At 32.8% G+C, this 64,011-nt stretch overlaps 2 protein-coding genes across 5 annotated transcripts; one reads left to right on the forward strand and one right to left on the reverse strand.

The window, feature by feature from the left end:
• The first annotated feature begins 11,011 nt into the window (after nt 1-11,011).
• On the forward strand, nt 11,012-29,545 carry LOC110036389 (UBP1-associated proteins 1C). Of its 3 annotated transcripts, none has more exons than XM_020740821.1 (7): nt 11,012-11,213; nt 11,302-11,376; nt 11,692-11,819; nt 27,763-28,246; nt 28,757-28,924; nt 29,004-29,071; nt 29,310-29,545. In XM_020740821.1, the coding sequence occupies exons 1-6, from the start codon at nt 11,127-11,129 to the stop codon at nt 29,052-29,054; spliced, it is 993 nt and encodes a 330-aa protein (XP_020596480.1). In that variant the 5' UTR covers nt 11,012-11,126; the 3' UTR covers nt 29,055-29,071; nt 29,310-29,545. The 3 variants fall into 3 exon arrangements, with proteins under 3 accessions (XP_020596480.1, XP_020596481.1, XP_020596482.1); XM_020740822.1 differs by having other exon boundaries at nt 28,757-28,870; nt 28,952-29,071; XM_020740823.1 differs by having other exon boundaries at nt 28,757-28,870.
• A 3,271-nt stretch (nt 29,546-32,816) lies between these two features.
• Nucleotides 32,817-59,920, reverse strand: LOC110036387. Of its 2 annotated transcripts, none has more exons than XM_020740820.1 (6): nt 59,807-59,920; nt 59,640-59,717; nt 46,626-46,699; nt 35,220-35,325; nt 35,020-35,137; nt 32,817-33,208 (listed from the first exon to the last, which is right to left on the reverse strand). In XM_020740820.1, the coding sequence occupies exons 3-6, from the start codon at nt 46,648-46,650 to the stop codon at nt 33,155-33,157; spliced, it is 303 nt and encodes a 100-aa protein (XP_020596479.1). In that variant the 5' UTR covers nt 46,651-46,699; nt 59,640-59,717; nt 59,807-59,920; the 3' UTR covers nt 32,817-33,154. The 2 variants fall into 2 exon arrangements, with proteins under 2 accessions (XP_020596479.1, XP_020596478.1); XM_020740819.1 differs by having other exon boundaries at nt 46,626-46,702.
• Between the last annotated feature and the right edge of the window lie 4,091 nt (nt 59,921-64,011).

Below are 64,011 nucleotides of genomic sequence, written 5' to 3' on the forward strand. Positions count from 1 at the left end.
TAAAATAGTAACTACCTTTATTGGTAAAAGAATTTAAGTTTGGTGGGATGATAAACAATAGAAAACTAAAAATAACATGCTTAGGAATTTTTATATCCTAAATATAGAAGTAAAAGAATTAAAAATCAAAGTAAAAATAAATTGATCAAATTTTAACTTAATTTTAACATATATGAGATTCAACAGACTTTTGTGCAGTGAAGGATAACATAAAAGAAAATAAACACAAATTAACATAAATTCATAACTACAACATAAAGGAAATACATGCTAGTAAATTAAAAATTTAAACAAGAAATTCTTATGCAAAAGTTAGTAATATTCTATCTCTGGAATAAGTTCTTCACAAACCAACACAATACAACTGAACAGCCATGTTCACACAAATTCTACCACAAAAACAAAATATAACTACTCACAACAACACAAATACATTTCTAAGCATCACAATAGTATCCAACATAACAAATAACAACACATATAACAGCAGTAGTCCAAACAACTATAACAAACAATAACATATAAAAGAGTAGCGGTCCAAACAACTACAACACATAAAAGTTCATACAATTTAAAATAAAATATTCAAATCAATCCTCCTCCTCATCATCATCATCATCCCAAAAATTTGTAGGCCCATAGTGAGAGTAATGTGGATATGAAGGAAATAGCACACTTTGGTTACCCCTGATAAGGCATTCCAAAGATGTGTGATAATTTTATTCATGATCACTATGTCTCTTCATATAAGTATCAATATGTCTTACATATTTCTCTAAATTTAGTACCTTCGCCGCTGTGTAGTTGATGTTATCTAACGTCCTCTGCATTAATTGTGACTGTGAATCAGGACTTGTCGAGTTGACTGGCTTTGTGATGTAGATGCTCCTGAAGTAGAAGAACGAGAAGTAGAAGCACCATAAACTCTTGAAAATCCTCCTCTCTAGCCAAATATAGAATGCTTTAAATAAGATTTCACATTGACACATAATAGGCTTTAGTGGTTGCAGAATCTCCTCCCAACTATCAAATCTCACATTAGCCTACTCACATAAAGAAAAGATTAAGGATGTGAATCCTAATCCTGCAGTAGTGACAGCTCTGACAGAACTAGTGTTAGCGTGATAGATTAAGGATCCAATATCTATCAGCTTTGACTATTGAATACAATAATTCAAAATGGTTCTCTCTCTTCTAACTTCACTCAGATGATTTGTATGGAGTAGACGAGCTGAAATAAAATAGTGCCACACTTTTGTTGTGGCATCAAGGTTTGCGCATGAAGACATTTTTTCAAGTTCTCTCACTCTTTTTCACTTCACTTAGACTTTAGGATTAAAATTTGAAGTGCGGTAAAATTATCTTCATTCCCATGCTATTTATAGGCCTTGGATGAAGACTAGACCCACTACTCGCGTTCACAAACCACTAAACCATGTTTAAAGCCATTAAACCACATTTAATCTTTCTAAAATATTAACTCTACAATTTTCTTTACTACCGCGCTTAAGCACCGAGTGTTTGCACTTAAGCGTCGGTGCTTAATTTAGCACAGGTCTGCTTAACATCCAAATATGCATTCTAACTCGTCTAAGTTTTCAATTAAGGTCATAGAATGCTCACTATATCATTATATATTCAAAAATACTACCACATTTTTCTTAATCAAGCATAACAATGTTTCATTTAAAATAAATACACACTAATAACCATGGATTGCCTCCTATAAAGCTCTTGATTTTACGTCGTCAGCCCGACGTAGTTAGTGCTTATTCTGGTTGACCCAAGAACATAAGATCATTTAATTTAAGTTGATCCCTTAAAAAATAGGGTTTCAGTCTGTGACCATTCACTTTGAATATTTTCTTAATTTTTGGATCTTTGATATCCACAGCTCCATAGGGATAAACTTTTATCACAACAAATGGGACTATCCAATTGGACTTAAGTTTTTCTAAAAATAATCTTAATCTTGTATTATATAGCAAAAATTGTTGCCCTAGCTCAAAATTTTTTGTAAGAATCCTCTGATCATGCCACATCTTCATCTTTTCTTTATAAATCCTAACACTCTCATAAGATTCATTCCCACTCTCATAAAGCTCATTTAATTGTAATAGTCTTTTCTCACCGACATCTTTTAAATTATAATTGAATAATTGAATTCTGTAATAGTCCAATATGCTTTATGCACAAGTTTAATTGGAAAATGACATGCTTTCCCAAATATTAGCCTATATGGAGACATTCCTGTAAGAGTTCTATATGCAGTCCTATAAGCCCACAAAGCATAATCAATTTTTACTAACCAATCCATTTTTATTGGATTCGCAGATTTTACCAAAATTCTTTTAATTTCATGATTGGATAATTCAGCCAAACCACTTGTCTGAGGATGATAAGCTGTAACAATTTGATGGTTGATATTATATTTCTTTACTTATTTCTCCATTATTGCATTTATGAAATAACTTCCCCCATAAGTTATGACCACTCTCAGCATCCCAAATATACAAATTATATTCATTCTTAAATACTTTACAAAACTTTGAGCATTACAACGAGGTAAAACAATAGCTTCTATCCATTTAGATACATAGTCTACTGCTAACAATATATATAAATTTCTAAAAGATGGTATAAATGGTCCCATGAAATCTAATCCTCAAACATCAAATATCTCGACTTCCGACTTCCAACATATAATTCACATAATTGAGGGGCATCTCATTTCTCCTAGAAATATTACCTGCACGTTGACATCGATCACAAGTTTTGATATAAACATTAACATCTCTAATAAATGTAGGTCAATAAAATTCAGATTGCAAAATTATTTAATCAATTCCAAAATGTCCCCCAAAATTAAAATCATGATAATTTTTTATAATTTCATAAGTTTCTTCTAAAGGCACACATTTCGAATAATTAGATCATTTCCTCGTTTATATAAAAATAGGTCATCCAAAAAAATAAGTCTTAGCTTTAGATAAAAATTTTCTCTTATGTTGGTATGTCAGATCATATAGTATAATATCACTAACAATAAAGTTCACATTGTCGACATACCATGGAACACACCACTCATTAATATTGAAAATTTTTTTATCTAAAAATGTTCATTAATTTATTTTTCAAAACAAAGTGAATATTCAAATTCAAGCCAGGACAAATGATCAACAACTTGATTATCATCTCCCTTCCTATCTACTATTTCAATGTCAAATTATTGCAAAAGAAGAATCCATCTTATCAGTCTTAGTTTTGCATCCTTATTTTTCATTAAATATATTTTTCATTAAATATTTTATTTTTCATTAAATATTTAATAACAGAATGATTTGTATGCACAACACATTTTGTTTTAATTAAATATGATCTAAATTTATCAAAAGCATATACTATTGCTAATAACTCTTTCTTAGTTGTGATATAATTAATTTGAGATTCATTCAGAGTTCTACTAGCATAGTAAATTACTTTGAAAATCTAATCATGCTTTTGTCCTAAAACAGCTTTAATAGCAGCTTTAATAGCATAATCACTTAATCACTTGCATCACACATCAATTCAAAAGGTTTTTCCCAATCTGGTGAAACAATAATTAGTGCAACAACTAAATTTTCTTTTAATAGCTCAAAAGCTTTTAGACACTCCTTATCAAAATTAAAAATTACATCTTTTTCGAGTAAATGGCATAAAGGCTTAGCAACTTTTTAGAAGTTTATAATATATCATCTGTAGAATCCAACATGTCCTAAAAAACTCTTAATTTCCCTCACATATGCTGAGTGAAATTAGCGATCACTTGAATTTTTCTAGGATATACTTTCATACTATTTTTGGATATGTGATGTCTTAAAATAATTTCTCCTGCTACAATAAATTGATATTTTTCCCATTTAAGGACTAAATTTGTTTCTTCACAATACTTAAGAACTTTTGATAAATTACTTAAGAACTTTTGATAAACTTTTGATAAATGTTCTAAACATAATTCAAATGAAATTCCAAACAATGAAAAATCATCCATAGAAACTTTAATTATTTTTCAATTAAATCACAAAAAATAATCATCATATATCTTTGAAATGTAGCAGGGGCATTACATAAACCAAAGGGCATTCTTCTAAAAGCAAATGCATCATAAAAATTGGTAAATGTTGTTTTCTCGTGATCCTGAGGAGCTATTTGTATTTGATGATAACCAGTATATCCATCTAGAAAAAAAATATTTGTGTCCATCTAGTCTATCCAATATTTGATCTAGAAAGGGTAGTGGAAAATTATCTTTCATAGTGGCGAGATTTAATTGAGATTTAATTTTCTATAATTTTAATTTTCTATAATCAATGCATATTCGCCACCCTGTGACTTATCTTGTTGGTATTAACTTGTTATTTTCATTAATAGTTAAAGTCACTCCTTCTTTCTTAAGAACACTGTGAATTGAACTAACCCATGCACTATCCAAAATAGGGTAGATAATTCTAGCATCTAAATACTTTAAATTTTTTTTCTTAACAATTCTTTCATAACAAGATTCAATCTCTTTTGAGGATCACCCTTGGGTTTGTAGTTTTATTCCATAAGAATTCTATGCATATAAATTGAAGGCTTGATTCCTTTAATATCAGCAATTGTTCATCTAAAGGATTTCTTATAATTCTTTAAAGTTTTCATTAAACTCTCTTCTTCTTCTAAAGTTAAATTTAAGGAAATTATAACCGATAATGTTGAGGAATCGCCTGAAAAAAGGCATATTTTAAATGTTTAGGAATTAACTTCAATTCAAGTTTAGGAGGTTTTTCAATTGATGGACAAAAATATTTATCTTTTTCTATCGTGTCCAAAACTTCAAAACTTTCTCTAACATATGTTGAATCTTCTTCATGAAATCATAAGATTGCTTTAATTCCTCTTCCTGCTCGTGTTTCAACTTTTTCATTTTAGATTTCTCTTCATAAGTTACTTTGAAATGACATTCACTCAGATATCTTATTTCATCCATCTTGTAATACTCATCATCTTTACCTTTTATAGGATACTTTATTGATTTTGAAATAATAAAAGTAACTGTTTGATCATTGACGTGCATAGTTAATTCCCCTTTCTGCACATCTATCATTGCTCTTCTTGTGGCTAGGAAAGGTCTCCCAAAAATGATAGGTATCTCTTTATCTTCCTCCAGATCTAGCATAATGAAATCAACAGGAAAGATAAATTGATCCACTTTCACTAAAACATTTTCTATAACACCCTTGGGATATGTTATTGAACGATCTTCTAACTACAAAGTTAAAGTAGTAGGGGATATTTCTCTTAATACTAGTCTTTTAAATATTGATAACGACACAAGATTAATGCTTGCACCTAAATCACATAAAGATTTCCAATAAAATCTGTCTCCTATTGCACATGGAATTGTGAAGCAACCAGGATCTTTGAGCTTTTCAGGAAGCTTTTCCTGAATTATAGCACTGCACTTCTCACTAAGTGCAACAGTCTTGTTATCTTCAAACCTCATTTTTCTATTAAGAATATCCTTCATTAACTTAAAATAACTTGGCATTTGTTCTAAGTCTTCAGCAAATAGAATAATAATCGTAAGTTTTTTTTAAAGATTTTCAAAAATTTTGAAAATTGTTTATCCAACTTTTGTTGACGAAGCCTCTGAGGAAATAGAGGTGGCGATTTTTCCAAGTCAATTTTTAGTGGATAAATAGGTCTTTCTAAACCTTTTAGAGTGTCCTCTTTAGGTTATTCAATTTCTTCTCTCTTTACTTCAATCTCTTTTTGAACTTTACCTTCCAACTCTCTTCCAATTCTAAGTTGAACAGCTTTTACTTGCTCTTTATTATGGTCTTTTGGATTTATCTCTGTATTACTAGGAGGTGTTCCTTGTGATCTATTACTTAATGAATTTGTTATTTGTCCTTGTTGATTCTCAATATTTTTAATTGCAACTCCTTGGCTTTGTAACTGATTTTTCATTTGTAACACCACTTCCTCTCTAACCAACTTTTTCTCCTTAAATTGTAGATTACTATTAAAACCTGGATGATAAGTATGTCTATAATTATTATTTCCTTAATTGTTTTAGTTTTCCAATGGGTTTGCTTGGTTGTTCCCCCATTGTTGATTATTACCACCCAAATTATTATTATATCAGTTAAAGTTAGGATGGTTTTTCAAACCTGGGTTATAATAGTTTGAATATAGGTTATTTGACTTAATATTTATGACATTCAAAGTTTCTAATGATGTTTGAGAATGTTTCTAATGATGTTTGATAATGATGTTTGAGAATCTACCATTTGTCCAAATGAACTCTCTTCAATCATGAAAATCGGTTGAGAAAAATTAATTCCAAATTAGTCTAACTTCCTTAAAATTGTAGCAACTTGATTTGTTAACATTGCAAAAGCATCAGATTCATGAATATTGGCTGCTTTCTTAGGATTTACCCTCTCAGAAGGCCATTGAAAATTATTAGTAGTCATCTCTTCAATTAAAACAAATGCATCATGAAATGATTTTGACATCAATGAACCAACAGCAACGACGTCGATAATAAATCTAAGAGATCCAACAAATCCATTATAAAAGTTTGAATTATTAACCAATATGGTATAACATGATGAGGACATTTTCACAAGAGTTCTTTAAATTGTTCTCATGCTTCATAAATAGATTCCCTTTCAAACTGATAAAAAGATGTAATATCATTTTTAAGCTTCACAGTTTTTTATGGTGGAAAATATTTATCAAGGAATTTCTGCGCTAAATGACCCTAAGTTCTGAAAGATCCAGGTGCTAACAAATTTAACCATATCTTAGCTTTTTCCCTCAGTGAGAATGAAAAAATTCTGAAAAAATTCTAAGTCTAATATCTAAGTCTAATAGCATCATCCAAAATACCATCATATTTAAATATAAAACACAATTCTAGAAATTTGACAATATGTAAATTTGGATCTTCAGTTGGTGCTCCCCCAAACTGATTATTTGATACCATTTGAATAATAGCTGGTTTAAACTCAAATGAATTAGTCACTACAGTAGGTTTTTGAAAAGTAACTATGAAGTTCATCTACTATAGAGTTTGCATAATCTCTTAAAGGCCCAAATTCTTGATGAATTTCAACATTTGATTATTTTGGATTGTCATTTCTTGAAATTTTTAAACTCTTTTTGTATTTTTGATTTTTCTAATATTTCTTTCTAATTTAGAATCATAGGGCACTAGTCCTTTAGAACCTAAACTACGCATACATTACTACAAAATAAAATAAAAATCACATAAACAAGAACTTATATAAAAAACAACACTATGATATTCCTATAATAAATCTAAAAGTTTAAATAAGGCTTTCTAAAACTAAAAAATTGTTATCCTAAAAAATTCCTTTAAATTTTACTAAATTTTTCTTTTTCTCCCTGACAACAGCACCAGAAACTTGATCCTACTTTCTTATATATACTTTTGCTTTTTGACTCCATTGCTAAGAACTAGCTGTAAGTTTTCTGACAACAAAAGCCAAAAACTTGATCTCTATCCGGTACGATAGTACTACGATGTATGTTTGGTTAGATTCCCAATTCTTTTTAGTTATAATTCTTCTTTACAATGGTGCCAAAAACTTGGTTCCGAAGCAAGTAAGAGTGCAATTGTTATATTTAAATATTGGGATAATAGTACGCATGTATACGTATCGTTATCAAGTAATATAGAGTTTTTTGATTAAGCTCTAAAATATCGAACCTACATGGAGAATTATACTCTTAAGAAGAAATTATATAACAAACTCTACTTTGAAAAAGAGTCTTTCTCAAACTATAGATACTATGGTAGGAATGAAAATTTAATTCTTTAGGGTAATTTTTTATAATTGAAAATAAAGTAAACAACTTACTAAATTTAATTAGATTTTTGTAAGATGAAAGCAAGACAAATAAAATATCTTTTTCCTTTTCATGAATCAATAACAAGTATAAGAATTCTTTTGTGAAAGTAATTAAAGTGTGTTGTGCCAAATATGAGCAATACTATTATTTACCATTACTAGAGATGTTATAAATAACATTGACTAATCTAAAATTTGAATAGTCCTGAAGAAGGGCTATGTAGTGAAGATACTAGCTCTCACTCTAGAGTTCCCTCTTCTCCATCCACCTGGGGGCAAACTTCTCGTATCATGATCTAAAATAATAGACCGAATTGGGGAATTTAGCCTGTCACTCTAAATTCCTATAACTCTACACCCTTCAAAGTTTATTTCCCTATTTATTTGCACTCAACTATATGAGTAACATTCTCATCCATACAATCTCATGTGATTCTACCATTAGTTGACTAAGACAATATCATTACAAATCTTACATGTTCTCACAACAAATATTAACATCTCAATTGACCAAATCAAAAAGTAAATGAAGTACAATGATTAAATCATCACAACCTTATTCGAACAATAAAAATAAATACTTCATACAACTGGCACAACTTCCTTCCAACACTTAATTACTTATCATTTTAAGAAAAAAGATAAAAACAACTACTCAGAATTCATGAAGAAAACACAACAACAATTAAGTTTAAAAGTAGAAATCATGTAAAAACACAATAAGTCTAAATTAAAACTTAATTTAGTCACAAAGATAAAAACTTATCTCAAATTCCTCTCCACCAAACTCTCAAAGTTCCTTTGAATCTCATCCTTTCTCTTACAATCCTCCTTAGGCTGGTCGCCCAACCCTAGAGGGTTAAAATCTCTCTATTACACTAACAAAATACAATAGATTCTTACTTAGAACTATCTAATCACTTTCTCCTTCACTAGGAATGAGAAAGGTGAGAAGAAGCCCTAAATAAAATCCTACAACCCCTTATTTTCTACTCTCTAAAAGTATCCTAAATCTCTAATCTTCTCTTCTTCTCTCTAATCTCCTCTAATATGCTCTCCTCAATTCAATCTGATTCCTCCTTTTTATAGTTTTCAAAAAGGTGTTTTGGTGTCTCTTCAAAATGCGTCCACATTCAATGAATCTTCCAAATGTTGCCTTTTTTCAAGAGTCATTTCAATGTATTTTCGTGTCCATTAACTGTAATTCATGTTTTCAACAAAAGTTGCTTCGAACACCCCTTCGAAATTCATCCAAAATCCCTTGAATTTTCATCATAACTACCCCTGACGCGTAGGTGCGAGGTCTTTAGCTTTTTGGCAAGACCTTCTTTGTTTCCCGGTGCTTAAGCGTCAGTCTTGTGCGCGTAGGTGCCACAGTTCATTTCCACACTTTCTTCATTTTTGCTCCAAATTTGATTATTTTTCACTTCTTTCACCATATTTCGTCCATTTAACTGTATTTAAAAGAAAAACACACAAATATCTTTCATTAAAGTGCAAATATCCTCAAAACTAGGTTAAAAATGTGTACATAAATGGTATATATTTTAGATGTATCAATCTGCAAAAAATCAAGCCATAAGAAGTAATCAAAATGTAAGCAAAACCTTTAAAAACCAAGCCACAAATAACAAATTTTTCCATGAACTTCTCTCTCAAATGCTTTCATTAATTTCCTCATAAGAATCACAAAATACTAGGCCACAAGAGGCAATCACAGAGCTAAGCCATAAAACGCAAGACACAAAGCTAAAAAACGACAATCACATCCATAAGCACATAGAATGATTCATCAAAATCAAGATACCACTAAGAGCCAAAAATCGTTGCCCAACATCAACCACATTCTTACAAAAGGAGTTAAGACTAAGGGAAAGAGAGGGGTAAGAAATACTAGAGGTCAGAAGAGAAGATGGGCTCGGAACCAGTGAGAAGGGAGGAAGGGGATGTGAGTGCCACTAGAGACCGTTGACTGGAGTTAGAAGAGGAGAAGGGAGCTAGTTGTCACGGACAAAAAGTCCCACATCGGCTAGGTGTATTACTGAAAAACAACATTTAAGTCCTGGGTTGCCCACTATCCCGAAGAGCTCTTTTGGGAGGTGACAAGTGGTATTATAGCAGATACTGCCTGCCAGGTGTGTGGACTCTCTATGGTCCAGTGGGACACGTGATTGGGTGGAGGAGAATGTCATGGACAAAAAGACTCACATTGGTTAGGTGTAGGGCCGAAAAGCTGTATTTAAGTCCTGCCCATCACCCCGAAGAACTCTTTTGGGAGGTGACATAGTGCATGAATGCGCTAAGCACAACAGAGAAGAACCGAGCGCATGCAGAGGAAATCGATGGCACGTGAAGGAAATCACATGATCAAAATGCGGGTCGCGAGATATAACCCATGTTTACATAAGGTTATCCCACACCGCCAACACACCAAAGTTTCCAAACAGGAGTTTCCATGTTTTGGGCTGAACCATAACTTAAAAATTGCCCTAAACATACCATATGTGCTTCCTTTTTAGCAGTTACCAATATGGTACGATGCTAGCGCCGATTATGGATCCCAGAGTAAGTTGCAAATATAAATAGGTGTATTAATTACTTATAACATTTTTATTCAAACGACAAATATGTAACTTTATTAGATACTCCCTATTATCTGTAATTAGGGGGTCATTTCTTCAAGAGAAGACTATTGAATCTACTTTTTGAGAACTTGTGTTAGTGTGCACTTTATTTATCTCTTTGCTCTTTCTGTTCCTCTGATCTGTCCAACGCTCCGATTTTTGGGTGTAATTCATAGCCATTTTTGGATTCAACACATAATAATTATTAATTAATCAAATAAAAAAGTAATTAATTATTTATTTGATAAATGTTAAACTATTGATAATAAACAATAATTAGTTTAACAAAAAGTTTATTAATGATCAGGGTTTAATTATGTTTTTGTATTTTTATAAATCTAAATATTGTCAAAAATTTTATAAGATCTACTAAATTCATTATCAAACAATTTATTGAAATTTAATTATTTTATATTTTACTAAATTAAAATTTATAGGATTTGATAAATCCTCATAATTTAAATCTCATGAGCTGTTCCCGGTTCGACGTGGGCGCGTTTCCTCCCCTCCTGTTCTCCGTAAACCAACCCTAACGATCAAACAATTGGCGCTCCTCCTCCGGCAATCAGCTGCCAGCAAGCGAGAACCACGAGATATGGTGTGGTTTCAGTGCGAAGACTGCGGCGAGAACCTCAAGAAGCCGAAGCTACCCAATCATTTCCGAATCTGCTCAGCCCACAAGGTTCAGTTTCTATAAATTCTTGATTCGACTTGAAACTATGGTCTTCCCCAAGCCCGCTCTGATTTCGATTCTGCTCTGGTTTCTGCAGCTATCTTGCATCGATTGTGGGGCCATTTTTAGCAAGGAGAGCGTTCAGACCCACACGCAATGCATGACTGAAGCGGTTCTGTCTCCTTCTTTTCTAGTTCTGATTTCATCTCAATTAATAAGAATTATTACCTCTTCTCTGTTCTTTTTCTATTCATAGTTATGCATATTCATGAACTGAAGTTCGGAAAGAAAAGTTTTGCATTTGGGTGAATTTTGTTTGTTACTATTTAAACTAAAATCTCGCGTAAAATATGTTGCCAAACAGCTCCAATTTTATAAGGGGAAGTGTCTGGTGGCTCGTATGTATGTTCTTTCTAAAAACTGCTGCTTTGCTACAGGAATTGTACTGTATTGAATGCTGATATATGGATCATAATAATGCTTTCAGGAGAAATATGGTCCTAAGGATCATGTGAAGCCCTCACAGAACTCAAATAGTAAGCCTGAGAAACCGAAGAAAAATGCTGATGTTGATATAACTGTTGGCCTATCTTCACGGCCTCCCTGGTTTTGTAGGTAGGCTGTGACGCTTTATCCACGCTTCATTCGCATCTTCTATTACATTTGTAGATTCCCTCAAAATGTAGAGCAATATCGATAAACTTTCTCTTTAGGTTACAAGGATACTGTAGTTGTACCCCTAGTTTGCATGATCTGAACAGTGTTTTAGCCGCTTATATTTTGTTTTCTTATTCTATAATTTATTTCTTCTTCAGTTCAGTTTTTCATATATGCTATAAAAGGAGTGTTTCGCATGGAACACTACACCAATAACTATACTTGAACAACTGATACGGCCAGGAAACCTCCCTTTTACTTGGTAGTTTTATTTATCGTTTTGTTAAAGAAAGTTATGTGAAGAAAAAATTTCATTTTAAAAAAAATTCATCCAATGCATTTTGATCTTTGCCTAGTCTTTGGCTATGCAACAACTATGCGATGAAGATCACCAATTTAATATAGGGTTTCTTATTCATCTTTTTTCAAGACATATTGGGGTTATTCATTCTAATAAAGGAACCCATTTAGGTAGATTCTGGGCTCTTTAAATTAGAAATTTATTTATCGAAATGTTGGATTCAACTTTAGTTAGCTTATGCTTTTTTTATCGCATTTTGATATAAGATCAGTTGCTAAACGTTTATTTCGCCTATTGTAATTGCCTTATTTCCATGAGCATCAAACAAAGAAGATACATGCATTAAATAAAATAATCAAATAAATCTTATGGAACCAAAAGGATTAATTGTTTGACTATTGTTATTGTAATTAAGATGCTTTTCTTGTACATTTAAAATGTTTGTGAAGTGTTCTAGAGGATACCTATTTTGAGAAGACATGTCAGTATGTCACTTATTTAGGGTGCTTTGTGGAGAGGAGATGTTGGCTAGAAAGCCTTCTGATTTAATAACCACATTATCAAATTCACATCTAATGAAGTTTTAATGCTGCTTGGTTTGAGGAATATATTAGGGGAAGTCTGTCAGAATACAGAATCACTATGTAAATTGATCTCCGGTAGAGTTATAAACAATTTTTCAACTTCACAGATGTATCAACGCCTTGTGATGTAATTTGTCCAATATTTTTGAATAGTTTTATAATGCTTATGAGTTTGCTAGATTATGGGAGTGATTTGAAAAAAATCTATCATCAAAAACAGTACATTTCTCATGCATTCTCAGTTTAATAGCATGTCTTTTCATTATCAACTCTAATCAGGTATATTGTTGGATTTGTTTTTATTTTAATGGAATTTATCTTTTCTGTTCTTGTTTAGGACATTTTTTTTAATTTTTTTATCTGATTAATATTTGGTAAATAAAATTAATTCTCCATTGATGTGTCAACATGAGTTTGAAGGTCATGCATTTCAAAATCATGAATTTCATAAACTGATATTGAATCGAATATTGTAATCTTTTGGTTTAATTAAAAGTATTTTTCGCAAGTGTGTAATTTGAAAATGTGTTTTTGTTGTTTGATGATTGATAATGAGTATTTTCTCTCATATTGATTTTGTAGATTATTTGAAAAACCTTCAAAGTTTGATAAGTCAGTACTAGTTGGAGAAGAATGTGAACAAAATATTATTGCAACAATTACATAACTTGCATATAATTGCGATCTTGACGAAATAGTTCAAATAACACTTCTAGTTGTTGCATATGATCTTACCATCATCGATTTTATTCTAGAAACATGAAACCAACATTTTCAATACAAGATTTTATTCCACAACTTGAAATGAATGTTCAACCATTTCATCAGGATCAAAATCATGTGTTTGTTTTGTTATTATTGAATTAAAATCTTGCCTAATGTCTTGTCCTATTTGCATATATTAAAATGTGCAATTAGCTCTTTCAATAATCTGCAATATATGCTAGAGAATAGTACTCAATCCTTGTCATCTTGTTTAGGTCTTTTATTTATTTGTGCATTTGATAACATATTTTCTCAATAACGGCAAATATTTGACGTAACATTATATTTTGGAACACGTGGCTACAAGGGGCAGTACCTTTAATAGTCACCTCTAAACTTCAATAGATAATCATGACTATCACTTGCATTTCCCAAATCAACAGATTCATATAGGGTGGCTTGTATGTTTGTTTGACATTAAAATTGTTAGGTTCATCTCCACTAACATCATGAATACTATCCTAAACCTACACTTCGTCAATTGAATGGGAAATTTATTAAAGCAAACCATTTAAGGCTGGAATCTATAATTGCCATTCAATTAATATAATCTTCTCATCTAATTCTTTTTCAAATTACAAATTAACATTGATGGTCTTTTCTATTTCATAAAAATATGATCTCCTTATCATAGAGGTCATGTTGCATTATTGACATTTGACACTAATTAGAGAAAATTTGTTGCATTTTTGTTTTAGTGTTTGTGTAGTATTTATATAATCCTAGGAGAGCTTATATTAGAAAATTTATAAAATCATTGAAGAATAATTATATTAGTCCACAGATTGATGAGTAGACAGAATAATAACTATGAAATACTTTTAGTGGCCATTAATTGATGAGGTGTTAATATTAATCCCTTGAATCAGTGAGATGACATGTAATGAATAAGAAAGGAATTAATTTATTTTTTTTTTTTCACTCTTCAGGTGAATGAAATAATTTTTTTCATTTAAAATTTGCATTTCAATTTTTGAAATTTTATTCCTAATAAGCTTTCGATGAGAATGTTTACAAGTTGGCAATACGTGGCAATGATTGGAGAACATACTTGACAACTATAATCTCTTCCTTTATAAAGTGTCTTTTCATTTCAATGTTTTCTTCTGACATATTGTATAAGATTGTGTAATATTGATGGTTGAGTTATTGTCATTATAATTCCTAGTAGGACAATTTCATTTAATTTTTAAATTATTTTTGAATAATTTTTTGCCATACTAGTTTGCAGATTTCTAGTGCCATGGATTTAGATTCAATTTTTGTGTTGGATTTTACCACCATATTTTATCTATTTATTTCCTTTAGTCATGATGTTGCCTCTTAAGATTTTGCAAAATTTTGAAGTTGTAATTATATAAATCATAGATTCTATATAATTGACATCTTTATATTCTTTCAGTGTTAGATCCCCCCTTAATAAAATTCATTAACTTAAAATTTCTTACAAATATTATAAAATTTGATGTCGGGTGTGATTTCTTATAATTTTCCATAAATTGACTTATCACACTAACAACATAAATAATATCATATTTAGTATAAAATAAGCAAATAAGTCTTCTTACAAGTAATTGAAAGAAGGTTTTTTTCAATGGCTGTTTCTTTATTAGGTTTTATGGGGCTCTCAACAAACAAGCATTTCAACTTGGATATTTCCTTCAATTAGTCTTTTATAAATTTTTGTTAAGTTTTAAATATCCCATGTTGAGAGTATGCAACCTTATTGCTATGGAAGTACATTAATTTGTCTAATTTTTTTGCTTCAAATTTTTAGGGCTCTTTCTTCCTTAAAATTTTCATGTCTTTCAAGTCACTACTTATTACAGTCATGTTGTTTATGTAAATTACTACCATAAAGACTTCCCTTGAAGCTATGTTTTTAACCGATAATATATAGTTGCTAGTTATATCCCATTTTAAGTATTTCCTTGGATAAGCTCCGAAATATGCCCTTAGAGATTGCATCTATTCATATAATCATTAGTTTATGTACCTTTTGTTTTGGGTTTGAGCTAAATGCTAGTTGGCCCTCCTTATATTCCTCCTATTAGATTACCATGTAGAAAGGAATTTTTCACATCGAATTGTTGTATTTTCCAGACCTTGTTAGTTATTGATGACAAAAGAATTCAAACAACATTTATTTTATCAACAAGAGTGAAAGTTTCAATATAATTAATTTTATATGTTTGATTATAGCCTTCCACTGCTAACCTAGTTTTATATGTTTCTAATGATCGATTAGATTTTATACTTCACTGGAAGGAGTAATGTACAACTTATTGATTTCTTCCTTTTTGGTTGTAGCCAAGGTATTAAAGGCAAAATTGGGAATCGAGCATTTCTTTCATTGTGAGGCTAAGCGAGGCATTTTTTCATTGTGAGGCGTGGCAAGGCATTTTTTCATTGTGAGGCGATGCGAGGCTTTTTTTCATTTTTCCAAGTGTAAGCCTCAAAATGAAAAAAATTAAAAAATCATAAAATTAAACAGAATTCATAAACATGATATTTGACAAACCACAAATCTTGATCATTAAAGTTAGAATTTAATTATGTCAATATAATTCACTAGTTTATTTAATAACACATACATATAGTATTCCCAAATCATAAATATAAAACAAAACTCGAAAAGTTTGAAATAAAATTTGAACATTAGAATTTAAATATACCACAAGTGTCCGGAGTTGTGGAATTATCATCATCATTTTCATCTTTGGAAGAATCATCATATGTAATAACTCTATCATCCTCGAATTCTATTTTATCATCATCTTCATTTTACTCTCTATATCAATTAAAATTGAATTCAATATAATTAGTAACACAACTAAGCAATCAATTATACTTTAATTACAGAATTACTTTTAGATTTTTTTGAAGCTCTAACCCTACTTTGCTTCTTTCTTTTAAATGACTGTGAAGTGGTTACTCCAAATTTAATATGCTTTTGACCCCTTTCAATGTTAACATTGATATCTCCATTGTCATCATCATTAAAAGTCATCTTCATCTTCAACTTAAAATCCTTAAACGTTTTTTGGTGTTATTTATTCATCATCATACATAATATCATCAACAGTTAAACGATCTATTTTATCACCACCATTTCTATGTCGTTGTAGCTTTAAGTGTCTATCTTTCAATATTTTATTGAACTTAACATAAACTAATGACTCGCAGTGAGTCTAAAAGAACAATCTGTGACGCTAAAAATTCTACTTTTAGTATCTTTATGATAGATTAAATACCAAGGATGGTGAAAAATATATGTATAAACTAGTCAAATAAAGAAAAAAAAAAGTAAAGATTTAACCCAAGTAAATTGTATTAAAGATGAAAATCAAAAGTGCTTTTTATAGAAAAAGATATTCAATATAGGTGGGTGAGTTATTTTGATAAATTTTTTAATGAAGTTTCTGGAAAAACGATTGACCTTCGTGATCTTAATGTTGTTAATAATAATAAAACATTTCATTTTTATTGTCGCATTAGTAGAAAAGAACTTGAGGAGGCTTTAAAGAAAATCAAGGGTGGAAAGTCTGTAGGACCTGATGATATCTCAATTGAAGTGTGGAAACATTTAAGAAATTTGGGAGTTTCTTGGCTTATGAAATTCTTTAATTCTATATTAAAAACTAAAAAGATGCCTGAGGAGTGGAGGAAGAGTTTTTTGGTCCCCATTTTTAAGAATAAATGGGATGCACAAGAGTGTACAAATTATAGAGGAATTAAGATGTGTCATACTTTAAAATTATGGGAGAGGGTAATTGAACATAGGTTAAGACGTATTACAAAGATTTCTCATAATCAATTTGGTTTTATGCTGAGCAGGTCTACCATGGAAGCTATACATGTATTGAGAGGTTTGATGGAGAAGTTCAGAGATAATAAGGAGGATCTACATTTGATTTTTATTGATTTAGAAAAAACTTATGATAAGGTTCCAAGAGATTTCCTTTGGAGCGTTCTTGAGAAGAAAGGTGTTGATATGACTTATATTCAAGTCATTAAACATATGTATACTAGAGCTGTTACTTGTGTTTGAACTGAAGGAGGATTGACCAAATTTTTTCTTATTTTTGTTGGATTACCGACAAGACAAAAAGCCCAGGAAAAACTTGAATTATGGAGGTCTACCTTGGAGTTTAAAGGCCTTTATTTGAGTAGAACTAAAACTGAATACATGGAATGTATTTTTAGTAGTAGTAGCTCTAGTGACAGAAGTGTAACTTTTGGTGATCAAATTATTAAAAGGTGTGAACGATTTAGATATCTCGGGTCTGTTGTTCAAACCGATGGTGATATAGATGAGAATATTAATAGTAGAATTCAAGTTGGTTGGTTGAAATGGAGGAATGCTTCGGGCCTTTTGTGTGATAGAAAAGTACTGCTTAGACTGAAAGAAAATTTTATAAAAGGGTGGTGAGACCTGCAATGCTCTATGTCGTTGAATGCTGGCCTTTAAAAGAGAAACATAATACTAAGTTCAGTGTTGCCGAGATGAGAATGATTAGGTGGATGAGTGGATTTACACTTAGATACAAAATGCGAAATGAATATATCCGTGATAGGGTTGGTGTAGCTCTAGTGACAGACAAAATTAGAGAGAGTTGTTTTAATGTTTTGGTCACATTAAACGTCGAACATCTGATGATCTGATTAGATGAGTAGATGTTTTATATTCAACTTATGCTAAGGAAGGCAGAGGTAGACCTAGGAAGATTTGGGCTTATTGTACAAAAAGTGATCTTAATTTATTATAACTAAATGAAATTATGACACTAAATAGGACGCAATGGAGAAATAGGATTCGTGTAGCCAACCCCACGTAGTGGGATTAAGGCTTTGTTGTTGTTGTTCATTCAACCTGCCGATCAATTTTTTCTCTTTGTATGCAGTTGGCTGAATATGCTCCGATTACGCTCACTTGCGGAAACTGAACAACTAAAACTTTCACAGCAAATTCTTTGAGTTCAAGCATGCCTTCTATGAATTGTGTTCACCAATGTTCTAGCATAAGATTAAATTGTTAAATAAAAGTATCAATATATATTAATATATAACATTATTTGTAAATGATAAACTCATAGATTTTATAAATTTTGGATAAATGAAATTTATTAGGTAAGTGTGTTTTGTGGTAGGCTTGAGTTGTTCTAAATTCAAACATTCCATTCTTTAAATGAAAATCTTTAAGTTAGTCATTGACTTTAAGATAGTCATATTCAAGGATAATTCTATCGATGCATTCATGTAAGTCGGTCTTAATCTCTTTATTTGCATGAAAGTCTTTGCCATCATAAAATTGAAGATGCAAATAATATGCAACAACATGTAAATATTGATGGAGCTGATGATCCCATTTGTCATTAATGATTTCTCATATTTTTTTTGTTGGTTGCTTCATGTCCTCCTAAATCTTTCGATATTTCCTCTTTTGTATTGTTCATAACTTCATAAATAATTCCTATAGCAGAAGCCCTCTCACCATCAACCGTTCATAATACTTTCTCTAAAAGTGTTGTAGTTTTAAAAGCATAACTAATATTGTGCCAAAATGAATCATCTCTCATAATAAACCTCATATTTTGCTTTCCTTCAGATTTTTTTTGCCCAAGAACGTCAATCTCATTCTTCAAAAGCAAATATAGCCTATAAAAGTTGTCGAAACTCTTTAAATTTTTATAAAGTCAAATAAGTTGTGACAAATTTTATAACTACTGGTCGGATAAGTTTTTTATCTATTAGTTTCTTCATCAAACTTAATACTCAAGAATGGTTGTAAATAAATTTGCTTACTGTTTTTGCTTTAAGTAAAATAGATTTATGTTGCAGTAATTGCCCCAATATTTGAAGGACTAAATCAAGACAATAAGCAGCAAGAGGTGTCTAGTAAAGATGCTTTCTGTTCTCCAATATAGGCACTTACATTATCTGTAATAACTTGAACAACTCTACTCTCCTCAATTTCTTTAAAAACATCATCAATCATTTTAAATAGCAATTGTGAATCTTTTATGAAGGTTGATGCATCAACAGGTTTCAAAATTACCTTCTCATAATGGTTGTTGATAAGAAAATTTATAACACTTCTTTGTCTAATATCATACCAATCATCTGACATTATAGTAACAATTGTCGTAACTCATGTCTTTTTCACTTCATCTACCATTCTTGTCGTAGCTCTAATCTCCTCATCCAACGTTCAAGTTCGTACCTCATACATGTTAGGAAGATGTAGCCCTTGCCCATAATTTCGAACAAAACAAAGCATATTGATCTATGGACTCCTAATCATATTAAATTGGATTCCATTCTCATAAAAAACATCTTGTAATATCTAAGCATACTTTATTTCTATTTTCTTTTTTGTAAGCTTTAGGAGGAATTATTTGAGTGTCGATATTCTCTTTATCCAGATTCACAACTGATCTATTCATTAGTCCTCAAGTTCCTCTATTAGAAGAAGGCGAATGATTTCCACTGCTAGAACCATCATATTGTGAGCCAAAATTTGAATTATTCACAATCATTACTTGCATGTTTCTTTGTGTTATTTCTTTTGAAGTGGAGTATTTTAAAAAAAATTCTTGGTATTCTTTTTCACTTCATCTGATTCTTTCTCACATGCTCCAACATTTACATGTGTGCAATCCAAGCAATCTTTAAGTCTTTTAGGACCACGAGTAATTCACTTTTCATAAAATTTATATTTCGAGTAAATGTATCCCTTCTTTGCAGCTTCTCCTGATACTTTAACTTGAGTCCTATATTTCCAAGCTGGATCTTTTCTTCTTGCACCGCCACTCATTTTAAAGAACATATGCAAATGTTTCTTCAAACAAAGCAATCATTTAAATCAAGAAGACCGTTCATATTGTAAGCTACATAAATCAATGCAACACAATCATTTAAATTCAAAATGTAGATGTAACATTGCCTTCTAACTTTTACATTAATGATTAAACATCAAAATCCATTTTTTATGCAAAATCAAAATGATTTAGGAAATAAAACGATAAAATTAATCAATTATTGAGAATTTGATAAAATTTTGTTGGGACGAAAAGAATCAGAACTTCGACTGTTATGTTTATAAACCTGAGAACTAGTTACTTGTGTTGCAACTGCGTCATGAATGGGTTATGGATTGCCCAGTGTTCTGTGCACTGAGCGCTCCTATGGCATCGGCGCACCACTTATGGGCACAGGAGCGTCTTGTCCTCTGGATTGGGGCGCCAGGGCTAGGACTGTCAAAAAGTTTGTTCTTTGCGAACAACTCATGTTTAGCTCGCTAAGTAACTCGTGTATGATTCATTTGTTAAACGAATGAGTCTGAGCATGAATAAATCTTTTGAGCTCAATTTATAAACGAGCAGAACATGAACAAACTTTTTTTTCGATCGTATTCGGCTCGTTTTGGTTTGAATAAATTAATAATAAATTTAAAATATATAAAAAGTTAAAATAATGATAAATTTGATATTATGTTATAGATTTGATTTATATCAATTTAAAAAAGTGAAATTAGATGTTAGAATGTGAATACATAAGAATTGGGTGGCATGCATGTAAATGCCCCTCATATTTTTAATAGAAAAAAATTAAATCTTAGATATGTTAATACATAAGAATGAGGTGGTATGCATGTAAATGCCCTCAAATATATATTTTTAAAAATTTAAATGTTAGATATGTAAATACATAAGAATTGGGTGGTATGTATTTAAATGCCCCTCATATTTTTAATAGAAAAAAATTAAATGTTAGATATGTTAATACATAAGAATGAGGTGGTATGTATGTAAATGCCCTCAAATATATATTTTTAAAAATTTAAATGTTAGATATGTAAATACATAAGAATTGGGTGGTATGTATTTAAATGCCCCTCATATTTTTAATAGAAAAAAATTAAATGTTAGATATGTTAATACATAAGAATGAGGTGGTATGTATGTAAATGCCCCTCAAATTTTTCCAATAATCCCTCTGGGGGCCCACCTGCTGCATTGATGATAGATGTAACATATGTGAATACGTAAGAATTTGGTGGTATGTATGTAAATGCTCCGAAAATTCTGACCTTGGCCCGCCCTAATTTTGCATTAAGTGTTTTCCCACATTGGGACTTCGAGAATAATGAGATTATCAATCCAAAGCTGAAAAATTTAGAGTTTTAGCTTAACACATTCTGTCAAGTAGAGATTATTATATTTTTCGGTCCATTGAAAATGCTTTAAATAAAATGTTAATATTTAAAATTTTACTTTGAGTTGAAGTTTGAGCTGAACATGAGCTTAATTCGAACAAATGAGTTTGTATCAAGACGAGCACTAATAGAATATTCACGAGTCATTTTGAACACAAGCCAAAAACGAAAAAAATAAAAATTAAACAAGCTGAACACAATCAAGCTTTGAGCTTTCTAAAGCTCGACTTGTTTACACCCTTGGCTAGGGCCCCCCTATGGGCTCCGACTTATGGACGGAGGAGTGCCCAGTCCGCTAGATTGAGGCGCTTCTATGGGCACTGGGGCACCTCTTAAGGTGTGTTGGAATGTCTTGATTGTTATGCATGTAAATGCCCCAAACATATTATAATCAAACGCTCACAATCACGTGAAAGAAAAAATAGGGCTTATGGTAACTTGGGAAATCGACGGAAGGATAGAGCTGCAAAAGAGAAGAGGAAGCCGCCCGCAGAAGAGAGGAGCAAATCACTGGACTTTGCCGCTCTGCTAGATTTCGAAGCTCAAAGGCTTGAGATGAAGGATTTTGACGCCCACAGTCCCGACTCACGATGACTGTCAAAGGAAGTGAAAGAAGATGAAAGCTCTCGGAATGTCATCCAACCCTAAATACGTGATATGGTTGCTGCGTGAAGGTTAGATGTATTTATATCTAATTTTAGTTTAAGCGAAGCCTCAACTGCCTCGATGCATTACTGCATGGAGGCATATGCCGCACTCTAGAAAGGCGTGAGCCTCACCCACACCGATGAGCCTCACGCTCTAAGTCGTTGAAGCAGCACCGTGAATCGAGACGCCACTTGAGGTGGGCGCCTTGAGCACTTTTTTAAATGTTAATTGCAACACCAATTCTCTTTTCTTTTTTTCTTTTGATGGGCTTCCATTTTTTTCGCATAATGTTATTCCATTTTTTATTTTTTATAGTTTGAGAGATTGTTTTTTACATGGAAATATATATAGGCTATTAAGTAAAGAATCGACGATGATGAAAAGGATTTTTGTAGTATAAGCACAGATACAAAAAAAATTACTGTTGAAGTATCTTTGTCTGTAAGCTCAGCGATTCCCTCAACAAATTTGGTGCTAGGGATTAATTTACTTGATTTTATTCATGTTGATTGAGTTGCCTTCCTTCCTAAGTACTTATAATGGTGGAACAGAAGGTGGTTCTGATTTAAGCTTGATAATTTTAAGAGTGGTAGGTCCCAAAGTAGAATTGTTTGTTGGGGTGAGGTATAGTGTGAAGACCAATGTAGAATAATTTATTTGTGAATGGTATTTTTTTTTCTTGAGGTAAGTAACTAAAAGTAGAATCCTTTTAAATTATGTTATGTTAGAAAAAAGTAGAATACTTGAGTAAATATTTTTTTTAGTTTGGATGATTCCATTTGTATCTTTTTTTTTCAGTTGAAAGTAGTCGATAAAAATACATTTGATTGCTGTCATGTTTTATTCTTTTTTGAGGTTTTGTATGGATAAAGGTAAAAATTTTTAGTATATTGAAATAAAATTATTGAGGTCTTGAGCTGAGTAAAGAATTTGACCAAGATTTGAGTACTTGGTCAACAATTTTTTTTGCATAATCAATTTATGATGTGAGCGGTTGTTCAGATAGCTTATTCTCGATATTGTTTTGAAACATTCTCTTTTAAAAGGAGAGCTTTTACAATAACAAGTGGAAATGTATTTAATTTTTCATGTATTATTCTTTTCTTATGGAATTGTAAGAAGTGAGAATTGCTTAAAAAGTCATTATCATTTTTAGATTTTATTCTTTTAATTTCAATATCAAATTAATTTTTTATCAATATTAAAAAGGTGGGGACGATGATACTTACATCACTTTTAGCTTATAGAAGAGAGATCCATGATACACGTGTTATAAGGATACAAACTACCAAGCCCTAAATATATTAGGAGTAGAAGATAGTCTCCAGATGTCAATATGAACAAGAAAATGACTTTAGATTATTGTATTACTTATTGGAAAATTGACATGCTTTTGTTTTTTTACACTAGCATCATAGTGAAATATTAATATCAATATTTTTTAATAAGTATATAAACTCTTAAGGATAACCTAAGAAGGGTGACCATTATATATGTGTTGGAACCTTATGCTTTGTTTTTTGAATTTATATGTTTCTAAAATGAAAGATTATATGGAAAGTTTTAAATTGGGCGATTAGCTATTGTGGGGTTCTTTATCTGGGTGGTGAGGCATATGCCTCGGGCACTTTGAGGTGTAAGCCTCAAAATCAACAAATTATGCAATGCAAGAAACATTGTACTAAATTCAAACTTTGTGGTAAAAGTAACATATTAATGTCCTTACATATTAATAGGTTATAATGTAGTATTTAATGCCCTAATATAGTAGAAATAATAAATTATTTATAGTAAGAGTAACAAGTTAATTTTCAAGCATCAAACTATAAACTAAAATGGATTATACAAACATCAAAGACATAATAACGTATGAATTTAAAATAAGTTCGTTACAATTATTTTTTTCACTCTTATTGTTATCCATCAATGTAAGAACACAACAAGTTATTAACGTTAGAAGTTCTAAATTTAAAAGTCACCATCACTCTTGTCACTTAATGAGCCTTCATTATAAACATTAGCATAACGATTTACTTTTTCTCTCATTTCTTCCTTAATTGTGTTCATGTTATCTAATTCATTGTCTTAAATCCAATCTACTTCCTCTTTAGTCAATATTAATTAATAAGAATATGTATTTGGTTTTAAAATAATGAGGATGTTGATAGTAACAACTTTACATAGATTCAAGCCATGTATTATATGGCTAAATAAAGTATGTTTATTACAATTATTTTACGTATATTTATTTTGAGAATAATCATTATTCTAATAATGCACGTCTCACTACAATTGAGCTAGGCGCATGGTGTGCCTCGCTTCACATCCTTACAACTCTCCTCACATTATGTGAGGTGCAAGCCTCGTGTGGTATCTAATGAGGCGCAAACCTCATTACAATTTAAAAAATGTTGAGACGTGCTTCAAAGCGGTCCTCATATTATACAATTTTAAACTATCATTATATGATAGCTAGTTTAGAGCTTTCTTTGATCATTAGATTCTTCAATGTGGCAGTGAGTGTTTCTTTCTTGGCAAGTCCCATTGTTTCCTTACGCCATATTCTTGAGATACATAATGTATACAGTAAAATTCTGCTTTATATTTTGAATACGTCTTAACTTTTTAATATTATTTTAGAAACTAAAAAAATGCTTCAGGAATGGAGGAAGAGTATTTTTGTCCCCATTTTTAAGAATAAAGGGGATGCACAAGAGTATGCAAATGATAGAGGAATTAAGTTGATGTGTCATACTTTAAAATTATGGGAGAGAGTAATTGAATATAGGTTAATACGTATTACAAATATTTCTCTTAATCAATTTGGATTTATGCCAGACAGGTCTACTATGGAAGTTATACATTTATTAAGAGGTTTGAAGTTTGATGGAGAAGTTCAAAGATAATAAGGAGAATCTACATTTGATTTTTATTGATTTAGAAAAAGCTTAAGATAAGGTTCCAAGAGATATCCTTTGAGGAGTTATTGAGAGGAAAGATGTTGATATGACTTATATTCAAGTCATTAAAGATATGTATATTAGAGTTGTTACTTGTGTTCGAACTGAAGGAGGATTGACCAAATATTTTCCTATTTCTGCTGGATTACATCAGGGATCGGCTGTAAGCCCATATCTTTTTGCTTTAGTTACGGATGGTCTTACTAGACATTTACAGGAGGGTGTACCTTGGAGTATGCTTTTTGTTGATGATATCCTTCTCGTGGATAAGATGAGAGAAAAAACCCAGGAAAAACTTGAATTATGGAGGTCTACGTTGGAGTCTAAAAGCCTTCATTTGAGAGGACTAAAACTGAATACATGGAATGTAATTTTAGTAGTAGTAGCTCTAGCGAAAAAAGTGTAACTTTGGGTTATCAAATTATTAAAAGGCGTGAACGATTTAGATATCTTGGGTTGTTGTTCAAAGTGATGGTGATATAGATTGGGATGTTAATATTAGAATTCAAGTTGGTTGGTTGAAGTGGAGGAATGCTTTAGGCCTTTTGTATGATAGAAAGTACCGCTTAGATTGAAAGGAAAATTTTATAAGATGGCGGTGAGACCTATAATGCTTTATGGCGCTGAATGTTAGCCTTTAAAAGAGAAGCATAATACTAAGTTTAGTGTTGCTGAGATGAGAATGTTTAGGTGGATGAGTGGCTTTACACTTAGAGAGAAGTTGCGAAATGAATATATCTGTGATAGGGTTGGTGTAGCTCCTGTGACGTACAAAATTAAAGAAAGTCGTCAAGAAAGTCGTCTTAGATAAGTCGTCTTAGATGGTTTGGTCACATTAAGTGTCAACCATCTGTTGGTCCAATTAGGAGAATAGATGTTTTAGATTCGATATATGTTAAGAAAGGCAGAGGTAGACCTAGGAAGACTTGGGCTTATTGTATAAAAAGTGATTTTAATTTATTAGAACTAAATGAAATTATGACACTAAATTAGACGCAATGGAAAAAAAAGATTCATGTAGCCAACCCCTCGTAGTCGGATTAAGGCTTTGTTGTTGTTGTTGTTCTATAGATAATAAGCCAGTGAAGAATTTAGGTACATCAAGGATGTTTCAAAGTATAAGAGATTTATTTTTAAGAATGCCTTTTTGGCTAAACCTATCATCGAGGATCATTCGACAATGATTATTTTTTATGTTGTTTGAATATGGAACATATGAAATAATTTATGTGAAGAGTTGATCATATGATTTGAGTTCCTAAATCAATTATTTACTGGGATATGACATATTCAAGAGTTTAAAAGCATGAAAAGAGATGTAATTGAGAATGAACAAATACCTGCATAGGAGTCTTTTCTAGTGATATTCGACCAGTTTTAAACTTTAATTTTTCATCATTTTATCGAACTTAATATGTGATGCTTTGATGTTACTTTCTTCTACATGTTTTACGCATGCATATTTTGGTTCTTTCGCTTATTCTTATATTGTTGTCTGGCTTTTTGTTTGGTGGCATGCCACGAAGCTTCCAACATTTTTCTTTTGTATCTTGTTTTTTGTTGATATGTTCACCACAACGAACCTCTTTTGATGATTTTTTTGGGTGTGGTTGGCTCGTGAACTGAGCTCAATGAGCTAACAAGCCAAGCTCAAGCTAGTCCCAACTCGACTCGTTAGTTTGTGAGCCGGCTTGTTTAAAAAAATATTAATATGAAATATACTCAAAATATATTAAATTTCAAAACTTTATCTTTAAGGTATTAAAAATATTAAAAAAATAATATTTTATTGTATATTTGGTGATTTATTATTATTTATCTCCTAATTGATCATAAAATTTTCAGTATCCTTGCTCCACATTAAACTGTATATATTTGTATTCAAGAGTAAAAAGTTGATGTTATACAATAACACAGTGTTCTATCATTATGTTTTAAGCTAAATTCTTTCATCAAATGCATCATGTTAGTATAACGCTAAGCGCCTGAGCCCATGGCTCATGTCAAACTTTTCTAGCCGCATGAAACCTAAAATTGTTTCCAACAACTTTAAATGAACATATACATGAAGGCTACACATCAAATGATTGGGGGTCTTTTGGAACCACTTTTTTTTTTTTTTAAATTTTATATTGTTTATGTTTTACTTTGAAATAAAACATATTTATTAGTGATGGGTTTTTTTTTAAGAACACTTAAAACTTCTAAATATTGTTACAAGTGTTTATAAAAAGCAAAATATAAAAGAGCTTAAAAATGCACCAAATTAATATGTTTTTAAAAATAAAAATAAAAAACAAAAACAAAAATTATCCCCAACAAGCCCTTGGTGTTTAATTTTTGTCGAATGACTAAAAAATAAAGAAAAAAGATAAAAAGAAACCACTAAATGATTTACCTTTTATTTTGGGTGAATATATGGCAGCCTGTGCAATACACCCACTACAAGCAAGCAAACTTTATTACTACATGCTGATGGAAAGAAACACCGGGCAAAGGCCAAAGCATCCCTTGCTGCTCAGAAACATTATAATCAAACTGAAGAAACAGAAGTTAATAACAAAAACAATTCAGTTTCTAATCCATATTCAGGACCTGTTCAAAAAAATGGTTCCGAAGCGGATGAACCCAAGCCAAATGATACATCAGTAGTCAACCTAGAAAAGATGTTTGGCGAAAAGAGGAAACATGATGAAGTTGATAGTGTGATTGTTACTAGTACTGCATGTGATGTAAACAATGGGGAAGTTATACAAGCAGAAGAAAAGGAAAAGAAGAACCCATCAAAGAAAACAAAGTTTGCAGCGAAGCCACCTAACTCTGAATGCACAGGCAATCATGCGGACGACGGGGTGGCTTTGAAGAAGAAAATAAAGTGGAAGAAACTAGTTATTTCCGCCTTGAAATCGGTACACTTTTTGAACTATAAGATGAATCTTTCATAGTTGTCTCATTCATTCTGCATTTTTCTTCGTTATTCCTCAAATTTTTGGAGTTGGGTGCTAGCTAGTTTAGTTATTAAATGAGAAGTGTCAAAATGATCCATTGATTCTTTGCAAGGGGTCAATTTAGTCTTAAAGTCTATAGAAGTGTCTTTGTAGTTCCCAAACTATTTTAATGTGTTAAATTTGACCACAAGGAAACTAATTTAGCTTCCATTAAAAGATTCTGGGGACTATTTTGATACTTTGCTCTTTATAAAATGTTTCAGTAGTTTTTGCCAAATATCTGGAATTGAATCCCGCCTGCAGCAAAGATATTTTTTATATTCTAAACATTTCTAAAATGAAATTAGCAAGCAAATCATAGAGAAAAATCATGGTGTTTGAGTCTTTGAATCGATTTATATGCATCCAAATCATGATAAATCTTCTAGAGAACGAAAAATATAATAATGTTATTGGATTTTTTTTTGGAAGAAACCCGATGGAGCCATGAAGATAAAGAAGGTACAAAAGCTTGTAATGAAGGAACTCAAGGCATCAGGCATTGCCGGAGAAGAGTTGCAGCTATGTGATACAATGATGGAGAAGGTGAAGCTTCGAACATTCCCGTTCGTCTTCTTCGTATTTTGGTTGATTATGCAGGTTTAAATTGACCAATTCTTGCTGCAGATTAATTCAAGCTCTAGATTTGTCATTGATAACAAGCACATTTTCTTGGCAGACAAGGCGAACAAGTCCTAGTCAAGGAAACGAGCTGTTTAATATAATTTAAGATTCTATTATAAGAAGGTAACAGTTTTTCTCTTAGTTTTTGGTTTAATTTTCATACAAACCACAATTTTTTTGTATTTACATATCCAACCCCTAATGTTTGATGTTTGGTCTGATGTTAAAGATATAGGTGTTATGCATGTATATAGTAAAGTTTAGGTGTTAAATATGTAAATATATAAGAATTGTATGGTGTGTAAATGGGCCTTCGTTTTTTTTTATAATCATTGATTAATATTTTTTTAATTCAATGCAGATAACGTGTGATTTCTCTGATTTAAGTCTGGATGAAGCTTGCAGAGGCAGGACTGGTGTAGTCGTTGAGAATTGGCCGTATTTTCTCTGTGCCATTGTTTTATTTGAACATTTTCTTATTTAAATGCGTCGGCTAGCAAGTTCTAAATTATACAGATTTTGTTAGGGAAGTGAGAAAGAAGAAAATTAAGTAACATCTTTGAATTTTGTTTGTTGATCATTTGGATTCGCATCCTCGCCAATTATTACATTTTAATTTGAATTTTTTTTTTTTAAATTTATTTGAAACACTTGTTATGAAAATGGATTTTTGTGATAAGATTTGTTAGAATGTGATTTCAAAATTTATGCATATTACAGTCTGAATATTCATGAAAAGAAAGGAATTGGATTTTGTAACTAATAAATTTATGTTGAGATTAGTGTAATGTTAATTTTGCAATTTTAATAGACAAATGTCATCAAGATATTTGTTCCAATTTTCTTGGACTAAGAACTGGGTGTTCATTTTTTTTTTTTATATATAAATTATTGTAAAGCTTTTGATAGACTGGAAAACAAATTATATTATAATGAGTTTAATAGTTTCAAAGGTTACTTTGTGGATCAAAGTGAGCTCAAAATTTTTTTTTTTTCAGGGAATTATATGATTCGATGGTACACCACACATTTCTTATGTATTTACAAATATAAAATTTGCATGAATACAAATCAAATCTTTAACATCCGTTAAAATATGACTCATATTATTCTTTTAAAATAAATAAATATATATTTATTTATATATTTACATGCCTAAATTAATAACACAATGTCTAGTGTACATATTAAAATTTGTTAGACAAGTATTTGCGTAAGAATTGTGGTATTGTACATGGAAAAAGCGATAACAAATTTTGAGGAGATCTGATAGTGCATATGAGATAAGACGTGTCAAAGGAAGACCTGTCGAAAAAGAGACTTGAAAGTCCAATTTTTCGATAAGAGGTATCAAGACTAAGACTAACCAAGGTAACCAAATAGTTCGAACCCGGGTGGTTCGATCGAAAGCAAAGTGCTGAGGGAACTATGTCATTCCCTACAATGAAACCAACCTAAGGGAGAAGCTGATCCACTGGATCCTACAGTTCTATTGGAGACATCCAACAGTCTCCCATAATATCAATAATTAGTAAGGCAAGTCTCACTCATTCCTCAGGACATTTTCGTTTAAGAGCAGTTACCCATCAGAACCCTTTGTTTGATAGCGTTGTTCTGCTCTGTCTATAGGGACTTTATTAAAGATCGAGGCATCCAAACTTGACCAACCGATCGGCATAACTTAGCTGACCAAGTTTATCTTGTTGATCCTTTGCCAGTAAATGTTTAGCCAACAGGCAACATCATGCCTAGCCAACCGGTAGTCCTTATAGGACAAGTACAGCTGGCGGGCTTCTCTAGCTTAACAAACACAAGTCTATCAATAAGTCATTCGTCCAACCAGCCAAGCCTTAAAGAAGTCAGACTCTAAGCCTACTTATGTAAAATACCAATAATACTATGTACAGTTCTAACTAAAGTAAAGACAAATTTCATTTCACATATTCTATAAATAGAGATCACTCTATGAATAAAGGGTTCCACATCTCTCTCAAATTATTGTTCATTAATATGCATTTCTCTCTCTCTCTCTCTCTCTCTCTCCTTTATCTCTCCTATTTTACATTTTATTCATTGTGTGATTTAGGGACAAATTCAGATTCAACAGGTATTTATGCAAATTTTCCAAAATTTAAACTCTCAAATTAGAATCCTAATCAATTTATGAATTTCCTATACACCTACCTTTTTTAACATAGTTAAATCTAAAACATCTACTCTCCTAACTTGGTCATCAAATGTTCGGCTTTTAATGTGACCAAACCATCTAAGGTGACCTCCTCTAATCTTGTCTACCACCGGAGCTACTCGAACCATTTCATGGATATATTCATTTCACATTTTCTCTAAGTGTAAAGTCACTCATCCACTTGAGCATTCTCATTTTAGCGACACTTTATTTTATTTTATGCTTCTCTTTTAAAGACCAACATTATGTGGCATAAAACATTACAGGTCTCATCACCTTATGATAAAATTTTTCTTTCACTTTAAATAGTACATTTCTATACATAATATGCTTGATTCATTTCTCCAATTCAATCACCCAACTAGAATTCTGCTAATAACATCCTCATATATCTCACCATAACTTTGAACAAAAGACCTAAGATATCTAAAACATCCACTCTTTTTATTGACTTGAAGACTCATTGTTACAACACTGCTACTAGATCTACAACTATTAAAATTACATCCAATGTATTCAGTATTAGATTTACTCGAACAAAAGCCTTTAAACTCTAAAGTTAACTTCCATAATTCAAATATGAACTCTCTCTTTCTTTCTCTCTCTATTCTTATCCACAAGAAGACTATCATTAGTGAAAAACATAAAATAAGGTACATATTATAAATATACAGTAAAAACATCCAAAAGTAAAGAAAAAAAGATATGAGCATAAAGCCTATTTCTGATTTAATCCAGCATGAATAGGAAAATACTATGTCAATCAAAATATCTGCACTATAGGCGACTACGCCCATTATTATTCTACAAACAACTATTTTTATTTATAATTTTTGACTCTCGAAACACATCTTTTATAATTTGCTTAACAATACTTATAACTTTGTCTCATTTAGAATTAGCTTCATCATGATCAATCCAAAATTTAGGATCGGCTCAAATTGACCACATCAGCTCATAAAATTATATATATAATGCTAAGTAAATTATATATAAGGAGCCACAAGCCAATTTCTATCTTATTCTAGTTGGAACATATCAAAATAACTCAATTTGAACCGGACCAAGCCACTTCCGAGCTAAAACTGATCCAAATAACTCAGTTTGAGTTAGCCCATTTCAATTTCAAGCCGGAATGAGCTCAATTCAATTTGAAGTCAGATTGACTCAAAATCGAATATAACGAGCAACAAGCCAATTTCGAGTCACAATTAATCCATCCAAGCTAATTTCAAGTCGACCCGGACCATTAACAACCCTTAGTTGACAGAGCCAACTGCACCTGCAGTTTCATAAGTCAGGACAGTTATTAGGCATTACCAAATATGCCTCAGAAATCATTTGGCAAATTATTATTCAATTTAAAAAAAAAACTAACAATTCTGACTATGTCAAATAAAATCTATTAAATACAACAAATTTGCATAAATTATACATGCGACTTCTTCATAACTTCAAACTTGGGGGCTGACATTTCAGCACAGCTCTTCAGCCAATCCTAAGAACAAGGACCACTTGGGCATTGCGTTGCTTTAACAAGTTTTGAATAATACCTCCTTTTTCTTTGAGAAGAATAACAAGTATTTACTATGCACTGAAGACTTTGAAGCCGAGTTGGGATATAACAAAACAAATAAATGTATGCACAGCTGGACAACAACACCCATAATTGAAGCTTCCTTTTAGTCAAAAGTCACAATTTTCATTCAAATAAATGTCAAATGTTGACTTAAAACAAACACTTTGGACAACAAAAAATAAAAAGAAGTGAAGCTTCAATTTTACATCATACATTTCTCAAACAATATTTTATTGCATTCACTCTCATTTGTATTGGGTTACCCAAACAAAGCAAGCCCAAATTGATTTTATGTAAATTTCTTTGAAGAGAACAGAATTAGACAACACCAAATTCGAATAAATCTTGAGTTCCTTTGATGAATTTACCCATTAACAGCAAACTTTGAGCAGTAGTGTAACTTTTTACAACACCAAAGCCAGGGAGCCGTTGGTTGGACTTATATAAGAACGGCGAGTATGGTGATAACTGCTGCAGTACTGCATATCAATGCCTGGAAAGAGGAAATAAGTAAATAAGTGAATTCATGAAATGTTATTAATAGAACTCAATGAATAAAGGAGGAGTTACATACATACAATCTAACATCTAAACTTCTTTTTCTACCTATATGCCATCTTACCCATGCATGAAGAGGTGTATCACTTTCTAAAAGTAAAAATATAGGTTTTTTTTAAGTAATATGAAATATTTAAGTGGTATAATGTAAAAAGTAAAGTTTAGGAGGTTATATATGTAAATACATAGGAATTGGGTGGCATCTACGTAAATGCCCCATAAGTAAAACATGATTTAAAATTTTCTGAAAGCAGAAAAAAAGAGGCAGTCTGCTTTGCTCTGAAATCAAAATTTGGCTAAAATCCATCTTGATCAAATTTAGCTTAGGATATCCTTAATGAGATTTTTTTACATCTAAGATGTGTTCATTATGTGGCGTCTAAGTTAGATACGGTTGGGGACAAATCGGCCGAGAAAATAATAAAGTCTCAAATTAAGCGAGAATCATATTGTGCCAAATTTCGATATTTAAAGCCCTTATCTGGATAAGCTTGAGCCATGGTTGTAACAAAGAATGATGCAAGCAACATTACAAAGAGTGATTGCAAGGAATCAGCATTTTAATATATCAAGGAAATAAAGGATAATTTAGTGGTCATTTGAGATCACTTTTGTTTTTCATTTTATATTTTATATTTATATTTTATTTTATTTATATTTTAATTTGAAACAAAATATGTTTGACATATTTGATTAAGATATTATTATTTTTAAAAAAACTCAAAGCACCTAGTAGTTATTGAGTGTTTTAAAAAACATGTTAATTTATTTTTAGTAACTAAAATAAAAATATATAAAAACCAAACTAAACAAACATATTTGTAAAAATAAATGAAAAAAAAAAAGAGCCCAAACAAGCCCTTAGATTTCCTTCATGTGGTTATTCTACCCATCAAATAAAGTAACCATATGACATCTTTGTTTCTTGCCCTTTTCACTTTGAAAAATGCTTAAATTATAGAATTCAAATGATTTTCTTCAATAGACAAGAGAATCCATTCCAACAATTATAGAGGCGTTTCAAATTTTATATTGGCCCTTATATGATCAAAATTGTTGGGCGGGCTTTTTAAAAAAAGTTAAAGTCATTAAATATTCAGAAAAGCTGTGCACTAGGCAAAGAAATTCTCGAAAGAGTTCACATATGTTTGTAAGATCCTGCAGCAACAAAGAGTCACTGTAAAATTCAAATATAAAACATTTAATTAGAGTTGGGAATCTAACTATGGCAACATAGACTAATTCTGAGCAAAACAAGATAAATGACTTGAGTTATTGTCCAATTGCATATTTATTTTATTACTTTATTATTAAATTTAGGGTCTTATACATCTTCACATCTGAAATGCCAAAGAGGAATTTAAAAAATTCTAAAAAAGCCCTAATATCCTGGACCAGATTTCAAGCCTAATCTAAAAGAAGGGGCATTTGCATACATACCACGCAATTGTTATGTATTTACATATCTAACACCTAACTTTACTCTTTACTTGCTTAACACCCAAATCTTATATATATCATCAAAATTATCACTACTTTAACTTAAAAAAAAAAGTGAAATACACCTTTTCAGGCATAAGGTGGGATAAAGATAAAAATTGAAGTTTATAGAAAAAAATGGAATGAATGTAAACCTTCCAAAAATAAAAAAAACTCATGGTCAGGAATTCAGGTCAATAAGAGCAAAGCATGCTTATCTGAAATATTTATATATGGCAAGGGGGAGAGGGAGAAAAAGATACTAACAGCAATTGCAGAAGCAGCAAGACCAGCTCGCTCTCTCGGATCTTTCCGATAGTGGTTACTGAAGTACAAATATGTAGCATAGTACCATACCAAGGGGCACAAAAGTCCTATCAGAAAACTGTGAAAAGACGGAATTGAGTGTAGCACAAGCAACGTAAAACCAGAAGAAGAATATAAAAAATAAAACTTAATATACTTACCAAAACCAACCTATGCCACAGCCGTAGCACCGAAGAGGCTTGTCATACATCCCCCATCCAGTCTCATCATCATTTACCAAAAGATACTTCACATTGTTGCCTTTATCTAGAACAACTATTTGAGTTAGTATGGGAGCATTGTATACTTCAAAAAGATATATTTCACTTCTTACATTGCGCACGATATTTAATTAAGGAAAAAAATAGTAAACTATAAAATATTGTAACTCCTAAATCCAGCACATATTCTCAAATTCATTATAAAAAGCACATGGTTTAGAACCAGTAATACAAAACTCTAATAACATTATTTCAATCTTACATAATTAGTCCCATTCTTGCAATAAAATCTACAATCATTCCTTTTCTTTTAACAGCGATATTGAGTGTGGCTTCCATGAAGTGGAAAAAGGCTGAGCATTCATTCAGTGAACTATGCAACTGCATGGCAGTTGCTTGAGATCGAGATTCTTTATGAATTAGGAGGGCTACAACATCCTTCCACATACTTGGATGAGAAAATCATGGCGCCTTGCTTACGCCATGAAGAAGGAAATTTATTTTGCTTTCGTGCTTGGAAATTTTGTAAGAGGAATTCTTATTTTCTTCTTTGATTTTTTCTTTGGGATAGAATGCTCCAAATTCAGTGAGATCTTCTCCATCCTTTCTGCCAATTTTTTATGAGAGAATTTGGTCTATTTTGTTACTCTTCTCAATTTGTTCTTTTCCATATATTTGATACTAGACTCATCTATGCCACTCCCCAAAACAATTTCAGGAAATGTGCCCTCTCCCATGAGATGTTCTTCTTTCCCTCTACCTCAAATATGCATAAACACAGATTGAGACTATTGAAGGTAGTTATGACCATTAAGTTTATGATTTGTGATAAAGTTAGTTCAGGAGTCGTCTGAACAAAATTCTTGATCTGTGATTCATAATTAACCTCTAGAATAGAACTTGAAGTCTTCATCCCGTATTTGATCGTTAACCCCAAAAATATTTAGGGCCGCTTCTAGTTGCTGTCATTTATATAGGAAGATGAAAGGTTGTTACAAGAAAGGAAAAAAATGGCTTATACTACTGCTTGCTGCTGCTGCTGCTTTTGGCTGCCACTGCTGTTGCTCCTGCAGGAAGATGCCAGCAGAAACTGCTACGGAACGTCTGCTGCAACATGCTACGAGAAGGAGTCTTGATACAACTAGTTGCTCCTGCGGAGGATCAGCAGGGTATGATAGGGGGCGGGTAGTTATGAGAAATTCGGGATGGCAAGGAGGAGAGGCTCTAGAGAAGTAGTTCCGACGGAGGAATACTGAAAGGCCTGCAGCATATAAAGTTCCGGCGGCACAGAAGGCCAGAGGAGGGTTAACAGGAGTGGTATAGGCTGCTGAGAATATAAGAAGAGAGTCTGCACCCTATATAGAGGAACCGGCTGCAAGGAAGAAAATGGTTTATGACAGGCTTGCAAGCTGGTAGAAGAATGAACCGACTGAAGGGAGAAGCTAGAGTGTAGGCTCTGATGCAGAAGAAGATGATATGGTTCTTACTGGTGATGATAAAAGACAAATTTTTATAATTAAAGAATTTTTTGCCGCTGAATTTGAAATCAAAGACCTAGGAAACATGGTATATTTTCGAGGTATGGAGGTAGCAAGATCCAAGCAATGAATTGTTACATCACAGAAGAAATACATCATAGATCTGCAAAAAAGCTATGGATGATTGGTTGCAAACCTGCTGATACTCCAATAAAACCAAACAAGATATCTAACAACAACAACAAAACCTTAATCTCACTACGTGGGGTCGGCTACATGAATCCTTTTTTCCATTGTGTCCTATTTAGTGTCATATTTTCATTTAGTTCTAATAAATTAAGATCATTTTTTATACAATAAGCTCAAGTCTTCCTAGTTCTACCTCTGCCTTTCTTAACATAAGTCGAATCTAAAACATCTATATTCTCCTAATAGGATAATTAGATGGTTGACGTTTAATGTGACCAAACCATCTAAAGTCATTTAATGTGACAAACAAGATATCTAACAAGAAAGAAAAAAAAATATCTATGGATAAGGGAAGATACAAGAAATTGGTAGTAAAACTCAACTATATATCACATGCTAGGCCAAATATTGCACATTCTGTCAATATTGAGATCCAACACTTGAATAGCCTAAAATAGAGCATTTGGAGATAGTTTAAAGTATTTTGAGATTTCTCAAGAAAACTCCAGGTTATAGATTAAATTTTGAGAAAACCAGAAATAGAGAAATGAAAGTTCACTAATGTTAAGTGGGCAGAAGAAATCATTAACAAAAGATCCACACATATTATTGCTCATATGTATAACAAAATTTGGTTAAATGGAGAAGTAAGAAGCAAGTTTTGTTTCGAGAAGCAGTTAAAGTTAGAATGTAAGGCACTTGCCATGGGGATCTATTAAATAATCTGAATTCAAAAATTGTTAAGGGAACTGAGATGTTCTTCCAATAGGCCTATACAGTGACAGTCAAGAAGTTATCAACATTTTCAAAAATTATGTGCATCATGAAAGGACTAGGCATATTGAAGTTGATAGACACTTCATCTTAAAAACGGTCCATGGGAGAATTATATAGTTAAGCTACATCCTGCCACACCAACAAGTTGCGGATATCTTTACCAATGGTCTTCCTTTCAGCACCTCAAAATTCAATACCAAGTTTGGTTTCTACAACATCTACGACCTAGCTTGGGGAAGTGTGAAAATATGGAAGATTTGATTCTTTCCATATTTACCTATCACATTTGGGTCTGCCACCATCTTCAAACCTTGGAGGATTTGATTAAGGAATTCCTCCTTTCAAACCTCTTTTCTACAGTAATGAATCAATTTTATTGCTCAAAGAATTTAATTAGGTTATGACATATAAGGCTTGGAGAAATGTCAAAGTAAGGCTAATTAGAGTTTTCAAAAGAGGTTTCCTTTGTGATTACATGACTAGATAGCCCTAGAGTTCTGTGAGTATTATGTTATGGAACCCATTATAGATTCAAATTTCCTACTAGAGTTCATATGACAGAATGATAGATCTAAATGTCTGCTTATCTTCAGAAGTAATTTCTCGAGGAAGATTCGAGTCTTTATGCTTGAGCAAAAGAGTGATATAATTAAGATATTTGAGAAGTGGAATGCACACACAAAGAAAAATTTCAAGGAGGTTAAGAGGTGGATTGATAATGTCTAACAATTTTGTTATTCAAAGTTCGGGATCTTTTTGTCAAAAAGGAAGGAATGTGAAAGAAAAGACTATACTGGGTATGCCTCAATGGAGTGGTAGAAGGATTAGAAAATACACTTATGGAGGACCATATGTATATTATCAAATTCTAATTTGAGAAAGATTTTTGTTTACAGGATTTTCATATTGAATTGTCAAAGAGAAGAGACTATAGTCGGCATGCCTCAATGGAGTGGTAGTAGGATTATAAATTACACTTAAGGAGGACCATATGTATATTATCAAATGCTAATTTGAGAAACATTTTTGTGTAGAGGCCGTTCATATGGAATGCTACTTAGTGAATATGCCTCCAATTATGCTATTGAGTTGAGAACTCTCAAGGAGGTACAGCTAATTATCGTTCAACTTATTCAGCTATATGAATTTTTGATTGTCCCTCCGATAGTGCTTTATTTGAGGATGCTAAATTAGACTCTAGAGCCAAGAAGTACATAATCCTAGGGCACTTATTGCAAGTCAGTTGTGTTCTTGGTGAACAATGGTAACATGCTTAGTAAGTTAGACTTGCATTAGAAATATTCAACGTAGCTTGATGATTTTGGAGGATATAAGATATTATGAAGACATGCTAGATATAATTTGGAGCATGATCTCTAAATATTAGATGATAGGTCACCACTAAACATCAACAGGAAGTTATACCACTACAAGCAAAACAAACTATTGTTTCTTATAGGTCTAAAAGGCAACTTAAGAGTGTCCCAAAGTTTTCATTATGATTCCTCTTGTTTTCATATGATTGTCTATGCTTTAAGCGTTGAGAAGATTATTGACAATCAAAATCCATCCACTTTTATTTAGCCGTTAATGAAAGTGAATCCAAGCAGTGGACCATAGCTATGAGAGTTTTTGTACAATAATGAGACTTGGAATTTGGTTCAACTTTAAACAAAAAAGAAAAAAAAATAATATATATATATATATATAAACTTATTCTCTCCCTATCTCATTCTCGGCTTCCTCACATGAAAAGGCCCCCTCTACTTCACTCACCTTTTTCTCTCCTCACCACAACCCATTCTCCTTCATGTTGAAACAATTCTTCAAAGCTTAAACATAAAGTGGGAACTAAAGATAAAGATAGCATCTTATGCAAAGCACGAATGGCTGCAAAGGGGAGATAGATGTGGGCTTCAAAGTTTTCTTACATGTTGTCAAGCATCCTTGTTCATAATTTATTAGTAATGATTGCAATACATAATCTGTTGTTAGAACATTTGAATATGAAGATAAAGCAACTTACAATGAATTTTTTTTAATACATATTCAAATATATTGATGATAAGTTGATTACATCCAAAAATAAATTATAGATTAAGAAGTGAAATAGTTGATTTGAATGCAACATTTTAAATGAAAAATCTTAGTACTACTAGAACGATTTTGGGGTTAAAGATAAATAAAAAGAAAGCCCGATGCTTTATTCCAAGCGTTTGACTAGGTATTACAAGGATTTGGTTTGCAGACTTAAGACTACAAAGCTTATTACTTTTTCACTTGCTGGTTATTTCATTCCTTAGCAACTTCTACTCCTTAATCACTAGAAGAACGGTAAATGATAGAAAGCTTTATGCTAATGCAATTAGAATTATAATGTATATCATCTGATGTGCACACATCTAGGCATATCACATGGAGTCAACATTATGAACAAATACAAGGACAAGCCTAGTTAAACTAAATGTGAAGCAAGGAAATAAATTTCTGAGGCAACTTAGAGGTAATATAAATTATGATTTGATGTAAGATATGGACATTTGATTGTAGTGTTGTGAGATTTTCTGATTTGAATTATGTTGGCGATCTTGAAAAAAAAAAATCTCATATTAGATATTCCTGCTAACTCCCAAAATGTGTCATCTTGGAAGGCTTATCTTCAACCTATAAATTCTTTATACATTATAGAGGCAAGATATATGACCCCTTTTTAAATCGAATATTGAGGCGGTCTGGTTGAACTACTTGGTTGATAATTTAGTAGTTTTCTGCAATGTGTTTTTCACTTAGTATAAATATCACAAAAAAAACAGGCATCTTAACTTTTACTATCACTTCTTCAAAGATAAGGTTGAAGATGGTAAAGTTTCAACTAACAAGATTTGTAGAGAACATAATCTTATTGACACGCTCACAAGAGTGCTCCCTAATCTAAAATCAAGGAAATGCTTGGACATAACCTATTTACATAGCTGTGGACGCAATGACGCCCTTCAAAGATTTGGGTGAGAATACGGCTTTGGTGATTTGAGCATGATTATTATTCACTTTGAACTTTGATGGAGTGGAAAATAAAATGAGGAAAAATTATAATGAATAATATAAAATTTTTTGGGAGGAGAAAAATAATTATTCCTCTTCAATTTAAAAGAAAATGATTATAATAAAAATAAAGTGTGATGAGCCTCACATTAGGAACCTAATAAAATTAGCCATACTCGTGACAAAAAGAGAAAATATGGATTATGACATACCAATAATGCTAGGTTCTAGAAATAGAAAAAGACCTAATAATAGAATATAGAATATACTAAAACAAAGCACGCCCCTCAAGTTGGAGCATTGATATCTATCATGCCCAACTTGTTTACAAGGAACTCAAACTAGACCTGAAAAGTCCTTTGGTGAAGATGCTGCTATTGGTTGCACTATCAGAGTGAAAGGTCTGCAAATAGCTCCTTAATCAATCTTTTGTTTTATGAAGAGTCTCTCAATCTCCACATATTTTGTGCGATCATGTTGCACTAGATTTTCTATAATGCTTATGATAGTTTTATTATCATAGTATAATTTCATTCGTATGTTATCGGGATCCGTAGTAGTTCAAGAATTTTCTTCAACCATAATATCTCACATTCTTAATTAGCCATAGTTCAGTATTTTGCCTCAGCACTAATCTTTGCCACTAGATTCTGTTTCTTATTTTGGCAAGTAACCAGATTTCCTTAGACATAAGTGCAGTATCCAAATGTCAATCTCCTGTCAACAATTTACCCCACCCAATATGTATTGGTGCATGCCTTTATGTTCAATTGTGTGATCTTATGAAAAAGTAAACCCTTAAATAATGTACTTTTTAGGTATCTAAAAAACTTGTTGACTACTTCAAAGTATTTTTCAGAGGACGAATGCAAAAATTGACACACCAACCTTACAACAAAGAAGATATTTGATCGTGTATGTGATAAATTTATCAAGTTTCCCACTATTTTTTAATATCGAGTTGTATTCTTCCTTCTCATCTCCATGTTTCTGATGGGGATCAACTGGAGTTTCTGCAAGTCTACAGCCACACATCTTAGTTTCCTTTAGAAGAACAATAACATACTTCCATCGGGAAACAATAATCTATTTCTTTGATCTAACAACCTCCATGCCAAGAACATCTCACAGAAATATTAAGTTTTGGTCTAAAAAATTGATGAGAGGGAAGTCTTCAACCGATTAATTTCATATATGTCATCCATAGAGAAAATTATCTCATCCATATACACAATCAATATGGCCATTTTACATCCTTTGAATGTCTGAAGAACATTGTATTATCGTTTTGCCCTCGAGTATACCCTCAACTTTTAACAAATTGTGTAAATTTTTCAAAACCACATATTCGATGACTGCTTCAACCAGTATAAGAACTTTTTAGTTTACACATTTTTATACCAAATTTCTAACTAAATCATGGAGATGCATCTATATACACTTCTTCTTCTATGTCCCCATTGAGATATGTATTTTTTATATCCAACTACTGCAATAGTTGCAAGTGATAGAAAAACTCTTATAGAATTAAATTTTACGACTGGAGTGAATATATCTTGGCAATTGATGCCATAACTTTGAATGAATTCCTTGACAATTAGTTGAGTTTTATATCGTTTAAGAGAGCTATCAAAATTATACTTGATTATAAACACTCATTTACATCGACAATCTTCTTCCCTATAAGTGGATCAACCAAATCCTATGTGTCATTTTTTTTTTGCAGAGCTTTCATCTCCCCAAAAGTAATCTTCTTTCACTTAGAAATTTTCAGAGCAACTTGCACAATATTAGGAATATCCACACAAGACAATTGTGTGGTAAAAGCTCAAAAAATTGAAGGATTTTCATATGACATAGAAGATAATGAATGTTGTGTGCAAGACCTCACTCCCTTACAAGCAGCAATGGGATGAACGGTATCCTTAAATTTAGGATTAGGGCTAGACTCGGGTTTAGGATTAGAAGACTTAGAATTTGAGATTGAAATGACCTGATCATGAGGTAAAGTCTAAATGAGGATATTACCTGGAGGATTCATGGATTCTAGGCAACGCAAATGATTCATATACTCCTATTTTTAGTTGCCCTTTGTCGCGAATAGACAGTGTCAAACAATTCCAATATCGTAGTTCTTTTTCTGTTTTCTATTTATTTGTTGTTATAGGATTATGAGTATCATGCGATGACACTGTAGAAAGATATGAATCAACTTCAGCATATAAAAAACTCGCCCATCGCCTGATATAATATATCTTGGATTTTCAGGTTGAGCAATCAATGTTGGGGAGATATTAATTTGTGAGTCTTTGGTTTGAAGAAAGTCTTGAAAAATAATAATCAAATTTTTATTGTCCCTCCCTCCTTTGAAGATGAGTTGAAAAAAATGATTGTAATTCAAAAAAGATGATATCCATGAAGACGAACATTTTTTTAGAAATAGTATCAAAATATTTATCACTTTTGAGTGAGAGCATAACTAACAAACAAACATTTTATGAATCAGGATTCAAATTTTCGTTGATGATAACTATGAATGTGAACAAATGCAATACACCCAAATCTCTTAAAGGTAAAAAAATGAAAGCCGATTTGTTGGGTAAATTTTATGAAAACATCAAAAGGTGTTTCAAAATTCAAAGCTCTATGAGGTGTTCTATTAATGAGAAATGTAATAGTAAAAACAGATTCACCCCAAAGATGCTTTGGCAATGTTTTATAAATAGCAATGCCTAAGTTACTTAAATAAGTGTTTGTTTTTATTTCAACCACATTACTTTGTTGCGGGTGTCGATAAAACAGATTTGATGAACTATTCTTTCAAAAAAATTGACCCAAATTATTTTTGAAATACTCTCGGATATTATCGCTCCGTAAGATTTGAATAGTTTTATGAAACTATGTTTGTACCATAGTATAAAAGTTTTTGAAAATTAATTTCACTTCAGATTTTTCTTTCATTAAATAGATTTAACTTGACCTTGTGTGATTATCAATAAAAGCAACAAACCATTTTTTTCAAAGTAAATAAGATGTTTACAAAGACCCCAGATATAACTATGAATCAGAGTAAAATGTGTAGTTGGTTTATAACATTGGGGAGGAAAAGTGCATGATGATGTTTGGCAAAATGATAGATTTCACATTGGAAAAATGAAAAATTTTATTTTTGAAATAAATTAGAAAAATAATTTTAAATACTAGAAACTAGCATGAACTAACCTATAAAGCCATAACATAATATCGTTATCTTTAAAAATAAAATTTAAATTTAAACATGTACTTTAACATTGTTTATTTGTATCAAGTCCATCGATAAAATAATAGAGTTCATCACTTTCCTAACACTGTCAATTATCCTTTCAGTGGTCAATTCCTGAAATTCATAACAAAAAGAGTAGAGAATAGCTTGAAACTGATAATCAAAAATAATTTTGCTAATAGACAACAACTTACAAGACATATTGAGAACATGGAACACAACACAAAGCGTTAACAACGAGATGAGTTTGACAATTCCCATCCTGACAATTATTGAGAAGGAACCATCGACAATTTTAAACATTTATTGCCTACACAATGTCAATAAGATGAGAATAATTTTTAACAAGCAATCACATAATAAGTTGCGCCAAGATCAAGTATCCAAGAATAACCTAATAATGCAGTGATTAAAGAGTTATCCTTCTCTGGTGAAGGGAAAGTCGGAGTTAGACATAATCTTGAAGATTGAAACAACTTGTGCATGTGTTGTAGTTACTGCTTAGTAAAAGATATTGCATCCGAATTGGTAGTATCAGTATTGGCATGGTAGATTCGACCTTCACATTTAAATTTTGGTTTCCAATTTACAGGTTTACTATGAAGCACCCAACATGTCTCCTTCGTATGTCTTGATTTTTTGCAATGCTGGCATCATTATGAGTAGAGCAAATTGGTTTTGAAATTACTAGAACTAGCAGAAATTGTAGAATTTTTTCGAGCACCGATCATCGTTGACTTATACAGCATCATCAGAGGAGAGATGATTTTGGTCGCAAGTAATTTTGGCGCTTAAAGTTGACTAGAGGAGATTGATAAGGGCAATTCCTGCGGAGAAGCTGAAGGGGTTGAAACAAATTGAGTATTTGATAGACATACTATCAATTCAGTTTAATTACCCAGCCCATGGTACTCAGGAACGGAAGCCTTCTCTGTCGAAACTAGATGAGGAACAAAAATAGGAACTAGTCCTCTTTCTCTCAAATTACATATTCCAATGGCGCAAAAGACCAAGAAAAAAAACAGCGAAGAAGAAGCACACCGAGAAACCCATTGTTGAATAAAAAACAAATGGTGAAAGAGAAAGATAAGGAAGCAGAGGTAGAGGAGAAAGTCCCTGCCAAAAAGAAGGCCTACATTGAGAGCTCGACTTGCGCAGTTTCAAAGCTAGAGGAAAGACAGACGTTGGGTCTCTGAACACCACAATCCACCGATTGCCTTTCTTGCTGACCCAAATCGCGACTGTATCGTGAGAGATCTACTACGATCCACACATTGCCTTCCCAGTTGGCTCAAATCACAACCAAGAGGAACACGAAATCTGCAGAGGATCTCTCAATGGGATTAGGTCACCATTTTGAAGGTGAAGGTGGGCGTTGAAACCATGTAATTTTTTGGAGAAGAAAAATATTTATTTATCTTCAATTTCATTGAAAACAAATACAATATAAATAGATGAGGATAGCTCCCACATTAGAAATATAATAAAATCAGCAATAACTCTCAATGATAAAAGAAGAAAACATGAATTATGACATACTTATAATGCTACGTTTTAGAAATATGAAAAGCCTAATAATAAAATATACTAAAACAAAAACTTCCTAAAATTTCAACAAAAATCAATAGCATTTTGGCAAATATCATATAAGTATTTCTATCTCACATAATAGACAAATTCTTAGCATGAGATCTTGACTAGGTATTCCCTCTCTTGAGACAATAGTTGCAAGCGTGAATTCCTGGAGAGTACTTGAGAGCAGCAATGGTTCAATGACTTGTGTGGTTGCGTATGGGATATTGGAGATTGAGATTTTTAAACAATCAAAGGGCCCCACTATCCTTCCACATATGCATGAGAAAACATAAGGGTTGTGGCATACTAATTATGGCATGGAAGAATGAGATGCATGTTGTTGTACTTGGAATTTGGGAAGAGGAGTTCTTGACTTATTATTTAGCTTGTCACTGAGAAATATAACTTAAAATTTGGTGAGATTTACTACATTCTTTCCTAATAGTTTTTGTAAGAAGACGATTTGATCTATTTTGCTACTCTATGCATTTGATGGTAACTTTATTTGTTCTCCTTGCCTAGTGAATGGAAGTCTTCTTGATCGAACCACATGCGTGAATTTATTTGTTCCTCCTTTCGTGAATGGAGTTCTTCTTGATCAAACACATAACTCATGTTGTTCATGCTCTATGATTGTATTTATTAATCTATGCTACATTTGTGTGAGGTGCTAGTTTGTTTCTCCTAGGTTACTCTCTTTGATGCTCTAAAAGATTATTTTCTGCTCTCAAAGAGAGAAGTTTTCAGCCCTTATGTTGCAACAATCTTACATGTCACTATGATTGATAAAATACACATCATTATAAGAACAAGAATAATCTGTATTCTTTGGAAGAAGAAATAGTCAAGCCTTCTGACAAAGTCTAGCATTAAATAAATGTTTTATAGTTATGAATTACAGTATTTAGTGCAAGCCAAAATTACAGGTCATTTTAAAAGGTTTTACGGATAAAGAATACCGCAAAAAAGAACAGTATAGCTAAATAACCCTGAAATATGGAAAATATAGAGAGTGAAAGACACCTTGCTCCATTGGTGCAAAAGGCATTCTTTTTTATGGCTAAATGATGTGTACTTTATTCCTCGGCCTGAAGAACCTTCTACAAAGACAAAGTGTATTAATATTTTTCATTCATGAAAGCTTTATTTGAAATTAGAAGCTTTGAAAATCACAAAAAAAATGCAGTAGAAGAAATTCACGTTGCAGAAATGGAAGAAGCATGTTAGGTAAGTAAATACGGGTTGCTGGAAAAATAGAATATAAAACTACTTCACAATTTCATGTTATGTTATGATCAATAAGATCAACATAAAATGACATTATTATCTAAGTCATGCTATGCTGAATGGTTAATGAAAGTTGCATATAATTGCATGTTCAAGTTTCTATTAACCCATGGTCCCAAAATCCAATTATGGAGTGAACACTAGAAGCACTGAAATAAATTTACAGAGTTATAGCATTTTAGATAGTTCTAATTAGAACAGCGAAGCATCAGGTACCAACTAAGGCCAATATATCAATAAATAGACAACATTTAACCTAAAAGCATACACTAATGTGTAAGGGCCGTTGTTAATCTAACAGGAACTTGTATGGTATTTCTAATTTTTATATGGAACAATTTTCCGCTCTCTCCAAGCTCTCAAAAATCTCCCCCATGTATGTGGATCCACAATGTTGGCTATCAGTCCCCTCAACATTAACTATTATCAACCAAAAGCCTATTCAATAATGTTGAGTTTGCATGGGAGTCATCTGCATTTGAATCTTGCTCAAATACTATAGAAAGCACCAAAGATTTATGAAATTTATAAAAATTGCAATACAATAGAAGACGGACGCCCATCAACCCAAAAACCTAAACAAACAGGTATTAGCCACTACTGCTATATTAGGAACTCAAGTTTTTTTTTTTAATTTTAAAGTGAGATTATTCTCAACTCTTATTTGGACCTCCACATTTCACACATTATAATGGAGTGCACCAGTTCTACCATCAATCTCCTCATATAGAAACTTTTCAATAACACTTAATTTATTGCTAAGTTGGTTGTGTTGTGAAAAACGACGACAATAAAATGAAAAACAGGATCGAGAAAAATCGCAAAACAGAAAAGCACAGCGGAAACACACAAAATTATGTGGTTCTGCAAATTGTCTATGTCCACAGAGCTGCAGAGGATTTTATTAGTTTTGAGGATTACATCGTCGAATACGTCGACATTTATAAGAAAGTCTCTCTCTCTCTATCTCTCTCTCTCTCTCCTCTCTCTCTCTCTCTCTCTCTCTCGTGAGCCACCTGGAGGAAGAACCAAAGCCATGCAAGAAGAAAACCTGCTTCTTTCTCTATCCTCTATCCTCTCTTCTCTCTCTTACCCGGAAGCTACAGAAGAAGAATACCATGGAGAGAAAAAACCAAGCCTCTTTCTTTCTCTCTATTTCCGTGGTCAACACCCAACACTAAAGCTTGCAGGTTGGAGAGAGTGTAAGTTTATGGGCTTTTGCAATTAGCTTACTTATAATAAGCTAATAAAGCCTGTTTAAAAAACCAATTACTGAACGCGGTAGAAGGTTACGCGGGACGCGGTTCCGCGACAAAGCAGATGGCGAGATTTCCTTTTGCCGGCAAACCACAGAGGAGGCGGGAGACTCAAATGGAAGCCTAGGTGAAGCAATCAAGGAACGAAATCAAGGAATTAATTGGCTCCCATAACTGCTAATCTGATAAGTGGACCGGTCTCACCAATCCTCAACAAGTTGTTTAGTATTCTTAGAGCATAAGTGCCAATACTAACCTTGACGATATCAAGTAATTAACGCCCAATATATTCATAAATATACAATCATAAACCCAAAAGTATATTTTAATGAATACAACTCACAAATAGTATTATTAATAATGTGGAAAATTATTGGTTTTTAAGTGGATCTCAATATTTCACCCTTATAAAAGAACACACAAAATCAACCACTAGTTACCTCAAACAAAAAATATTCAAAGCCATCAAGTTCCATACACTGAAATACTGAACCAAGTGGAGCATGTGTGAGTCATCTACTCATAAGTCATCTACTCATAAACATTACGCAATTATGGTAGAAAATATTAAAGACCTATGCGAGTCACAACTTGCAGGAAACATTTGATTGCAACCAAATCATTGGTTCCAATATCACATGTTAAGGAGAGTTGAACACCTAGGCTCTAAGTCAATCAAAATATATTGGTAGATAAACATTCATCAACCCAAAAGCAAGCTGATAGATAATAATCACTACTAAAGTTATAGGAAGTCTGCTCTTTAACTATTCTCAACTTTTATGGAAATCTGAATAGCTCATGTGCAAATAAAAATATGGTAAACATAGTCAATCTATTTTCTCAATAAGTTCACATCAGGGATTAGAACACAAGCATCCCACTAATATAAGTATTATTTTATGAGATAATATAGTAATTAAAAATGTTCAAGAACATGCATGAAAGATATAATAGAAAAAATGAATAGGCTAATCCTAACTATCAAAAGTTGCAGGGTTGCCAATGAATATCACTCTTATAAAACAAAAGCACGTATTATGCTTGCCTTATGATTATAATACATGAATGATAAGAAGAAAATGAAATAAAATAACTGAAACCATACTTGGATAATTTGGACATTTCCAACAATAATTTGGACATATCCAACATAGATGATGAACTAACAAACAAGAATAAGGTTGGATAAAATGAATGTAAAAATAGTGCGGATGAATGGAGAATAAGGATTCATAAAGCTAGCCCAAAATAAGATTAGGAAGAAGTGAAGGGTAGATATGGCTAGAAGTAGTGTAAGAAGATGTCCTTAAAAAATGTTATAATTGAATTCATTAAACTTATGCCAAAAAATTAGGATTTGACTATTGATAAATATAATGGATAGAATAGATTTAAAATATGATGTGATTATCCATTGGTGGTGGAATTTTGGAATTATCTAAGCTTAGGCAGCAGCCTTGGCTTTATCCACTTAGACTTATAGCGTGGCAATAGAATTCTATTTTGAATTTTGAATTGCTTATTTTGGGGGAAAATAGTAGTTCGAATCTCTCTTGCAACTTTTCTTGAAACGCAATATGTATGAGCTCTGTTGAGAGATTTGTGAAACTTTGATGGTGTTTATTCCTTGTTTGTTTTAGTTGGTGGCATGCTTAGTTATTCTAACACTCAGCTACTGTGGCATCTAGATAATTCTCACAAAATTTGAGATTAACAAAGCTTAATTACCAAAATGAAATTCAAATTAAATCTAAAATTGATTTCAATATTTTATGTGGAGATACCAAAGCCATAAATAAAATCATGATTATATAAAATTTACTATACGTCATTTGGATAATATGCTAGATGAGATATTGGTGTTGTAATATTTTGTACGACTGATTTGAGAAGCGGATGTCACCAAGATATCATGAAGAACGGTGATTGGTAGAAAATTTCCTTTAAAATTAAAGATAAATTGAATGAACGGATAAGGATATCAATTTCATGAGAATAAAAAGTATATCTTATAGCCTTTTGTTGGAAAGCTTCTTATTGTTTGTTTTGATGATATTTTAATTTATAACAAGTTACTTAATAATTTGGTGCATCTTAAAAATGCATTTGAGATTTTACAAGCAAAGAAAATGTATTTAAACTTGAAGAAATATTATTTTGTAACTATATATGTGATTTTCTTGTGATTTATAGTGCCTTGAGATGGATTTCCTATTAATTATGATAAAATTAAAGTGATTAATCATAGACTAAAATCTACTAACATACATAAATATTCGAAGTTTTCATAATATGACTATGTTTAATAAGCAAATTATAAAGGTTTTGGTATTTTTATGGCTCCAGACACAAATTATTTATATAAAAATGATTTTTAATTGACTAAATTTGGTATTGGGCTTTTAATATACTCAAAGAAAGATTGAAAGATGCAAATGTAGTTAAAATTTCTTATTTTAAAAATGTATTAAAGGTCTCTAGTGGTGCACATGAAGTATGTACTAGAGGAGTGCTAAGCACAGAAGATTTTACAACATTCTTCAGTGAAAAAATTTAATGAGGATAGACACAAATATTCAAATTATAATAGAAAATTCCATGTTATAATGCAGGCCCTTCAAATATTGGAGATACAATGGTTATCAAATTTTAAAATATATATGTTTTCAAGAGAAATTAGAGCAAAAACATCGTATATGTAGAGTTTCTAAAATCCATAATATTATGATAAATAAATAAAAAAAGTTTATTAATGCTTTGAGTTACAATCCTCTACATAAAATTACATATTGGAGGTGCTAATAGATTTTTTTGTAGAGATAAGACCAGTGTAATGGATGAAAATATGTATTTTTGGCTATGTTTGAAAATACATTTGGCATATTATTTTATAATACAGCATTTGCCAAGTTACTAGATGTAGAAAATATAATAAATGATTGAATACATCTCCACCAATTCCATAGAAACTCTTGGAAAGCTCTAATATGGAATCATGAACATCGATAAAGCATGATTCAATTTTTATAGTGATGGAACAAAAGGCATATTTCATACAATGTCATTAAATCACTCATAGATTTCACATTGCTAAACAATATTTTAATGAGGTCGTTAAATTACATGGTTTATCTAAAATAATTATTTTTTTATTAAGATATATAATTCATTAGTTGTCTTAGATGATTTGGTCATATTAAACGTCGACCATCTGATGATCCGATTAGAAGAGTAGAGGTTTTAGATTCGACTTATGTTAAGAAAAGCAGAAAAAGACCTAGAAAGACATGGGCTTCTTATATAAAAAATGATTTTAATTTATTAGAACTAAATGAAAATATGACACTAAATAGGACACATTGGAGAAAAAGAATTCAAGTAGACGACCCCACATAGTGGGATTAAGGCTTTGTTGTGTTGTTGTTGTATATAGTATTCATTAGTAAATTTTGAAAAGCTCACTTAAATTTCTACCGCTTGCTATCAATAAATTAACAATCAAACTTAAATGGTAAATAGAAGCTTGAGAGAACAAAAATTTTATTGATAAAATAAATATTAGATTAAATTTGATATTACTTGTAGTTGTGTTTGCATATGATTCACGTACTTAAAAGTCTTAACAATATGAGTTTATTTGAGCTTATCATAAGGTATGAACCTAGAAAGCTTATAAATCTTATTGATCTTAAGAAATTTTTGCTTGAAAAAAATTACATAATCATTCAAACAACAAATGCATGATTTGCACTAGATATTTACAAAAAATTAGCTACTAATTATGACAATTACAGGTTTTTTCTTATGTGAGCAATAAAATATGTAGAATTCAATTAGCGTGATAAGTTCATAATGCTTCTAAATCTAAGAAAGCATCTAATTGGAATATTTATGAAATTGAATGCAACGATGGATGGACCTCTTAACATTTTGCAGCATTATAGTATTGATCCAATTTCCTAGACGACTAATTCGACCTTATTTAGCGAGCTTACTTTCGATTTTTTAATTTCTATTTTTTTTGCCTCTTACTGGTGAGTCATATCTAATCCTTCGCTAAATATTTTATTGAGACTTTCATCTAATATAGGGTCCTATTTGTAAATAGAAGTCTAAAAAAATTTATTAGTAAATGTTGTAAGGCTCTATATAAGCCCAAGTCATTAATGAATGGGTAAGTTTTTTTGAGCAAAATCATTTCAACTTAGTATCAGAGACCTACCTACCTCCTCCCGCTCAATCTGGAAACTTCTTCGACATCGTCCCCACGAGCCGAATCAGTATGGATTGTGTCATCTCGCGAAGCAGCAGCGACAAACAAGTTGGGATCGTGAAACAGCCGAGGCGAGTAGGGTTGGGATCGGCGTCGTCTTGATGAGGCAGTCGTAATCAGATGTAACAACAGCTGCCTTGGCGAAGCAGTTACGATCAGAGCTAACAGACATTGGGTTCAAACAGGGAGGCGGAGGTAGCTTAAGTGGGGTTCGTTGGCAACAATCCTGCTGTAGTCCCGTCATCCCAACACAGGGAGGTAGGCCTGGTATGGTCTTGATTGAGGTTTGGGAGTGAGGAAGGCAGTGGAGTAGGGCCTACATTTTTGGAGTTGCACTTGATGGCAAGGAGGCGAAGGATCAAAGAAGCTGTGGTTTTGCTTGCGGGGCAGAGGAGTTGCGGCTTCATGCGAGCTAAGGTAAAGCAGATCGCACAAACTTTATGAAAGGAAGTCGCGTGTGATCTGTGTGATCTATGCTTGATCCTTGTGATTGATAAAGTCTGGAGACAGAAATAGTGCGGGAGGTAAGGGATTGAAACTTCATGGAAAGAGAAATCCTAAAGTTCTGAAGGTCTTCATCGGGCTCATACAGGGAGCTAGTCTCTTAATGGGAGCCAATACCTCAGCACATGCTACAACGCAGGTGAAGCTAAATCTCCCTCCTGTGGATCTGAAGCTCGTTGGACTGGCCACGTATCTAAGTTGGTCACATCAGATTGAGGCTGCTCTAGTAGGGAAGAGATTTGAAGAATAACAGACTGAGGTCGAGCCAAAGAATAACAGTGTGAAAGGGTGGAGGACCACACATGCCTTCTTTTACACTTGATTACTAAACTCAATGGTTCCATCAATTGTCTCATCAGTGAATGATATTCAAAATATGTGCGACATTTGGGCAAATCTGAAAAGAACCTATGCTGAGACTGAGAATCACATGAGGGTATTTCAGATTTAGCGTGATATAAAGGCAGTGGTACAGAATGATAGATGAATTCAAAAGTACTCTATAGAGTTTGAATGGTCGTGGCAAGATCTTGAAAACTTCTCACCTATGTCAAGTTGTGTTAAGTCGAGGTACAAGAAGGGGTGATCTATGCACAGAAGAGGAATATGTAGTTTCTATCTCATCTGAACCCGAACTTTGATTAGAGGAGATCGGTTCTCCTAACCTAGACAATGATCCCTTCAATGGATGAGGCCATCGCCAGGATATTGCAAATGAATTGCATGAGGCTACACTCTGAGTCGAGTGGACTTCCAGGTACACGATCAGCTATAACTGCCTTACACTTAGGTATGATGGGTCCCTGGAGGGAGACCCACAGGTGCTACAACTGTGGAAAAGTAGAACACCCGAGCAAGGCTTGTCCAAAGCCACCCAAGGAGACAGAGACAAGTGGACTTGGATATTCTAAAGGCCAACGCCATAATCGTGGGGCCAAAAGGGTGGAAGCGGGGGCTACCAGACTAATCTAATGATAGAAGAGAACGAGGGAGAGACATGGGTGGTCATTACTGATGAGAATCATGAGCCCTTAGAGTTGTTAAAGCGGAAGCAATGAGCGACAGATGATGTGACTTAGGATGCATCCACCTTATCGTCATCAAAGGACTGCTACTTCTGTTCACTCAGCTAAAGGTACTCGTGATACACATGTTTTTGCCTCTATATTTACTACAAGATCACCAGAATGGATGATAGATTATGATACATCTCAACATGTGACTGATGCTGCCAGTGAGTTATCTTAATACACTCACCTAGAAGTTTGAGAGAGCATTCAGACCGCTGATAGTACAACACAGCATGTGGTTGGTAAAGGTACAACGAAGCGTACTAATTTTATGACTATGTCCAATGTTTTGCACGTCCCTTCCTTTTCAGTGAAGCTTTTATCTATTAATGTCATATTCCAACTAAAATGTGTTGTTTATTTGATATTCCTAAGGTGAGCCTTCAAAAGAAGAGGACTGACCGGTGACTTGGGATTGACACATGGTATATTGGACTCTAATGTTTGGATAGAGAGGGGATGGACTCAACCTTAACATCCATGGTAGAGAGTGTCGGAGTTGAAGGATCTGAGAGGAGTGTGGAACACTCTTCATTTAATTTATTAAGTCGTTGCTACATCTTAAGTGCATGAAACACTCTTCATTTAATTTATTAAGTCGTTTGTATCTGTCTTTGTACAAAAATGCAAATAAATAGAAATTTGTGTGTGATGCCTGAGTTCGGTAATCATACTAGAAGCTCTTATGTTAGTTCTGATAATAGGAGTTCTTGTGTTTTTGATTTAGTGCGCCCAAATGTATGAGGACCTTGTTCTAAAATTTCAATGAATTGTTATAGATATTTTATGACTTTCATTAATTGTTTTTCTCGTGTTACTTGGTTATATTTAATGAGAAAACAAAAATTTGCTTGCTATAAAGACTTTCATAGAATCATCCAGACTTAATACAGTGTAGTAGTGAAGTATTAAAATCTGATAACAGGATAGAGTATGCCAACAAGACATTTGCGGAGTACCCCTGAACCCAAGGGATACAATATAAAACCATTTATCCATACACAACGACACAAGATGGAGTAGCAGAGAAGAAAAGTAAACACTTTCTAAAGGTAGCCAGAAGCATGATGATCTCGATGAATGTCTAAAAGCATTTGTGGGGGAAAACTGTTTTGACAACCATTCAATTAATCAACAGAATACCCTCAAGGGCGCTCAAGTGGCGATCTTCTTGCGAATTGTTGAAAGGAGAAAATGACGGGATCATCCCATTTAAAGTATTTTATTGTGTATGTTTTGAGAAAAATAATAGACCATTAATACGGAAGTTCAATCCCAAAGCTATGAAACATATTTTTGTGGGTTATTCTGCCACTCGGAAGGGGTATGATTGTTGTAACCCAATAGAGGAGATTTTTTGTGAGTATGAATGTGATCTTTACAGAAATTCGAACCATACTATACCTTGGAGGTGACCTCACCCTTTGATGACACGTTAAATGCTGGGGGATGAGGTAAGAGAGGGAGAGTAGTGATGGTGAGAGATTGGTATAGTGGGAACGATGCATTATTTCATTGTGTGGGAAGGATAGACTGAGGAAGAGCTGGAAAATGAGAAAAATGAGCCCGAAGGTGGTGGGACTCAAGCTCAAATGAAGCTGGGAGTGTATGCAAGGAGGAAAAAGTAGAATGAGGGAATGGTGTCGGATGTACCACTCGTGCTAACAACTCCCTTGTCCTGGCCTATCCCGACTCTTGATACACCTACACCATCCACCTCAGAATTAAATTACATAAGTGATATAATTCTTCTCTCTTCTGCTCCCACTCCAATAACTTTGAGGAAGACCTTCACAGCAATGCGGGCATCCTCCTGATTGTTATTCTCCGGATCATTTTTGTTTCTCACATGAAATTGCCCAATTTGTCTTATACTCTAACATAACACCTTTACATTGAGATTTTGTTGCATCTTTGGACACTGTCTCTACACCCAAATGTTGAAAAATAACTAAGGAGGGTCCAAAGTGAAAAGCTGCAATGTTGGATGAGCTTGGTGCTCTTAATAAGAACAGGGCATGGCTGCTCGCATTGCTATCAAAAGAAAAAAAGGGAATCGGGTGTAAATGGGTCTTCATAGTGAAGCATACCCTAGAAGAAAAGATTGATTGCTACAAAGTACAGTTGGTGACATCAACTATGATGAGACAATTGCAGCAATGACAAAGCTGAGCATAGTCAAGACACTCATCTCTCTGACTATGAATGGTGAATGAAGATTACACTAACTAGATGTGAAGAATATGTTTCTTCATGGGGATCTGCTAGAGGAAGTGCATGAACCAAATGGTGGGTAAGGTATGTAGATTGCAAAAGTCATTGTATGGTTTAAAACAGTCTTGAGCTTTGTTTGACAGATTCAAGAAAACAATGGTACGCATAGGCTATTAACAGATCAATGCCGACCACAAAATATTCTTTCAACAACATGGTGGTCATAATACTATTATTGTTGTGTATGTGGATGATATGATTGTCATTGGAGGTGATGAGGGAGAGATTGCTCAGATGAAGGCAAGTTTTGGGGTAAAGGACATGGAACAACTTAGATACTTCCTCAGAATTGAGGTAGCTCGTGGAGCATAGGGGATTGTTCAATTTCAGAGGAAGTATGTGCTAGAATTGCTAAAAAAGACGGACATGTTGGGATGCAAGCCAGCAGTTTCACCAATTGATCAAAAGAAAAAGTTTAGCGCAGAGGTAAGAGAGTCGTTGATCATGAGAGGTACCAGAGGTTGGTGGGCCTTCTCATCTATTTGAGTCACACTCGTCCCGACATAACATTTGCAGTAAGTGTGGTGATTCGCTATATGCATGACCCGAGGAAGGGTCACATGAATGAATATATCAGCTTCTGAGATATCTGAAGAGTGCATCAGGGAAACGGGGGAAGGAGTTGATCTTCAGGAAGAATGAACGTATAAGCATTGCGAGCTACTGTGACTGACCAGGCGAGTTGTATGGAAGACATGAGATCCACATCTGGATACTGCATGCTCGTAGGGGGCAACTTGGTCTCTTAGAAGAGCAAGAAACAGTCAGTATTAGCGAGGTCAACAACATAGACGGATTATAGGCCATGGCCTTAGGAGTTGTTGAGATGTTGTGGCTGAGAGCCTTATTGGCAGGACTCAAGGTGGACTAAGGAGCACATATGAGGTTGTGGTGTGACAACAAGTCAGCGATTAGCATCACCAACAAATGAGTGCAACGTGATAGAACCAAACATGTGGAGATTAATAGGTTCTTCATCAAGGAAAAACTGCATAGCGGACTACTGGAGCTAAGTCATGTAGCTACTGTAGAGCAACTGGCTGACTGCCTCACCAAGGGACTTAGCTCATTAGATTTGCTTGGGTTATGTGATAAGATTATTTTAGCAAAATCATTTCAATTTACTTCTATACAACTTATTTCCCGGAATTATTTAGATGATAAGGTTGAGTCAATAATGATAATTGATTTTAGAGGTATCAAATTCATTTTTTGAAACAAAACTGTGTGATTATTCATGATTACTTGATAAGAAGAACATATTGTATATCCTAATTTGATTATTCCAAATGCTGAATTATGAGATGAATTTGTTTGAGAAATATAAATTTGATGGAAATATGCTTGTTTTTTCTAGTCAAAAGCATCGCATAAAACATTGATTTGGCTGAAACTTATTTGTTTTCTTTTTTATTTGGTTGGTTTATTTCTATTTATTATGACTCCTAAGAGATTTATTTTTATTTCCCAGTTTAATGTTATTTCATATGGCTTGACATAATTTAATTTTGATTCAGTTTAGAATAAGATTTCAATTGATCAAAGCAAATTTTCTTTTCAGATTGAGCAAATTGATATAGTTTGCTCTATTGGTAAAATTATCTCGGCTTAAGTGTTGGCGGTGGCCCTAACCACTTGGACCTATTGTGTAGTCTTGAATTCTATTTTTTATTTTTAACTTTCTAATTATAAGGGGTTAGTGATTATTTAAATCCATCTCTTGTAGTTTTCTTTAGAGTGTTGATTGCATATGGGTTTGTTGAAAAATTTCAAAATGTTGGAGTCACTTGTTCACTATTTGATAAGACTAGAGGCTTGCAAGGCTATTCCACAACTCAATTATTGTATCATGTCGATAATCCTTAGGTTAGAGATCGGCAAGACTGAAGTTTTCAAATAAAAATTCTACGGAATTTTAATTTAAATCCAAAATTAATTCTTATCTTTTCTTAGAATTTAAACATAATTAAGTCGAGCCAATGCCAAAAATATATACTAGCATATGGGATAAGAGTTTAAAAGTAATTCTTTTGAGATATGTAATTGAAGACTTTTTACCTAAATAATTTTTTCTTTTTAGTTTCAATCTATGGAGTGCAAGATAAAAGAGAAATTCTTTTGAATGCATTGCAGGTGTAAGAACTTTATCCTGATGGAAGTCACCAATATGTACCGATGTGAGCCCTAATTTTTTCTTGCTTTAGTAATATCATTCGTTGTTTTATTTCATTTGCATAATTTGATCGTTATTTGTTCAGTGCTCTTGATTTTGATAAAAAATTGACAAGTCAAAATCTAACATTTGGAAATTGACTTCAATTGCTTGCTTTTTTTACATGATTGAGTTTTACTTGTAAAATTTATTCAACTATTTAAATTAATTTACTACCCACTGAGTTATAATTTTTGTATTGTCTAATTGCTTTAAAAGAAAGTAATCAATTGAATTATTTGGTGACATGATATAGGAATCCTCAATTTCCTTTGCTTATGTTCATATTATCATTATATTAGCCACATTAGTAAACCTTAAACCCGAGTCATCCTGCATAAAAATGTAAACATATTTAAATGCATTAGAAAATGTCAGTCCATTCATAAAAAATCGAAATGGTTATTACATATGAAACATCTAGCAGGCCTTTTGATCACATGATCACATCATACGAACTAAGAACTAAAGGCATCACTCAAGTACACATTCTTAGTCATGCTCAACACTTAGAAGCTTTTGAATGTTTGGCAGATAATGATGTTAAACAAGTAAGGCCAATTCCATAAGACAATTTACTTAGTTATTGGAATTCCCTTTTGCTATCGGTATCTATTTGATAGCTAATAGGTTGCAGAAGTTAATATACTAGTAGAGTTAATTACGGTGTAACACCACTGCTAAAGCGTCCATCAATTTGCAAAACTATAAAAGATCAGAAAAAGGCATCATTGTTCTGATTATTTTAATCTTCAACTACTTTCTACCCCAAAAAAAAAAAAAATGAATGATTAGGATAAAGTGCCAAGAAGTGCCAAGATTTTCCCCTTTTTTTTGTTGAAGGAATTTTGGGATCAATGGAGTCAGTGATGAATAAGATGCCATAGAAGCTATGAGAATGAGGCAAAGTTCTGTGGGCTCACATTGGTACATATTGATTTTACTCAATAAAAGAGCATCGTTTCCATAAAACGTCGAATAATGAATCAAAACCAGTCCTATATCAATAGATTTTAAGACAAATCATCCAGATAGATAAATTTCAAAAAGTGTTATCAAATTAATCGCTGAAAAATCAAAGCCCAAAAGACCTCCGAAGCACCCAACGAGCACAAATTTAAAAAAAAAAAAAAAATCAGATTAGCGCATCAAAGATACCTCAAAAGAACTGAAATTCCGCAACAGGCGATCAAATCAATACTCCAAACCACCGGTAAAATTGCCGCCTGCCGCCCTCTGTATACAGTAAGAACATTAGGCAATACAGACAATTTCAAGCGAAGCTGAACTCCAATAAATCGCAAAAGAAAGGATTGAAGGATTACTCTTTTTAAAGTTTTTAATCGGAGAAGACGATTCGTTGAGGAAGCGATTTCCTGCTCACTTTCTTCTTTTTTATTTTCCACGAAGCCAATCCTTTTCCATCCTGACGGCGATATTTTTTTTTTCAATTAAATAATTTTCAATATATTGTATCCTATAATTAATTATTTATGTAATTAATGGGACGATACTGGTCAGCGCTCGTCTTTAGCGTTTGCGTAGTGCTCTGAGCAGCTAATTGGTGACTGATTATTTATTTTTAAAGTTGGTTGATAATTTTAAAACTTAATATTAATTCTCTAGATTTTTAAAATTTACATAATTAAAATGTAATCAAATAAAGTTAAAAGAAGTATTTCTATTTTATAATTTTTTTTTATTAGAATATTCATCAGTGATTTAAGTATATAACACTTACTTTTAATTATTAAATTTACATCATCTTATCTTTGCCCAAAAAAAATGAGAATTATTTTTTTTTAAGTTAAAATAGTGATACTTTTTATTTGATAGGTGTTGGACCATAAATTATCTTTTGAATCACATCCAAGAAATAAAACGTTAGTCACAGAAATGAAGAAAGAAAGAAGATTTGAACATTCTTTATATTTTTAATGAGAATTCCGTTCGGAGTCCCCATTCTTAGAAATAATCCTCCTATTTATATTTCATAGATAGGATCTGATAAATTACATGGTTGTCCCCATTTAAAAAAAGGACATTACTATAATTAATGTGTCATTACATTTACACATTTGTAACTGAATTACATGTTTAATTACCCCGTAACCACTGTTAGTGTCACTAGATTTTTATAACTGCCTTAAACATTATTTTACATTTGTACCTGCCCATTTTGTTGCTTGAAATTCGTTTGGTCAGCCATTCATTAAGCCGAACAAACATCTTTTGGTCTACTTAATGATCATCAATTGCTCATTCTGTGGAGACTGAATATATAGGCACATCATTTTTGGGTAGAATTGTTTCATTAGGTAGAGGGTGAATCACCGTAATCTGACAAGTGCCTACCTTCAATCTATGTGTCTATATTGAAGAACCTCATCCTAGGCAACTGCTCGGTTTCACGACGATAGTCTCTGGAAAGTAAGTGCTTACTTGGCCGTGCAGTATTTTTCGGATCGTTCATTCTCTTCTTTCGGTCGGCTTATGAGATTGACGAATCTTATGGTGAAAATCTATATTATTTATGTCTCCAATCACCTCCTCGAGATTCGTGTTATTTTTCATAATTAGTTCCCCGATTCTCTTACTTCTTAAAAAGTGACGCTAACATAAGAATAAGAGAACTAAATAACATGAATGTTTATATAATGAGTAATAAAAATCAACTTAAATTATACAAAATTAATTTTTGTGCCCCTTTTCATATAAATATAGACCAAAGTGTGTTTTTCTTTTTTCTCATTTCTCGCATCTTCTTCTTGTGAGTCATTTAGGTGAATGAATATGTCAGTTGCCAAAAAGCCAGTACGTGAGGAAGCCTTACGAAGGCCTTTGGACTTCCCATTTTAGAACCTGCCCCACAAAAGACGAAATAATAAGGAAACCTGACAGTTTTCGCTCAATCCTTAAGAAAATGGTGGGTGAAGAAACACAACCGACAAAGAAGAGGAGAGGAGATGAGAAAAAAACAATCGATAGAAAATGACCATTTGAATCGATAAAATAGTTAAATAACCAACTGCAAAAACATTGTGTGTGGAAGAGGTTGGTGAATTATTTGACTTAATACCACTTCTAACAAGTTGGAAGGGAGGAGAGGTATTAGACCCTCTACCGCTTCATCAGCGTCCGACCCAATTACTGTCTCAAGAGGGAGAACTCTCGGGGGGCGGTTATGCAAGTTCCGCCACTGGACTTCAGTCTGCTTCTACCTCCAACTCTAAAGAATACTCAAGGTGATGCTCCTCCTAAAACAAATGATCCACTCTATTTCTTAGTCGAGAAGCTATGCGAACTGAGGCTTCACTAGCAGAAGATGTTCCTCCTTCGCCACCGATCGAGAAAGATTTTAATGTGCTACTCTTTCTCTCATTGCAAAGAGCTGCCTTACATAGGAAATAGACTGATTGATTGGTAACTCGGTGGTTCTTTTTCATCTGACCTCCTCATTTAACTTTGTAACATCATCAATTATTACAAAGAATATTGTGGACATCATTCACTCTCAACCCTTATTGGCAGAACACCAAATCGAGTCAGTGGAGTACACTAGTCTTTTTATGATGTTGTAGAAAAAGGTGTATCTAATCCAGTGCCTCCTCTATTTTTAACACCTCTTTCAGCTGATCTAGAGAACTGACAGTCGCAGGGAGTCTCATGGGTCGTTAGTTCGCTACAAATACAAGATCGTAAACTCCCTTGCTCCGGCTGCCAACCTCTAACCAAAAGCAACAGTCTCGAATCTTTGCGAGGAGTTGACAGTTGTGTATGAAGACATGGTAGTTCTTTTGACCCAAGTTGCTAAGGTGGAGGTCCTGCGGGCCAATTTTGTGGACATGGAAACACTCCGGGTCTATGTGATGGATGTGGAAGCTCTCTGAGCTGAGGTGGCGACCCTATGAGGTGAATTGAATAAGTTTTGGGTGGTCAGTTCAATTTATCATGTGCGTGTCGAAGAAGAAAAGATAGAGAAAAATAGATTTGTGGGGCAAGCATTGTACATGAGTTTAATAAACTGGGATTTGGTCATGCCTGAGGCGGTAGATGATACACCTAAAATATATAGTGCTTTTTAAAGCATTTTTATACCTATTTTTGAGATATTGCGTTTTAATGGAAGGTGTTTGTGTGTTTTGTGTGTTTTTCTTTCAGGAAAGGTGAAAATGATAAAAGAAGTGAAAAATGATCAAATTTGGAGCAAAGAGGTGAAAATTGTGCTAAAGTGTTTTGGCGTCTAAGCTCCGGTTAAACAGAGAAGGGCGTGCCTAAGCGTCGGAAGCCCCGCGCTTAAGCGCTAGAGGCAGTTATTTGGTGGTTTTCTTCAACAAAAACAACAACAACAACAAAGCCTTAATCCCACTACGTGGGGTCGGCTACATGAATCCTTTTTCTCCATTGCGTCCTATTTAGTGTCATATTTGCATTTAGCTCTAGTAAATTAAGATCATTTTTAATACAATGAGCCCAAGTCTTCTTAGGTCTACCTCTGCCTTTCTTAACACAAGTCGAATTTAAAACATCTACTCTCCTAATCGGATCATCTAATGGTCGACGATTAATATGACCAAACCATCTAAGGCGACTTTCTCTAATTTTGTCTGTCACAGGAGCTACGCCAACCCTATCACGAATATATTCATTCCGCATTTTGTCTCTAAGTGTAAAGCCACTCATCCACCTAATCATTCTCATCTCGGGCAACACTTAACTTATTATTATGCTTCTCTTTTAAAGGCCAACATTCAGCGCCATAGAGCATTGCAGGTCTCACCACCATCTTATAAAATTTTCCTCTCAATCTTAGCGGTACTTTTCTATCACACAAAAGGCCCGAAGCATTCCTCCACTTCAACCAACCAACTTGAATTCTACTATTAACATCCCCATCTATATCACCATCGCTTTGGACAACGGACCCAAGATATCTAAATCGTTCACACCTTTTAATAATTTGATCACCCAAAGTCACACTTCTGTCACTAGAGCTATTACTACTAAAATTACATTCCATGTATTCAGTTTTAGTTCTACTTAAACGAAGGCCTTTAGACTCCAATGTAGACCTCCATAATTCAAGTTTTTCCTGGGCTTTTTCTCTCGTTTTATCCACGAGAAGAATATCATCAGCAAAAAGCATACACCAAGGTACATCCTCTTGAAGATGTCCAGTAAGACCATCCATAACTAAAGCAAAAAGATATGGGCTTAAAGTCGATCCCTGATGTAAACCAACAGAAATAGGAAAATATTTTGTCAATCCTCCTTCAGTTTGAACACAAGTAACAGCTCTAGTATACATATCTTTAATGACTTGAATATAAGTCAAATCAACACATTTCTTCTCGAGAACTCTCCAAAGGATATCTCTTGGAACCTTATCGTAAGCTTTTTCTAAATCAATAAAAATCAAAAGTAGATTCTCCTTATTATCTCTGAACTTCTCCATCAAACCTCTCAATAAATGTATAGCTTCCATAATAGACGTGGCTGGCATAAATCCAAATTGACTATGAGAAATTTT

This window comes from Phalaenopsis equestris, unplaced genomic scaffold (assembly GCF_001263595.1).
Source record: "Phalaenopsis equestris unplaced genomic scaffold, ASM126359v1 Scaffold205791, whole genome shotgun sequence".
Classification (NCBI taxonomy): domain Eukaryota; kingdom Viridiplantae; phylum Streptophyta; class Magnoliopsida; order Asparagales; family Orchidaceae; genus Phalaenopsis; species Phalaenopsis equestris.

Excerpts from the sequence above, each read along its gene's own strand:
- LOC110036387 (XM_020740820.1), bottom strand. The coding sequence starts at position 46,650 with ATGCCTTTTGCACCAATGGAGCAAG. Across the intron at positions 35,138-35,219 it reads TGTGGCATAGGTTGGTTTTG|TTTTCTGATAGGACTTTTGT; the intron begins GTAAGTATATTA and ends GTCTTTTCACAG. Across the intron at positions 33,209-35,019 it reads TTGCTGCTTCTGCAATTGCT|GCATTGATATGCAGTACTGC; the intron begins GTTAGTATCTTT and ends TCCTCTTTCCAG.
- LOC110036389 (XM_020740821.1), top strand. The coding sequence starts at position 11,127 with ATGGTGTGGTTTCAGTGCGAAGACTGCGGCGAGAACCTCAAGAAGCCG. Across the intron at positions 28,247-28,756 it reads TTATTTCCGCCTTGAAATCG|AAACCCGATGGAGCCATGAA; the intron begins GTACACTTTTTG and ends TTTTTTTGGAAG. Across the intron at positions 28,925-29,003 it reads TATTTTGGTTGATTATGCAG|ACAAGGCGAACAAGTCCTAG; the intron begins GTTTAAATTGAC and ends TTTTCTTGGCAG.